The sequence below is a fragment of the Callorhinchus milii genome, unplaced genomic scaffold (genome assembly GCF_018977255.1).
Source record: "Callorhinchus milii isolate IMCB2004 unplaced genomic scaffold, IMCB_Cmil_1.0 Scaffold4, whole genome shotgun sequence".
NCBI lineage: Eukaryota > Metazoa > Chordata > Chondrichthyes > Chimaeriformes > Callorhinchidae > Callorhinchus > Callorhinchus milii.
The window spans coordinates 46,089,327-46,161,415 of NW_024704745.1; positions in this window are offsets into that span (position 1 = coordinate 46,089,327).

Below are 72,089 nucleotides of genomic sequence, written 5' to 3' on the forward strand. Positions count from 1 at the left end.
CTTGTTGTTCAAGAAACTGAGCCTTACTGGAAACTTCTCATTGAAGTGATGATGGCTGTTTAACATAAATCCATTGAACTATTGTTACAAATTTCTCATTTAAGGCTCTTTCTGTTATGAAACTACTGGACCTTGGCTCCTACGTTTCTCATGTTGCATTTTAGATTATGGGACAATCACTGTCACATGAAGCTCATTCTAACATGCAAAATGCTTAGCTCCTGAAAGCTGATATTTCTTGTTTTCTTCAATTCTGCATTGAAGCAGCTGCTGCCAGACAGCACTATATGTGGAACAGAATGGCTGGAAATTCTGTTCACAGAGACTGAATTGAAAGCCTCAAGCAAAGATTTTCTGCTTATTCACTTGAACCTTTTTCACTATTACTGTAGTTGAGAATTGAGGCCAGAGTGTAGTCAGATTTACAATTATTAAACAACAATTGCAAAAATTATTATTATGCAGAAATCTGCTGGATTAATCCTAAATGTATTGGTTCTGACAAATGCATGATTAGATTTGAAGCAATTTGATTTTTAAAAGCATGTTTCTTGTGAAGCACACAACACAGTGCTTATGTGCATTAAGCACTAACATGCAGCGCGACAGAGTGAGACACTCTCAGGTTCAACCTTCCAATCCGCTCAATTGCCAATCTGTTCTGTGCCAGACAGGGATTACAGGGTGGATGATGTGGTATCACCCTGTGGTGCTAGAGAAGGGAAAGGAAATATCAGATAGTAATGTGCTGCCTAGATGGTACCTCTCACTTCCTTGGGACTGGCTAGACATGATCAACGCTGGAGGGGATCTGGTTGATAATCACTCCTTATTTTTTCCCTGCAGTAAATGTAGGCTCAGGAAAACCTATTGTAGAACGGTATAGGAATAAATTACAAAATCAAACAAACAGAAAGGCTTTCTTTATGGATTTGCAAGGGGATGCTGACTTTCATTCCAATGGGTATCGAACAATGAAAAGGGCTGGTGTCTGATCTCAAACGGCTGACAGCCCAGTACTTTGAAGCAGATTGATTTTGGCAGCTTCTCCTTAAGCTTTGGACTCCTCTGAGGCTAGGATTTCTCTGGCTCTGGCAACCCCTCTAGTTCTTGTTCAAGTGCTCAATGTTCATGTTTAAGACACGCAATGGGGTGAGAAATGCAATATTTCAGACCAGATTAGATAATCGTCAAATGTTTAATAACAGATTAATTATTACCAAATGTGTATCAAATCAGCTATGAAACATTGTATCTTTCCATCTATTTTTAAAAGCTATTTTCAGTAGTAGTGTGGTTCACTGTGAAATGGATTATAAGTGACTCCATTAGGGTGTAGATACATTGGTGGAGTGGTAGATAGATGACAGACAACATTTACTCCCCCAAAAAAGTTTGAGATGATTCACATTAGGAAGAAGAATAAAGAAGGAGAGTTAATGTATACAAACGTTTAAAAGTAGTAGGCAAGTTGGATCCTAGGTTTCAGGAATAGGAGGGTTGAAAAGCAAAGAGGTAATGGTAAACCTAAAGAAGTTATTGGTTAGTCACAATATTGTGCCCAATTTGGACACAACATTGTGAGTGTCGGGTGTTAAACCATGAAAAGGTTACAGAGCAGATTCACAAGGGATAAGAATTCTTAGTTATGAGTAGATTTCTGATTTTGATTTATTTTTATTGTTGGACAGATGATTTCAGAGAATATTATAGCACAGAACTAGGCCATTTGGCCCATCTTGCCTGTGCCAGATTTAGGTTTATTTTACTTTAATTTTTCAGATTTGTTTTTGATTTTTAGTTTTCGATTTCAAAAATGGTTGACTTCCAGGCTGTATCGATCACCACAGAAGTAATTTGCTGCATAGTGCATATATATACTGTGCTGGGCATCGCTTCTAACATCATAATAATAATAATAATAATAATAATAATAATAATAATAATAATAATAATAATAATCCTTGCATTTAATATAGCGCTTTTCACGTCGGAAGGACATCCCAAAGCGCTTCACAGAATACACTGTAAAGTGAATTGACTGTATATTTGTGGGCGAACGCGGCAGCCAATTGCGCACAGCAATGTCCCACAAACAGTCGCAGATTGAAAATGACCAATTTATTATTGTTTTTGGTTTTGGAGGGATTATTATTAGGCGTGTGGAGTAAGGAAACTTGCCCAAGGTTTCGCTCTGCCTGGAATTGAACTCAGGTCTCTCACTTGCAAAGCGAGTGCTCTAACCACTGAGCTACAGGACTCCACAAATGAGCACACCACTCACACAGCATAAAGTAACATCTGTGGCAACCTGACCACATGGAAATTAACTACTATTTGCAAATCATCAATTTGGAGAAAATTGCAAAAAACGACTATTACAAATTAAAAATGAAAACCATAAATTCTAGTTATGAGGAGAGTCTAGAAGATTTGAGGCTATTTTCTCTAGAACAGAGAAGGTTGAGAGGAGACCTGATTGAGATACTCAAAATAATGAGGGGGAAGGGACCCTTCGGAAGGTAAATAGGGTGAAAATATTTCCATTGGTTACAAGTGGAAATAAATCTGAGATCATTAACTAACAAAAGCAGTGGTTAAGAGCAATTATTTTACACAAGAGGTTTATACATACGGTTATTTTGAAATGGAATGCTCTACCACCAATCCCTCCTGCTGGTTGAAGCAGAAGAATTGACAAATATTTTGAAAAGAAAATATGAAAGGCTATTGGGAAAGTGTATGGAATTGGGACGAAATAGAAAACTCTTTCAGGGAGCCAGCACAGGCATGATAGGCCAAATGGCATCCTTTGTGCTGCAAAATTCTACAATTCTAAGCTTTCCTCTGGTGCTGTGAGGACTTCAAGGTTGGGAGAGATGTCTTCTAATGTTCTTCTGCTTCTGTTATTATTTATTTGAAGATTTAGCCTACAGAAACAACTTTTAAACTTTAGCGCATTGCTACGCAAATGAGTTCATCCGATAACAATTCATTGGAGGTTTAAGCACATACTGTTCTTTTCTCAGACATTGAGTGTGTGCTAAAGCTATACTGCTCTTTGACTGGTACTGCATGTACTTCTTGGCACCAGTTCAACAGCCCTTAGGCCTTATAACCATCAGCAGCACAATGTTCACAAATAGACTATTTCATATGACATGAGAAGCAGGTCACTGTATATTATTGCAAAACACATTGGTAGTATGGCTATACATGGCTATCATTTCCTCAATATCTTCAATTCCATGAAGTGATGTGGAGGTACATGTCTATTGATATATTTTTTAAAAATCCATCTAATGGAACCATACAATCTGCTAATTATGTCCACCTACACAAACTTTTGATTTGCCATAATCTACTTTTTCTGATTGTGTCACTTCATTCCAATTTCCTTCAAGGATTTGTACTGAGCATCCCTATACTTTTGTTCTTCACCTTAGATTGCATCCAGTGCTCTCAAACCAATCTCCTTTATTCGCCATTGTGCCAGCCTCTAAAGCTTTAGGGCTCCCACAGGAAATCCAGCTTTCCGGCTCAGTTGCTTCTCTGTCTCCGCCACAGACTTCTGCACCCCACAGCTATATTGCTGGGATTATGGGCTACTTATATTGTAACAAAGAATAACTCAAAGAACAGCAAAGAACAGGCATAAGGGTAAAGCATTCAACAATAACAACAAAATTAGATTTGTATAGTGCCTTTCACGTCGGGAGGATGTCCCAAAGCACTGGACAGCCAATGCTTCGGACCCGAGCTGGGGGTCAGGATCGGAGAGGGTGGATGGCAGGGGGGAAGCAGGGTGATCGAAAGCAAGGTCGAAGAGGAGGGTCTTGAGATGGGTCTTGAAGGAGGCAAGGGAGGGGATGAGGTGGAGGGACTGTGGGATGGAGTTTCAGAAGGGCGGGGAGCAGAGTGACAGAAGGCCTGCCCACCAATAGTGGAGCGAGCAAGGTGGGGGAAGTGAAGCAGGCCGGGGCTTGCTAAGCGGAGGGAGCGAGCAGGATATTAGGGTGTTAGGAGGTCGCAGAGCTAGGGGGGAGCAAGACCATAGAGGGCTTTGAAGGTGAGGACCAGGATCTTGAACTATATCCTCTGTGTAATAGGAAGCCAGTGGAGTTGGGCGAGGATGGGGGTGATAGGGTCATGGAGCTTGGTGCGGGAGAGGACACGAGCTGCAGGGTTCTGGATGCAAGTTCTGGAGTTTGCATAGTCAAGCCTTGATGTAATGAAAGCGTGTATGAGGGTCTCGGCGGCCTGCGGTATGAGAGAGTGGTGGAGCAGGGCCAGATTGCAGAGGTGGGGGAAGCAGAGCAGGTCATGGCACAGATGTGGGGTAGAAAAGATAGTTGAGGGTCAAACAAGACGCCAAGGTTCCGGACTGGCTTAGTAAGGTGGAGTGTGCAACCATGGATGGTGATGCTGTCAGTGCCTGAGATGAGGAGGCACTGACGGGAGCCAATCAGGAGAGCCTCGGTCTTGTTGACGTTCAACTGAAGAAAATTAGCTCTCATCCAGGACTTGATGTCTGGAACCAACCTGCTCTCCCAGCAAAGATGAGCAGCAAGAGGAAATCTGTCAGAATGAAGCTATAATTATAGAGTCAGGGCCTCTCCCCCTTCATATAATCTACACCTAGACTCTTATACATTAAGTAAGTATGATGTGTTCCTCTGGGGATAGAGTGCGCACTATATACCAGACAATCAGAAATGTCCACATGCCTGTGCAAGTCTCAATAGTTTGTCAGTCTCCTGTCTCAGGAGTTTGTCAGTCAGTTTGTCGGTCTCTTAATTGTGAAACAGACTTTAACTTCTCAAAACATTTAGTTTTAACGCCTTAAGGAAACTAATTATTTTGTGACAGTTTAGTATATAATAGACATTACAGATAAGACAACAATACAATTTATATTTATATTGCATCCTTCATGTCAGGATTTCATTTCAAAGTGACAAGTCATTAATAAAAGTGAAGTTCTGCATAGTTATTGGGAACAGAGAGGGTGGGTGAAGGTAGTGCAGTTGATGTAGATTATCTGGATTTTCAAAAGGCATTTAATAAAGTGCCACGTAAGAGACTTCTACAAGCAGAATAGAAGCCCACGGTATTAAAGGGACAGTGGCAGCATGGATACAGAACTGGCTGGGAGACAGAAAGCAGAGAGTGGTGGTGAACAGTTGTTCTTCTGACTGGAGCGAAGTGTGCAGTGGTGTCCCCCAGGGATCAGTTTTGGGATCACTGTTGTTTTTGATCTATATAAATGACCCTGAATTGGGTATAGGGAGTACAATTTCCAAGTTTGCAGATGATACTAAGCTAGGAAAAGTAGTAAACAGTGAGGAGGATAGTAGCAAACTGCAAATGGAAGTAGACAGAATGGTAAAATGGGCAGACACGTGGCAGATGAAGTTTAATGTGGAAAAATGCGAAGTGATGCATTTTGGGAGGAAGAATGAGGAGAGGCAATATAAGCTGATAGTGCAATCTTAAAGGGGGTGAAGGAATAGAGAGACCTGGGGGTTCATATAAGTAAATCTTTGAAGGTGGCAGGACAGTTAGATAAAGCTGTTAAAAAAGCATACGGGATATGATGAACCTTTGTAAAACATTGGTTAAACCTCAGCTAGCGTATTGTGTTCAGTTCTGGGCCCCACACTTTAGGAAGGATGTCAAGGCATTGGAGAGAGTGCAAAGGAGATTTAACAACAACAACAACAACAACTTGGATTTATATAACGCCCGATGGCATCTCAGAGCGCTTTACAGTAACGGATCCCGGGGCTGAGCCAGGGGGAGGGGAAGGAAGGTGACCAAAGGCGCAGTCGAAAAGAAAGGTCTTCAGCAGAGACCTGAAAATAGGAAGGGAGGGAGCAAGATGAAGGGAGTGAGGAAGGCAGTTCCAGAGCCTCGGGGCATAGTGGGTGGTACCAGGATGATACCAGGAATGAGGGACTTCAGTTAACAGGAGAGGCTAGAGAAGCTAGGATTATTCTTCTTGGAGCAGAGAAGGTTTAGAGAAAACTTAATAGAAGTTTTCAAAATTATGAAGAGATTCGATAGGGTGAACAAGGTGAAATTATTTCCACTGGCGGGTGGGTGGGTAACCCGAGGGCACTGATTTAGAACAGTTGTTAAAAGAAACAGAGGGGAGGTGAGGAGAAATTTTTTACATAGCGAGTTTTTCGGATCTGGAATGCATTGCCTGAAAGGGGGTGGAAGCCGATTCGATAACAACTTTTAAGAGAGAAGTAGATAATTATTCGGGGAGGACAAGTTTGCAGGGTTATGGGGAGAGAGCGGGGGAGTGGGATTGAATTGGATAGTTCTTTTCAAAGAGCTGGCACAGATATGATGGGTCGAATGGCCTCCTCCTGTGATGTATAATTCTTTGATTCTATGAATTAGGTAAATTTGTTCCAAGAAAGGAGTCCAAGAACTAAAGGTATTTTGAATGAAGGTTTGGTTATGCCTAAGGAGCGTGATTATCACACCTCATTTATTTTACCCAAGGAAACATACGGACTAAGTGAGAGGATTAATTTAGAGTCTTTGTGGTGTTAAGCAATTCTCAGCCACTCACATAGTAATGAGTTAATAGTTGTATGTAGAAGTAGCAAAGTATATCATTTTTACTTGAACAGTGTGAAGTAGAGATATCCGATCCAAGAAATGGATAGCGAGAGACACACACAGACAGTTGCAGAGCCAAGAGAGACAACAACAAAAACAACTTGGATTTATATTGTGCCCCTCATGCAGGGAGCGTCCCAGAGACAGAGAAAGATACAAGAAATGCACAAAAACGTAGAGAAAGAGTGGCAGAGAAAGAATTATAGAGAAGGACAGAGAGTCAGACAGACTGACAGACATAGTCAGATAAAAAGAGAGTAAGACAGAGAAATATAGTTAAGTAGAGAAAATCAGATGCAAAGTCAGACACAAAGAATCTGAATCAGAATTTAAGTTAGAGAGAGAGATCCTGTGACAGGAGATAAAAAGGACTCACACTACAAAGGGATGACTTGTGAGAGAAAGACAAAGAGAAAGAGAAAAAGAGAAGACTGATATCTGTCTATACTATAATAAGAGTATTACTCCAGATAGAAAAAAAGTTTTCATTAATGCTGTACATTGTATTCCATGTAATGACTTGATATTTACTTTGTTTTCATATCAACACTAGGGTTGGTGCAATTAGTGTGAATACTTGGCTATCCACTGCGCCATTTAAGCACTTAATTTTAAGCATATTGAAAGATGTCAAGAACGGATTGACATAGATGCTTTGTCATTGGCTGCAAATGTGTCATTAACCTTAGCAACTGCTACACAAATGCATTTTCCCACACGTTCTCCAATTTGTAACTTATTTTAGCCATTCCTCTATTTTTTATGAGGAAGTTTATGAAAGGGCTCAATTGTGCTATTCATGAAAAATGCAGGTACACTGATAAAATCAAATAATTGCTACATCCAGTAATAAATTGGCAGACCTATTCTATAGTGCACTCAGTGTGTTCTAATTGTGTAGAATTTGTTATATAAGATTAGTAGCCAATGATAGAGCTCAGTATTGATTATTTTCTCAAAATTTCAATTGTTTTTGAGAATGGACAAATACAGCTTGGAGTATGGCTAATATGAGGATAATTAGAATCGCAAGCACAACAGAAGATGTGGTTCAGTGAAGCAACCATGTGGATTGCATTGGACAATGTTTTGGTGCCATAACCTAGTCCTCCAGTATTGCAGGAGCTAACAGAGCTGTACCAATACTGCTACAAAAAACTACACAATCAAGACATTCACGACTCAATGTTAAACTAATAAAAAAACTCTACAAAGTTCAGAATTGTCATAGCAAGTCCACACTATTCAGAGAAGGTATACTTCATTATTCAAGCATTCTGGAACACTAATGTGCATGAGGGCAACTATATAAATGCAAATTGTTGTGTCCATTAATTCACATTTCATTATTTCCTACCTGTTGAGCTTTTTCAGTCCACTGTGCCTCGTCACCACTGTCTTTCAATGGGCAGCATTATTATTTTAATTATAAGACCTCTATTGGACAGAACATCTCTTACCTTCAATAAGGAGGTATGTTAAATAATCCTCTCAATGTCGCAACTCGTTTTGAGGTTAGCCAGTAGAAACAGAATTTGGAAGGATTCGTGCTGCAGCCTAAGAGATATATATTTGGCAATGGTATGTTATTAATAATAATAATAATCATTGCATTTGATATAGCGCCTTATCATGTCTTCGACATGTTTCTAAGCGCTTCATAGAATATACTGTAAAATGAATTGAATGTATATTTTGTGGGAAAAACCCGGCAGCCAATTGCGCACAGCAGTGTCCCACAAACAGTCGTGGATTGAGTGACCAAATTATTTTTATTTATTTTGAAGGAATTATTACCCCCGGAAAAGTGATCCGGGTTCCTACTTACTGCTAGATAAATCGAGGTGTGTGGAGTAAGGAAACTTGCCTTACGTTTCGCCCTGCCGTGAAACGAACCCAGGTCCTCTCACTTACAAGGCGAGTGCTCTAACCACAAAGCTTAAGACTCCTTGGCAAGGTGACTACTCTGGTGATTAATGCATGTGTGCCAAGTCATAGGGTAGCCCTAACTGGACAAGCACCCGGAAGTTTCCCAAAAGGTGTTCTCAATGGTGAGCCATGCCATTTAACTGGTTAAATTCCAACAGTGCCCAAATGCATACTTGGGGAAGCCAATCCCTTGCTAACATGTACCTAATACTATGTAACATTAGGTAAGCAGTGTCCACCCCAAGAGAAAGTGTGTATTCCATTCCAGATGAAAATGTCCATGTGTAGGTGACATATATGTGACATAGGTGTGAACATATGTGGAACTCTCAGCTTGATTTGGTATTCTTAAGCATGGCCATGGATTTCTGCACTTTGTCAGACACCCACCTGACCAAACAAATATCTGTGCTGAAGAGTACCCAGGAGGTCAGAAAAAAATTGAATGATCTCAAATGGAGTGTGAAGATAAACTGAGTGCTGTATGAAGCGTTTTAAAATAGCAAATGTTTTGTGTCTGTTATACTTTGCACCTACAGCAGCCAAGTTTTTCCGGATGTTAGAAGATTTGCAACAATGTCTAATGAAACATCCCCTCTATAAATGTTACCTTATTTGAAGGGACTGAACTTTCATGAGTGCAATGTGTAATAAAACTTGTTGAAAATATTGCTCCCTCATTATATCGCAATACATCTTACAAATTGATTTTGTAGACAATGTACACACAGGTAAATTGTGAGATGATCTAATTAACCCTTCCATGTGATATTAAAATAATTTGGCGGGAAAGCAATAGGTGCCAAAATTTATGCTAAAGTATTCATGCAGAAATAATCATGCTCGTTTCTGAAAGCAGTTTTTCTATTGTCAAAACACTTCATACATTATAAAATAACTGAATCTTTTGTGCTTTGTTCCTTTGATCACTCTATGCACTACAGTCTGAAGGGCTGCCTGTTCCCTTGCCCCACCTAAAGCACCACAATGTTCATTTGTATTATCACCAGATGAAGCACATAAGATATAAGCAAACTGGAAGATGTAACTAGCGTGGATGTTCCATGTGATATACAGGTGCACACGGCAACGGTTAGCCCATGGTTCCAATCAGGTGGAAGCTTTTTGACACTCCAGCATGGCAGTTAAAACAGAGGAGGTAGGCAGGCATTCATGGCATTAAACAGAGGAGGTAGGCAGAATGTAAACGTTATTGGCCCATTCCTGCCAATAAACTACCTTGACAGTGTACTGTGGCGAAGGCCATTCAATAGATTTGCAAAATAAGTTTGCAGCATATAATGGAGGCAGTGAAGGGGTCCACAATTCACACATACTAATCATATTTAACTGATGTGAAAATATGGTCAAAAAGATCTTTGCAGCGATGTCCTCAATCTTCTGACTCTGGTCTACTGCTTGCTTCTCCCTTCCTCCATCCCATCATTGATGGCTGAGTCTTCAGCGACTATGACTCTCTTCTCTAGAACACTTCCAGAACCATCTTGCCCTGTACTCCTTTCTCTCATTTTAAACCAGCATTTGCCTACAAAATGCAGAGTCACTGCACTTTACAGTAAAGTGCTATGAAGCACTTTGAGACTTCATGGCCTGAAAGGCGATATAATAAACATGAGGATTATTATTATAAAACTTACCTTTTTGATCATGCCTTGAGTCCTTGAATTATCCCCTCCTTTCTTCCTATTCTTGCATCTCCATTGCCTCTATATAGTAAACTCCATGAAAGACATTATTATAAATGTAAATTGCTGTTGATGTTTATGGCCCAAATGTCTTTTCATGCTCTGTGTTTTCATATATATTCTTCTGAATATGGCCACTTGGTGAAATACCAGAGTATTTCTGGTGCCTGTGGGACTGAGTTAGTGCCTTTAGGAGAGGAGGAGATAAATTGGAGAAGAATTAAAAATAGATGTAATTCATTGTGTCTAATGGGATTTTTAATATTTTATGCCATTTATAATTTCTTTGAAGTTAGGTGTGAATGCCAATGCACAGCTTTCTGATTTGGTCTGCAAAATGTTCACAAACAGTTTTGAATTTACTGTTGTCAGTACTTAAAATGTGGTATCACAGATAGGTAGAACCAAACATAGAAGTATTTTCACAACATTATATAACAAGACTATATATCTTTGGAAACTAAAATCCGTATAGATGCCAACAAATCACATGATTTAAACAGAGTTTCATTTCAACATTCTCAACTACGTCAATGACTTGTAGCTCTAAATGTTTAGTGCTTATGTTTGCTTAAATCAAAGCATGAGAGATTCGGTCTGGTTCAGTCTGGAACAAATTGACGCTACATTCAATGGCAAGTTGAACCTTTTTTCAAATCTGAAAATCTTTTTTCAACTTTTTTTATGAATTGATTCCAAGGAACTTTAAAACAAAATGGTTCTAGATATTCAAGTGGAAGCACTTCAGCTTTTGAAATGAGCAAAGTTTCCATCAGTCAGGCTTCATCCAAACAATAGCATTATTTATCAAAATGCCTCTTTTCTCCCATTCTGGCCTAATCATGCTGATTGACAATCACTGGGGTAACAGCTCCACGGGTGATTGCAAACCTTCCATTACTTCACCAGGTAACCATTCTTTACGGTTTATTTCATGAGAGCTATGTTTAACGGTTTTCAGCAATCACCGTATAAAGGGACATACTGTGACTTTTCTGGTCTGTATGTGTGGCTGGGTACCACATGAGGAAGGAGAAATTCCTTATGGGCCAAGATTTATTCTTTTTTCTCAGTACAATATTTCAGAATGTCCACATTTTGGCAAATTTTTAAATACAGTCTTAATTTTGAAGTGTTGTTTTAAGAATTGCAGAAAGCTGATTTCAAAGTTAAGATGAATTCAACAATTTTCCAAATTCTGCATCCTCTGAAGTGTTACGAAAAATAGACCAAATTTAGACCCAAATGGAATTTGCTCCCCTAGGTGATGCTCGTTGAGCCATCTGGGCAGCCAATTTCTTCTTTAACCCAGTGACTAAACAGACCTGGCATAATACAGCTGCAGCTTTCAATCTTAAGAGTGCTCAAAAGAGCAAGGTACAGAAACCTTATAAGCTCATGGTGCCCAGGGCACTTCCAAAATTTCCCTTCCTGAAATGAACAAATATGGTGCAACATATTACTGAATGTCCCACTTTACCAATAGCGAAGCCAGCTTCCACACTGAAAGAAAGGTCTCAGATTTCATCTCATTGAGAAAAATGTTGAAATTCACAATGAGTATCAGCTGCTCCAAAATGAAGATGACTAACTCCATTAGAATCTGTGAGTAATTCAAATAGCAATATCATGTTTAAATAAATGTTGTACATCATTGTAAATTCATAAACAACCAATAAGTGATCAGCAATGTTTAGCCATGAGAACAACAACAACAAGATTACATTTGATTAGCGCCTTTCACATTGGGAGGACGTCCCAAGGCACTGGACAGTGTACAGCATTTCAGACGGGAGCTGGGGTCAGGAGGGAGAAGGGAGGGAAGGGGAAGAGGGGTGACCAATGGCATGGTTGAAGAGGAGGGTTTTGAGGCGGGACTTGAAGGAGGCTAAGGAGGGGCGAGGTGGAGTGATTGGGGCATAGAGTTCTAGAGGTTGGGGGCAGAGTGGCTGAAGGCTCTCCCGCCAATGGTACTATAATGCGCTGGGCTGAACAGATACATAAAACAGTTTTGTTTATTTTTTTCAAAGAAAACTGCTCATTAATTTATTAATGTCTACTAAACAAATGCATTGTTTTGGGTGGAAAATCCTTTCACAAATTTTCCGCACAGATACGTGTAACTATTGACTAATAATTTAAATCAGGACTTTATGGACTCCCCAAACTCATTGTCTGAGTTAGGCAGAGCGTTCCTCGTTTGCCATTGTTATTGCAGCATTCTCAAACACAGTCACACAGAACTGACCTGAGTTTGCATAGAAGATATCTTAGTCTAAACATCCTTCTTCATGATCCTCAGAATTTTATTTTTTTTCGGTGGGGGTAGGGAGCACATGTGTTCCTGCTGATAAATGAACTCATTCTTTGTGAAGGAATATCAGAACCAGCCAGAAATTGTGTCAATACTTGCTAAATATTAGGACAAACATTTTACCTTGTCTTAGTCTGTAAAACCATTTTGTCTTAAAATTTAAAATGGTGCAGACTTGTATTGAATTCTTAAATTTGGTCTTAAGAATCTGCTCCCAAATAAAGACTGAATTTCAGAGTTGTCTTCAATAGGTACAGGAGTAAGAATGTTTTACTGACATTACATACATACAGAGAGGGGCAAGTCGTGACACATCAGTTATGCCCTTTGGCTCATTCAAAGATAACAAATCAAATATATACACTTTGAATAAATTCCATTCAACTTCCTGCAACTTCCAAAAACTGTGCTGATTTGAAAACGATTTTCTTTGGCAGAATATTTTCAGGATGCCTATTGGAAAGAACGTTTTGTAACAGCTAACTTGGCTTCCTAGACAATTTTTCTATTGGTCAAATTTGTGGGCAAAATGGATAAAGCAGTCTAAAATGAAGCTTTTCTTCAAGCTAATGGTAAGCAGATTTGAATGTAATGGTGGTGATTTTTTTTTCCAGTGAACTTCAGGGATATGAAAATTAGTTTGGGCTTAATGCAATGGCAGGCTGTAACATAGGCTTAATGGATTGCAAGCAGAAGGGTTTAAATGACTGTACTTGGACAACTTCATTGTACATTGAACAAAACTGCTGATAACATTTACTTGGATCATACATTGCCAGAACATACATTATTCATCATTTTTTCAGTGTGATTGGGGAATTTGTTGACGAATTACGGGTTACTTAAATTCATCCACAGGTGTCAATGTATCACAGAAAATTTCCACTAAACATGATCAGATTTTGTTTGTAGAATCTTAGTCATAGGGTTTATTGGCTTTGTGTATACACCAGATGTTACAAAATTGCAGCACAAGTTGTTACAAAAATATTGTTGAGTAAACATCTGTTAGATGTAAATGGGAAAGCATACTGAATTAACCTATGTTACTGACTCAGTTCAACAACAATATTGTAGATTTCATGTGTTCCTGGAAGAGATACAACAAATTTATGTGTAGGAGAAGGTAAACAGAAACTTTCCCAGGATGTTATAAAATAATTAGCCTGGAACATATTCTTTAATGTTTATGTTTCAAAAAAGCTTATTGTCTTAATTTTAAAGTTTTTTTTAATACACTTCTTTTGATTTAATCGGAAACAAAACATGCTCATAGTCTCTGACCTATTTAGAATGTTTTGGCAACAGAACCAGACAGGAAGCTTGGACAATGCCAAGTGGTGTACTTCTCAAAGTTATCTTCTATTTAACTTGGGTATTTTACTGCGGTTTAGTATACATTCAAAGGAATCAAAATGAAAAGAAGAGAGAATCCTATGTTAATGATAATTGTTCAAGTCTCAAGCATGTATGTATAATAGAAGATCGTGCCCTTTTCAACCAATGTACAAAAGTAAAGAAATAATGTTGATTAGTACAAGATCTTCAGCCATAGTTGGAGTATTAAGTGTTGTGCTGGACACCCCATTGTAGAAATGATATAAAAACAATGGAAACGGTGCACCATAGATTTGCTGGATTGTTGCCAAGTATTTCAGTTATGGATGCTTGAGAAGGAAAGCCTTTTTTTTAGTAAGGCTGATAAAGTTAAGCGTGATTTTATAATGGTCATCAAGTTTAGGAAGGGTTAATCATATGGTCAATATTAAAAGGAAAAATGTAAGTAGTGTGATTTTGTTGGTTAATTGAACAATAGTACTCGTGAGAAATGAAAGGGACAGATTTCTATCCAAATGGTAATGTAAAGGTCAAATGGGTAAAGTTTAAAAAGGAATAAGTTGCACACTGGAATCTCATTCTGTTCAATATAAACCGAGGCCACTGGGTATCTAGAGGAAGGCATAGAAATAGGTTGAGAACTGGCTGAACAGCAGGAAGCAGAGGGTCATGGCTAGAGGAGCAGGTCAAATGGTGGGAGGTATCAAATGGGGTGCATCAGGATCAGTACTGGGACCACTCCTATTCCTTATATTTACTACTGACCTAGATACATAGACTATGTAAGGTACTTATAATTGCAGGTGGCACCAAGTTTGAGGGGAACTGTGGAATCCGAGTTCCAGAGGCAACAACATTTCTACAAAGAGAGCTTGATAGGATATACACATGAGCTGATACTTGTCAAATAAAATTTGATACAGATAAAGGTACTAAATACAGGAAGTAAGATTTCTCTAAGCCTTCTTTTCTGTAGTATGAACATTCACACCTTCTATCATCACTTCCTACAATTCAATGATAATGTTAACTAATAATCTGGTTGTCCTTTTCTGAATCCTTCCAAATGCTAAGATGTCTCTCCCAAAATATAATGAAGAGAACTGTACTAGTATTATTCTATACTATTTCCTCCTTTAGTTATTATATGTTAAATCCTCTGTCAAAGGCACTTACATTACAACTGTTCACCTGAAAGTAATATTGCAACCTGCCAAGATCCAATGGAACATAGGAAAGACATTCCAAAGATGTTTTGCAAGAATTAATTGTACAGTAAGTGTCTTCGACAGAGGATGAATTGTTGTGCTGGATATCTGGAAACCGGTTTTATTCTTCCACTCTGTTGATAGTTACCAGTTCTAAACATTTCATAAAAGACGGGTCAACAGACAAGACATTCCAATTTCTTACTCCTTCTGCCCCAGGCTTTCTGAAAGCACATGTTGACACTTAGGCTATGGTAGGTATAATTTTGGTAACTTCTGGTGCTTCTCCTTTAAGTAAAATGTTGTTAATGTATTCATTGATTTTCAACTAAGTCTTTTCTCCAGGCTATGTTTGATAGTCATTGTGATAGCTGCCATATTGTAACAGGATGGTCTTTCAATAAGTTTAATCGGCAGATCTTTTTGTTCATGAATTGCATTTCCCTCTGTTGATATTAAAGCACCAGCCAAAGCTAGATAGACATAGTTTACAAACAGATGGTTTGTTGCTACAGTGGGAAGATTGCAGTGGGTCCCCTAGGGTTGCTGTACACAAAGACAATACTCTGAACTTGGCCTGACTCAGTCGGTTCAAGCCGCACATCATGAGTTGAATCACACAGTCTAAGCTGACACTCCAATGCAGTGCTGGGGGTGCACTGCATTGTTGGAGGTGACATCATTCAGATTAAACATTTTTCTACCTGTTCAGATGGACATTAAAGATCTAATGGCACTATTCAAAAAGAGAAGGGAGTTTCTCCATCCGGTTTCCTGGCCCACGATCTCCCAAATAAAATTAGTCACTCACTCCATGGCTGCGGTGGCAAATTGTTGTGAGTAACTGACTGCTGCATTCTGCCCACAAAATACACAGTCAAATCACTTACAGTATATCCTATAAAGCGCTTTGAGACGTTTTGACAAAGTGATGAGTCGATAAATCAAATACAAGAGTTATTGACTTATAGTCTAGGCCAACAATTCAGTACATTGCTGGGAGAGTACTACACTGGATTGTCAGCCTAGACTATAAGTTAATAAATGTTGAAATTCCAGATAAAATTAATTGTTCACTTTATGGCTGTTTGCGTGACATCGCTGTGTGCAAATTGGCTGTTCTGTTCACCTGCAAAATAGTTACTAAATTTTGCAATAAACCCTGTAAAGTGTTTTGAGTAGTTTTCCTTATACGAAAAGTACTGTATCAAATGCAAGATTTTCTTTTAACACATACTAGTTCTAACAAGTCTGGAAATGTGCAGGTACCTGTGTTTGCAATGAGTAACTTGCACCCTCTCTATACTCCACTCTCATTCAGTTTCCCATTCCTCTACTTCACCACTCACAGAACCCAGGTCTAGCATCCTTTGAAGGAGGTTGTGCAGGATGGTGGCCTGTAGATCTCAGCGTCCTCAGAAGGCTTGATCATATCTATGGGCCAAAGGCTTCATTTGTCCTCTGGAGCTCCAGACCAAAAGGCTGCAGGGCCTGTTTGCTTGCTCGATTCCAGAGGAAAAAGATAGCCTGAATAACAGTTCTTAGACTGCTAAGCTCTGCCTCTATCTCAGGTATAGTACAAGGCCTCATTGGAGTCATCTCCCTGCTTAGTTTAGTGCTGTAACACTAGCTGCTTAAAGCCACATGGTGTAAAGGCTCATGATCCAGGCCTATCCCAATTATGACACCAATGGCATGTTGGGCAGTCAGAGAGAACTGAAAACACAGAGAAACAACAACAAATTGCAGTTATTTTTAAACAACAATTATTAAACAACAACAAATTGCAGTCGCCTTTCACATCAGGAGACATCCCAAGGCATGGTCAGAAAAACATAATTTACAATTTAATTTACAAATAGATGTTTTATTACAGGAACAATCTGTGCATTTATGTAGAACCCTTCACGTAGAATAAAATCTGGGAGCACAATATTAGTATTAATCCAGGGGTAAATGTCTCAGCAGACCTCCAGCACAGGCTTGGCAGGCACAGACAACATTCGTGATCTCCAACAGATCTGGGGGAGTGTGGCGTATACCCGGGTTCACAGTTAAAACTCTGCACTTCATCTCTGGTTTGCTCTCATTCACGATTTCCCAACCCTCTCCTTTACAACACAGGCTTCCCACTTTCTCCCTTGCTACCTAGGCCTCTATACCACTCTCCTCCCTCCCTCATAGGCGTTTTTCTTGTGCCAGAGGCAGAGGAAGGGCTCGTGGAAAAGGCTGAGGCCCAGCCTGACATATATCTGAACTGTAGGCTTCTTTTGTTCTCCTTGCCCCTGCAATGTGAAACTTTAGGATCCGTTCATTTTCTCCACTCCAAGGCAAAAGAGACCACCCGGGCTCAAGTAATGCTCTGGTACTGGCTTCCACTTAGGTACACCACAAGGTCCCATTGGAGTGATCTCACGGCCGAGGAGGCCTCACATTGCCAGTCCCAAAGTCTGTTACAATATTTTCACAATCTACATCCCTGCTGGGACAGATTGATCAGATTCAAAGAGGCCTTTGACACACAGGCCAAAACATTGCATTGTTGAGTTAAATAAGTTATATTAGTACTTAACCTAAATGTTTGGCCTTGGCGAAAAGAATGCCTACATTATCTGAATTCACAATTTGTACTAAACTCAAGGAAAGTTGATATGTGGCCAGCAGATCAGCTACATGGCGTTTCATTGAAACAATGTATTGTACAGTATTTCATTCAATTTAAATCGGTATGTACTGATCATTGCTCACAAGACTTTAAATATCAGTATTGGACAAAGCTAACAATGCAGACTATCTATGTATATAAGCAATTTTGCAGCTGTGTGGAGGATTAATCTATTTTTGTACTCTGGCCTGTTCCATTAATGTAATTGAGGCTGGCCTGATTGCCTTAGAAATTGGTTATGGGAATTCATATGATACAACAGCAATAGAGTTCAGGGAGAAATCACACCTGTAAGCAACCACAGAGCTAATCCTCTTGCAACAGCAACCTGCATATATATGTTGCCTATCATGTCAAATAATGATGCCTCAAACGCTTGACAAATGTAGTTGTGACAAACCAGGCAGGGAAATAAAGATTTAAAGATGTTGACCAAAGACACAGTTAAATAAATGTTTTCAGCAGATCTTTGAAAGCAAGGAAAGTGGCAGCAAGAAGCAGTGGTTTGGGAAAAGAATTCCAGAGGACAGGGACATGGTGGCTTTTGGCTGAAATCTCTACCATTGATGATGGAATGAAGGGAATAAATATGACAACAACTTTCATTCCACAACCCCACCTCTAGATAGGTTCTACCCTTACTACTCAGCAGCTGTCTCACTCCATTCCAAACTAGCATTCCTGAGTATTCCTAAGTGGAGTCTTGTAGCTCAGTGGTTAGAGCACTCGGCTCACAAGCGAGAGGACCTGGGTTCAATTCCCAGCAGGGCGAAATGTTGGGCAAGTTTTCTTACTCCACACGCCTGTTTATCTAGCAGTAAGTAGGAACCCAGTTGTTAGTCGATAGGCAGATCGCTTTTCCAGGAGTAATAATCCCTTCAATAAATAAAAAGAATTGGGTCACTCAATCTACGACTGTTTGTTGGACCCTGCTGTGCGCAATTGGCTGTCGCATTTCGCCCACAAAATATACAATCAATTCACTTTACAGTATATTATGTAAAGCACTTTGAGATGTCTCGAAGAAGTGATCAGGCACTATATCAAATGCAAGGATTATTATTATTATTTGTTACTAAGAAGGAGTGTTCAGTCTAATAGTATACAGGTTAGGTAAACATTTTAATGCTGATTGGGAAATATTTTGTTAGCATAGACATTGTGACTTATGTGGCAGGATGTGGGCCTTCTTGAATAAGTAGGCTATCCGAGGGGTGGGGGGTGCTGGGGGTCTAGGTCCTGCATGCAGTGTCGTAAGATTGCATCCCACAAGCACAGAGTTGCTGATGTGAACCAACGAGCAGGGTGGATGGTCTGCTTTGTAAATATGACCATAAATCCTGAATTATATTGGAACATATGGGAGGGGGTTAGACACCCCATGACCAAAATGAAGCAAAGGTTTTTATTTAACGACACAAAGCTTGTCTCCTCATCTCTTAGTATATTCATTTCCCTTTTTTTCTTGCCTTTCATTAGGGGAATCAACTCCCAGTGTTCCTTCTCAACCAGCACTTTCTCGGCAACCAAGGCCATCGGAAGTGCCATGGCGGTCACTGCTTACTCCACTCGGCACTATTCTTTGGTTGTTGACGGCTGGGCTGCAATCTCTCTCATATGCCCTGCTTTTATCTATTCCTGCAATCTTTCTCTCTGCCTCAACTAAAGCTTTATCCAGTTCCAGACTGAGTTTAATTCCTTGGAGTCCATCCCAGTCTACTCAAACTTGATATGGTCTATGGTAACTCCATCCCATTTCTGACACCAGTTTAACAGGTGAGGGAGAATTTAGATGCATCATGAACAAAATAGGGCATTTGTGTAAACGGGTCTTTAGTAACTATACAAAACAGCCAACCTTTGAGTGCACTGCCAGTAGGGTCATCAGTTTGACTGCTTGCTCTTTCTGCAACTCATACACCAGCCTTCATTAATCAGTCTTAACTCTCCTGCTGGCTGCAAGATCCTTGAAACTTTCCATTCTAGAGGGAGTGTTATCTCAGAGGTCTCCCTAGAATACGAGAGGACAATGTAGGCTGTTCCCTCTCGCAAGCTAAAACTGGTAGGTCATTCTGGAGGCCAAAAACAACTCCAAAATCCTGTTCTCCACCACACACCACCTTCCCCACTCGCCCCATTAAGCACCCTCAATCCTAACATCAAATGCCAAGTGCGAAGAGATCTTGAATTTCTTTATCTCCGAGACAGATAACATGCATGATATAACCGCTGATGTCCTGTCAGCTTGTTTGATGGACATCAGGCCTGGGTGAACTCAAATTTCTTGCAGCTGAATGTCAGCAAGATGGAAGCCAAACTCTTTGGCTTCGTCAACATCTTCTTTCCTGTGGGTCTGAACTCCTCAACCTTCCTAGGCTCTTCTTCAGACTCACTAAACCCATGCGCAATGTAGGCATCAGGTTGGATCCCCAACTTTTCTTTCTACCCCATATCTGTTCCCTGACCAGGACCACTTTTTTCCACCTCTGCCACATTGCCCGCCTCCGTCCGTACCTCACAACCAATGCAGCTTGCTCATGCCTTCGTCACTTCCCACCTGGATATTCCAATACCCTCCTTGCTGGCCTCCGCAGCTCTACTTTACACAAAATTCAATTAATTCAAAACTCTGCCGCACCGATACTCATCCACACAAAACTCGGTATCCCATCACACCGGTCCTTGCCAGACTCCGGTGGCTCCCAATCACTGAACAGATCAATTTCAAGATCCTCTCACTCGTTTTCAAATCACTTCATTTCCTCACACTTCCCTACCTATCCGACCTGCTTACCCCTCAGTCCACCACCCACTGCCTCCCACAGCTGGCTCCAGCCTCCTGTTTGTCCCTTGTGCTCTCTGTTCCACCATCGGTAGCCGTGCCTTCAGTCCCGAAACCCTGGAACTCTCTCCCTCAATCCCTCCTCCTTGCCCCCTCCCTCCCCTTTTAAATTCCGCCTAAAGACCTTCCTTTTTGATAGTGCTTGTGGTCACCTCCCTCTCCCCATTGCTCGTTGTCAAACTCTGCCACGGTGAAGGGCTCTGGGACGCTACCCCGAGAAGGGAATATAAATGCAAGTTGTTGTTGTAGGCAGAGGAGCAAGAGCTCCCTTATGTTCCCCATTAATCAAGAGGGTTTGATTATCATATGCGCTTCATTTGCAAATATGCTCAGCAGCCATATATTCTACCAATTTTGGCTTGATTATGCTACAAATTAATAGTCAACAGGAATGCTCACAATCTATTAGCCTAGAAGGAATGAACTAGCTCCTTGTCCTTGGACTACCAAATCAAGATTATCATATGAACAGTGATGAGACTCCCTGCCAAACAGCTGGGCGAGAACTCTGCCAAACTCATAAAAGATATGACTGCTGTTTAAATTTGATCTCTGTGGATTCAAACAAGTGACAATAGCTGTTCTGGGTAACTGCCATCCAGCTCCTCCCAAGTTCGAACTAAACAAAATGCCTTCTATCTACAGTTATCATCTTCTGAACAGAAATGTACAGAACTTTAGTTTCATAAAAGGTTCAGTTTTGCAATGTAAGTCCAATACAATTCTGCTACCTTTGACATGAAATTAAATAAATTATGTTGTTCCAATAAACTTTCAGAATATTCTTGAGACAGAAGAAATGGACGTATACAAGGATTGTCCTTGTCTCTCTGCTTTGATTACTATAGTGATATCATAACTTATTTGCTGCAGATGTTTAATGATAAAGAAAAATTATATTGTAAGTGGCTTTATGTATTTATACACATATGATACTTGTGAAAGGAACGTGGCTTCAAAAAATATTCACATTTTGCCACTTTCCTTGTGTCTGCCAAACATAGTGAATAGATTTTCATGCTCAAAATTAAACTCACACAAAATAAATCAGATTATAATTCTGTGAGCTAGAATTACAACACTTTCTGTGTTCATTCAGGTAGGCAAGGGTTAAGACAGGTTTTAATGCAATTCAGTCAAGAGTAATAACAACAGTGAGAATGTGAATCGCTTCTCACCTAATCCATGCTAAATCCATACTGTTAAAATCATTATTTTCTTTTCCAGCTAAATAAATGGCAAAGTATAACCTTGGCTCTACTCCAAGTTTCCATTTCACACTGAAAATAATTTTAAAAAATCAAACATCGTTTGTTTTGGGTTTGGTTGTACCAAATAATCAAATTTAAGATTAGACTTTAGGTCTTGATTTGTATTCATTGCCAACTCAATATCTTAATTTACATTAGCAACCTGGTAACATTAAGACCTAGAGGAAGCATATGAGCACATAGCTGGTGATCTTAAAGCAATAAAATATGACTTGGATTCATGCCAGACATCATGGTAACATTTGTTCTGTTTAAGACAACTCTTAACGTGCCAAATCCTGAAAACTTCAATCAATTTAGACTGAGTTATTATCATAGTTTCTCTCACGGGGCTGAACACAAGGGATTTTGAAAAGTTAACAGAAAACAAAAGTAACAATACACAGTGCTAGTTATTGTAAAATGTGTAAAATGCGTTGAAGTGTGAAGCTCTGTTTGAATTTGATAACCAATTAAAACGTTATAACAAGATACTCACAAATCCCTTCTCAGGGGAACTGAGAGAAACCCAGGGATTATCATAAACTCTAAATATGCAGGTCTCTGTAATTTTGTGGTACTGTACATATCTATGTAGACTAACCCACAATAACCTTATCTTTTCTCTGAATTCATTCTTTCATTTTTACTTTGCAGTCATTCTCAATTTTGTTTTACAGGAATGTGATATGGATTCCCTGTAGAATAGTATACAGTACATTTAGATGTTCAGTGTGCTCTACCTATTATAGTTTAAATAACTTCATACTGGTAAACTAATGCAGCAGCTGTTGAATGGCATAGCTCTAACTGACCCACACTTTACACCTCACCATGTTGGAGCCAGTAACAAATGGATTTCCTTTGCTGGAGCAGCAGCATTATTAAATTGGAAATAAATTTGTTTTCTTCCTAAAGCAAAAATAAATGAATGCTAATAAATAAATAAATGAACTTTGTGTTAAAAAATTTAAATGAACCATAGCGTGACTGCTTAAAAAGACCAGGGATTGTGTGCAGTATGTATGGAATAAACTACAGGGCTCTCCATTAGATGGTGAATCAATTTCAAAATCCTCATGCCAAGTTCCTTATCCCCTTACAGATAAACATCACCTGATTTTCATTCTTCTCCTGACCAATATTCCAGCTGCACCTTCAATTATTCTGACTCAGGTTTATTAAAAATGTAAATCATGGCAAAGTGAACTGAAATATAAAAATGTGACTAAAAACTAGGATATGCTTCATCATATTTTTTTCTGGCAGAGCAACTGCCATTGCTATAATAGAAATTTTATAGATGGAATTCAGGGACAGGAAAAACATGGTAATTATTGTAACAAAGTCTGCAAACTTATACAGACCATGAAAGAAGCAGGTTGCATTTTAAATTGATTTTCAGCAACAATACTGAATAAAATTTACTCAAACTACTATTCAAATCTTTGTTGAAATGTAACTTGTTCAAATATTAATAATCATTGTATTTGATGATCTTTGATATTGGGAGTTCCTCTCAAAGCGCTTCACAGGATTTACTGTAAAATGTAGTAACTGTATATTTTGTAGGTTGACCAGTTTTATAACAATAACAACAACAAAATTATGTTTGTAAAGCGCCTTTCAAGTCAGGAGGATGTCCTAAGGTGCTGGACAGACAGAGTTTCGGACCTGAGCTGGTATCGGGATCAGGGAGGGTGGAAGGCAGATGGAGAAGCAGGGAGATCGAAAGCACGGTCAAAGAGGAGGGTCTTGAGATGGGTCTTGAAGGAGGTAAGGGAGGGGGCGAGGTGGAGGGATGCGGGATGGAATTCCAGAGGGTGGGTGCAGAGTGGCAGAAGGCCCGCCCGCCAATAGTGGGTTGAGCGAGGCGGGGGACATGAAGCAGGCCAGAGCCCACTGAGTGGAGGGAGCGAGCAGGATGGTAGGGTTTAGGAGGTCGCAGAGGCTTCATTTTCTCCTTTGTCTTCCTTGCCCTACCTCCCCCCTCTCTGTTAGCCCTTAAAAGCCTCTCCCTCCTAACATGCCCCAGTTCTGGTGGACCCAAAACGTTGACTCACTTTCCTTTCTCCACAGATGCTGCCTAACCCGCTGAGTGTTCCCAGCGACTCGATGTTATTAATGCATGTATGAGAGTTTTGACGTCCAGAGGTGTGAGACAGTGATCATATCTGTCTGTTCAGGTGAACATTAAAGATCTCATGGCGCTGCTCAAAAATAGAGTAAGAGACAGAGTGAGACAGAAAGAAACAGACAGAAAGAGTGACATTCATTCAGAAAATAACCTGACAAATAGAAAAAACGACAGAGCTAGAGAAAATAATCAGTCACAAACTTAAATTTTTTAACTTGACTACAAAATGTATATGAAAATTGTTCTGTGAATAAAAATAATATGCCTTAGAATTGCAGTAATATATTTTTTTCTCTTTCTCTAGAATCTACTGAGTAACTACAGTAACAGTGATTCAATGTCGACTGCAAGTATCTTTCCATTAAACTTAACACTGAAAAAATACCAATGAGTATTTGTTGTTTATAAACAGATGTTTAAAGAGTCTGAATGAGCTGTTAAGTTACCATAAAGCATTTGATACAATAAAATGCTTTTATACAGTGTAGAATATGGATGATTTATAGGATTCTCAACAAAGCCTTAGAAGTAGTTCCACAGGCAGTGATGTAAATGTGCAATGTTGTGTCTATGGCAACATTCATCAATAGTAATGTGGTTTTTTTGTGGTAGAGGTAGCTGTTACATACAGAGCATGAATAATAGAATACTGAAAAGGGACAAAAATTAAACTATGTGGACAGGTAATGCAGAGGGATGAAAGCTCGCAGGTCATGAAATTGCACAGTTAGAAACATGAAAATCACCATTCAGATTAATAGATGAAATGTATTTGATAATAAGGAGTACACAATCCAAGCACATATGACTTGCAGAAGTATTGTGGAAATAAGGAGCCAAATATGTTCAACCTGTAACAATACGTAATAACTATATAAAGTTTAAATAATGAGAAGAAAAGAAGAGTAAATCAGTATGAAGATTGTGTCACAACCAAATGTAACCCCACTGAAAAATGTGCTGCTTATATTTGGCTGTATATAAGCAGCACACAAACTAATTCAGAGATCACAAAATGGAGCACATATATGCAGAGTTTGCTAAAAATGTAGCTTAGTACAAGACAACAAATATAAAGACTCTTAACTAACTATAGAAAAAAACATGAGCTTACATCAGAGTCCTGCACATGCATATAATATGCCCTTTCTTTGTACTTTAAGAAAAATGTCTTTCGGACCAAAGACCTATGGTTTGACTACTTGTATAAAGTTTTCAGTGACATTGCTGCTATAATTTCTGTACTGATGTGGTGCAATTCCACAATGCATCAGAAATAATGACCATTGTACTGTACTCACTTTTATACAGAGTGCCAGTATGATCATTGTATTACAGCATTGCATTCTGTGCACTGTATATCCAGAATGCAGGAGAACATTAGATCATTCTACTGAGCATGTTGACAGTTAATTTCCTCCCGGTATTGTGTTTTCATAGTTTTTGTATAGAAAATTCACTGTGCAAAGTTATAGCATTTCTCATTTCTCAGACTGTCTGTAATTCTTAATAATGCTTATTTCTTACAGCATATAAGGTTTCTGTGTTGCAAAATTATATATAAGAATCCAACTCCATGTATCATGTTGCATATCATGACTTCTATTATAATTGATAGTGTTGATCTGATAGCTTCTATTAGTTTCAAAGTGCATCAGTGGGTACATCCCAATTTATAGCATAATCTACTTTTTCTACATAACAATAGTTATCAACACAATAGGAACCATAGAATCATAAAAACTTATGGCACAGAAGAAGGCCCTTTGGCCCATCTTGTATGTACCGGCTCCCTCATGAGCAATCCTTTCAGTCATATAATACTACTACTAATAATAATAAACCTTGCATTTGATATAGCGCCTTATTACGTCTTTTCGAGACGTCTCAAAGCGCTTCACAGAATACACTGTAAAGTGAATTCACTGTACATTTTGTGTCCGAAACTCGGTAGCCAATTGCGCACAGCAGTGTCCCACAAACAGTCATGGATTGAAGTGACCAAATTATTATTATTTTTATTTTTATTTGTTTGAAGGATTGTTACCCACAGTTTCTCCTAACATTTCTCCTAACCTTCCCATTTGCTTGTTTACTAAATTGACGCCCTCTAGTCACTGACGAGTGGAAAAAAATTCTCCCTATTGACTCTATCAAAGCCCCTCAAAATTTTAAAGACCTCCATTAGGTCACTCCACACCCTTCTTTGTTCAGTGGAAAAAGTTCAGTCTCCGGTCACAAGCCCAAACACCCAGTATCATTCTAGGAAAACGCCTCTGTACTGTATTGTATTGCCTTGACATGTTTCCTAAAGTGGGGTGCCTTATACTGGACACAATATTCTAACTGGGGTCTAACAAATTGGTATAGGTTTAGGAGAAATCTTCCAGGAGAAAAAATGGCCCTTACATTTTGTCTAATTTGGGGGTAAAATCTGTGACATTTTAAAGCATTTTTTGTGTCCAATTACGCAGGTAAAAATGATCAATGTGATATTACATCTTTTTTTGTTGCCTTAATATCTTGTGCTGTTGCCTTATCTTCATATTTTAATATGCCAGTCATTAGTATTAGTATGCCAGTCAGTGTACAGATGACGCATACATTTCATCTATGTGGATTGAAGTCTGGAAATGTAAGGCTAAACCTTATATTTAGGAAAGTCAAACAGATAACTTCTGTGTGTTTGTGAAGTAAACTTACACATTGCTTTGGTGTCCTTGTGTTTTATCGATAACAGGGTATTTTTAGTATGACTTGTCAATTAAAAATGCCTCACTCCAAAGTCATATATTATAGCATCCTAAGCAAGATAGCTACCTTCCGTTCCAAAAGAAAAATTTTATGTAACGTTTTCAGATATGTAAGCTTATCAGATGGAATGGACATAAACAAACAACACATCTCAATTGACTGTAGTTTCTTTCAGATTCTTCCTGCTTTGTAAAATCATGCTAGCAGATAGTATGGTAACAATAGTGAGGTTAGCCTTGAATAAATTTTGCAGATTTTTTCCATTTGTTTATCAAGATAAATGGTTGCAAAATTAATTAACATGAAAATAGATAAATACAGGGGTATAAAATGTTATGTTTGATAACAGATTTGATGTGATAAAACAACATTTTACCCCCATGTATTTAACATTTTACACCCCGATTCAGAATCATAGCTGTGCCTGACGATTTTAGCAGCTGACATTGTTGTTTCTGATCACCAATCGCATTTCAATACAGCTTTATAGGATAAATTCACTGAGCTTAACTCAACTGGTACCCTGTCAAACGTAGTCAGGAAATTCTGCTGTCAGGAAAAAAAAGTGGGCTCAATAACAACAAATGGGAATCCAAAATGATGGCAAACCTTTTGCTGCCAGGAATAGATGAGCAAACAATGATGATTCACTGATTACCACATCACATTCTTTATCCTACAATTGCAGATATAAGTAATTGAATGCTCAATGTTTTTAATAGACTGATCTTAATTAAAATAGTCCATCTATTGTTAATGTAATGTCCTTATTCTGATATATGGCATTTTTTATTTCACCCTAATGATGATTTGGAATGGGCTGTATGTATTTAATCTTTGTTTGGTATATAATATCCCATTCTGATGCTAAACATTTAATTCTGTGTTCATGTAACCATCAATAATGCCATATCCTTATGTTGAGCACAAGTGCTGTCAGACTTAATGGTTTAAAAATATTAAGTTGCACTGATTGTGATAGAATCTTTCCTTGTTTATTGTGAAACATATGTACTAAACTGCTGATAGATTTTGCACGTGGTGCCTTTGGTGATGTACAGTTATAATGGGGGATTAGTGCCTAATATCACCAAAGGCACTAATTGTTATGGCAACCAGAATTTCAGCCCAAAATGGGAGTATATTTGCATTGTTTAATAATAATAATTATGCTTTTGATGTGATAATCATATTGAGCACATTATGAAATGCTGTAAATTTACTCCCTTATGGTGTTCAAGCACACCCTAGAAACAAAAATCTACAGTGTAGCAGGAAGCCATTTGGCCCACCAAGCTTGCGACAGCTCATAAATCAAGGATATGGCTTCAATTCCACCATCCCGCCTTATCCCCATACCCCTTCACATACCTCTCATTTCTTTGTGGAGTCCTGTAGCTCAGTGGTTAGAGCACTCGCTTTGCAAGCGAGAGACCTGAGTTCAATTCCAGGCAGGGCGAAACCTCGGGCAAGTTTCCTTACTCCACACGCCTAATAATAATCCCTCCAAAACCAAAAACAATAATAAATTGGTCATTTTCAATCCACGACTGTTTGTGGGACATTGCTGTGCGCAATTGGCTGCCGCGTTCGCCCACAAATATACAGTCAATTCACTTTACAGTGTGTTCTGTGAAGCACTTTGGGACGTCCTCCCAACGTTAAAAGCGCTATATCAAATGCAAGGATTATTTATTATTATTATTTGCCTATCTATTTCCTTCTTGAAAATTACAGTGGACTCCACCTCCACCACCCTACCTCGGCAGGGTGTTCTGCATCACAACCGCTCTCTGGGTGAAAAAATAACCTCCTAAGTTATTCTTCTGTTATTCTTGTGGCTAGCATATAACTGGGACCCCTAGTTACTAACTCCCCCATCAATGGAAATAACTTCTCTCTATTTACCCTACAAATTTGATGTTGTACCCTCATGATTTTCTACAGCTCCTGTTAACCCCATTGTTTTTTATATAGTGCACTGACCATAGTGCTACACCTTCCACCACACCCCCCGCCCTAACCAACCCGGCAGCGGGGTGGTCCTCATCTCCCAAGCTTCCCTCAGTCTATCCCCTTATTCCTTTGGCTGCTTCTCCTCATTTGAGCACATCAGCCTCTAGCATCCCTCCTCTCCCTCACTAAAAATTCTCCTGGTTTACCACCTCCCAAAGCCCCTAGCTCCTTCCTCATCGATATCTCTGCTCTCCTTTCCTTTCCTCTCCTTGCTGTCCCTCTGCTCAGAACACCTGCTCATAATGGATGACTTCAACCTCCACCTAAACTCCCCTTGTACCACATCCTCGGATTTCACTGCCCTCCCCTCCTCCCTAAACCTCACTCTCAACATCAACTTGCTGACCCACAACCATGGCCACTCCCTCGACCTCATCATCACACATGGCCTTGACATTTCCGACCTGTGCATCACGGACAAGGCCAGCTCGGACCACATCCTCATCTCCCTCTCGTCTCGTATCTCTTTCCCCTCCATCATACTTTTCTGCCCATGGAAAAGGTTTCCCCCTGAGACCCTCACAAAGGCCCTCTCATCCTCAGACCTCCTCTCCCCCTGGCCTTCCACCCGCAAGGACCCGATGCAGCCGTCAAGCTGCTCCATGATCGCCTCTCCTTCACCTTCAGCTCCCTTATCCCCCTGAAATCCAGAACCATCTCCAAACCCACCCGCTCCCCCAGTACAACAGTCATCTCCGCTCCCTAAAATCCCAAACCCGGTTGCTCAAGAGCAGGTGGCAGAAAACCAGCTTCACGGTCCACCACCAGCTGTGGCTCGAGCGTCTTCATAACTACTGCTGCTCCCTGTCGCAAGCAAAAACTGCGCATTACTCAAACATCATACTGGAGGCCAACAATAACTCCAAAATCCTTTTCTTCACCGCCTACCACCTCCTCTCTGTGCCCCCTCAAGCTCCCTTAATCATTACATCTAACGCCAAGTGCGAAGAGGTCATGGACTTCCTTACCTCTAAAATTGACAACAACCGTTTGGCAGCTTCATCCCTCTGCCTCGTGTCGCCTACCCACCACCCCCATTCCATCTCCCTCACCCACCCCGCCCTCAGCTCCTACAACAGCCCCCATCCTACATTCATTTGCCCCCATCTTTCCTTCCTTCCTCTCTCTCATCAACCTTCACCACAATGAAACCCACCTCCTGCTGCTTCAATCCCCTCCCTACCCAACTGCTGATCACCCAACTCCCCCTCCTCTGCCCACTGCTGGCAGACACAATTAACCAGTCTCTCTCTTCAGGATCGGTCCCACTCCCCATCAAAACCGCGGTCATCACCACCCTCCTCAAATAACTTACCCTTGATCCCTTCAACCTCGGTCACTACCACCCTATCTCAAACCTGACATTCCTTGTCAAAGCTCTGGAACTCGCTGTTGCCAAACAACTTCACGCACACCTCTCCCTCAACTCCCTACTCAAACCACGCCAGTCCAGTTTCCGCCCTGCCCACAGTACAGAGACAACGCTCGTGAAAGTCACAAACGACTTCCTCTCTATCTGTGACCAGGGCTCCTTCTGCCTCCTCATCCTCCTGGACCTCTCTGCCGCATTCGACACAATCAATCACACCATCCTCCTTCACCACCTATCGTCCATCATCCACCTCAGTGGGACCACACTCGCTTAGTTTGAGTCCTACCTTACAAACCACCAGCACTACATTTCTGCAAACAGCTTTTCTTCTCACTTCCACCAGGTCACCTGCAGGGTATCCCAAGGATCCAGCCTTGGCCCCCTCCTCTTCCTCATCTATATGCTCCCTCTCAGTAATGTCATCCACAGACACGGGGTTAACTTCCACATGTATCCGGATGGCACTCAACTCTACTTTTCCACCTCCAGCTGCGACCCGCAATCCCCTGCTGTTCTGTCAGCCTGTCTGTCAGACATCAAGAGCTGGATGAGCACAAATTTCATGCAGTTAAACGTCAACAAGACGAAAGCCATACTCTTTGGCTCCCGCTAACGTCTTCTGTCCCACGGTCCCGACCTCCTCAACCTATCCAACCTGTCCTTAAAACTCTATGAACTCGTGCACAACTTAGGCATCAGGTTCAATCACCAGTTATCCTTCCTCCCACACATCCAGTCCCTGACCAGATGCGCTTTCTTCCACCTCCGCCACATTGCCTGTCTCCGATGATACCTCACCCCAAAAGCTGCCAAAACCCTTGTCCCTGCATTTGTCACCTCTCGGCTGGACTACTCTAATGCTCTCCTCGCCGGCCTCCCTTCCTCAACTATTCACAAACTTCAACTCATTCAAAACTCCCCATCCGCATTCTCACCCATACCAAACTCCTCACCCGATTACTCCAGTCCTTGCCAAACTCCACTGGCTCCCTGTCACAGAGCAGATCAACTTCAAGATCCTCACTCCAGTGTTTAAATCCCTCCATTCCTTGGCACCCCCCTATCTCTCTAACCTCCTCTCTCTCCCCACAGCATTACCCACTGCCACCGCTCTTACTGGGTTCAGCCTCCTCCTTGTGCTCTGTACCACCATCAGCGGCCGTGCCTTCAGTTACTACGCCCCAAAACTTTGGAACTCCCTCCCTCAACCCCTTCACCTCATCCCCTCCTTCCCCATCTTCAGGTCGGGCTTGAAGATTTTCCTCTTTGACCATTCCTACGATCACCTTTCCTCACCCCCTGTCTCGGCCTTGGGCTCCACCATTGCTTAAGCGCTCTGAGATGCCGCCCGCCATGGAGAACGCTATATAAGTGCAAGTTGTTGTTGTTCTTGTTGACCAACAACTGAAATGTGCAAGAATGATGACAATTGTATTTAGATGTACTTCACTGTATTCAGTACAAATGTTTAATTCTATTCAAATGTTCAGACGTCCAGAGGATCAGCATGAGCACCATCATTTTCATGGCAGATATGTTTCCAGGTTCGGCGTGACATGGAGTGATGAGGCAAAATGCATCTCTGATAGATAATTTCAGCTTCTCCATATTCTCATATTGTTGTTTCATAACAGGGCGTAAAAGGAATTTGTGAACACCCTGTACAACTCAATCAGGTCCCCCTTCAATCTTCAATGAAAACAGGCCAATCTTCTCCAATCTCTCCTCATAATTGCTAGCTTTTTATCCCCAAATTATTCTCGTAAACCTCCTCTGCACCCCCTCCAAGACCCTAACATCTTTGCTGAAGGTCCCCAGAACTGGATGCAATACTCAAGTTATAACCTAACTCACACTGTCTCCTCTTCATCTCCACATACGGCTTCTCCTCTAGACCCTGCAGCATCTTGTGCGGCATTCCTCAGTGCTCTGTCTTTGGTCCCCTCCTTTTCAATATCTACATGCTCCCGCTTGGTGACATCATCCACAGACATAGGGTCAATTTCTACATGTATGCAGATGACACCCAATTCTATTTCTCTGCCTCCACCTTTGACTCCAGGACCACTGCTGTCCTAACAGTATGTCTGTCAGACATCAAGTTCTGGATCAGAGCTAACTTTCTTCAGCTGAATGTCAACAAGCCTCCACACCTCAGGCACTGACAGCATCACCATCCAAGGATGCACACTCCACCTTATTAAGCCAGTCTGGCACCTTGGCATCTTGTTTGACTCTCAACTATCCTTTCTACCCCACATCCATGCCATGACCCTCACTGCCTTCCCCCATCTCTGCAACATCGCCTGGCTCCGCCACTGTCTCATACTGCAGACTGCCGAGACCCTCATACATGCTTTTATAGCGTTCAGGCTTCATGACACAAACTCCCTGCTTGTCGGCTTCCCCAACATCCAGAACTCTGAAGCCCATGTTCTCTCCTGCACTAGGCTCCATGACCCTACCACCTGCCGCGTCGCCCGTCCCACCATTGGCAGGCGGGCCTTCTGCCACTCTGCCCCAACCCTGTGGAACTTCATCCAGCACTCTCTGCGCCTCTCCCCCTCCCTTGCCTCCTTCAAGACCCATCTCAAGACCCTCCTCTTCGACCGTGCCTTCGGTCACCCTCCTTCTGTCCCTGCCCTCCACCCTCCCCAATCCCAAGCCCCAGCTCGGGTCCGAAGCACTGACTATCCAGCGCCTTGGGATGTCCTCCCGACATGAAAGTCGCTATACAAATGTAATTTTGCTGTTGTTGTAACCAATCTTATGTTAACTTATGTGTTATAAGTTATAAGTGAACGTTTTTATCATCAATGTGCAAAAAGTGACACTTTGAGTGCATATATGTGTGTGTATGCCACTTGATAATTATTAAAGCTGGTTTAAATTTGCAACTCTAGCGCATGCTGACTGTACAATTTGAATTGGCAAACCTGCTGCGATCTGCGCACAATATTGTACTTTACAGTTGAATTGAACTGCTTTGCATGCCTTGCTTTCGGAAATGATGCAACTGTAAATCTACAGTGCCCGAAACCCATCGCTTATATCATGTGACTTTGCCTCTGTTCTCGTTTAATTTAGACAAAACATACTTCCTGTTGAACATTGCAATTTTTTTTAAGTAACTTTTGCAGCCATACACATACATATTTGCTATGTGTAGCATTTTGATTTGCTTCAGATAAAAACACAGCATTGCACAGGATTAGAAAAGACCTATGTCGTCCATCTTCCCAGATCAAAATTTTAAAAGAAATCATACATTTCCACCAAACATGAAATCATACACACAAGCAGACTACTGCATTTTTTGCAGTTTGTAAAATGTATCATGCACTTTTTGATTACATATCCTTTTCATTACTGACATTATAATTGATAAAATGACAATATTCTGAATGTTTAAAAGATTGCTAGTAAATGACCTGTCTGCTTCTGTTAGGAGTCCTTTGTACTGCAGTAAGTGTATGGAGATTCACAGTGTACATTTGAAAAGTGTGAGTAGCAAGCGATACAGCATTTGTCAGTAGTGGCAGCTCATTGTTTCTTCTTATTCATCCAGACAGGCCATAAAAACGAAAGGTTCTCTAATGTTAAGCTGTGATTAATGTCTCTTTAATGTATCTGCCTGATAATGGAATTTTGCACCATATTCCAATTAGTCATCGATTAATGGATTTTCTAGGGAACAATTAAGCAGTCTATGGACCATAAATCTAAACACAAAGTTCTTTTCATTTAATAAGCTGCAATGTCAACCTTTAATTGAGCACTGCTTCTACACACTTTTTCCTGTTTTCTACCTCATGACAATCTGGCTCACTTTTAGAGCCTAAGGAAAATATTGTTTCAAGTGTGCACTGTTGTCTCTCATGTCTAGCTCCTTCATTTTAGCCATTAAAACAAGGAAGTGAAAAGTCACATTTTATACAAATAATTCAATGCATTACTTTGTTGATTACTGAGTTACGTTAAATACGAAGCAATGTGACCTTCAGGCCTTGAATGCAACAGTTCATATTTTGGTAAAGAGTAAACAATGTGCAGAATTATCAGAACTGAAAGTACGTGTTCCTATTTACACGGCTTGTGGGAGCTTACATCCTGTTGCTGCAGATCTTCTGATCTTCCCTTTTAAATAGGGTTGAAATTTGTGACGTTTCATAACACATTCCTTGTGGTAACAAGGAACATGTTATGAGAAGCTGCACATTTATTTCTATTTATTTACCAGCAGTTAATTCACACTGTCAAGGCTCCTGGCTACTGCTGTCACTACCCTCAATTTTTGGACCACAGAGCTCATTTTAGTCTGCTGTTGGAGGCAGATTCTCATACAAAAAAAGAAAAATAATAAAAGAATCTTTCAGAAAATCTGTTAGAATTTTCATGTGAGGCTTGTAAGATGGTCCAATTTAAATCTCAACCCAGATGTCTCTTGTTTTTACATTTAAATGCAGAATGCTTTCCTTTATGTCTTTCTTGACCTGCTCTTTTTGAATCTCCCTTCTCAGATATATGTGTATGTCAGCCTTAGATACAAGGATTATTATTAGAGGGGTCACACCATTTCAAAATGCATCAGGCTGAAACAAAGTTTTCCAAAACCAACTGATGTGAACTTGGGAATGGAATGTGTGACATAACTCAGGAAACGACTTGTTTACCTGAATGCTCAGATGTCAAGATTCAACAGAAACAGCTTGTTTACATTTTCCTTTCAATGTGTAGATATCCGATACTCTCCAATAGCAAATAGTCTGGTAACTGAACTGTGACCAGTTTTTTTCCTCGTTTTGAGAAAATGCCATATGAAAATTGTCACACAGAGCAAACTGATAAAATCAGATCATTACTAATGTTATCTTATGAATTGGCAGCAGAGAACTCCATGTGTCCTAAGCATGTAGAATTTGCTAGTCATTAGATAAAGGAGGTATGGCCCATAACAAAAGAGTAATTAATCCTAAAATTCGTACAGTGGCTTTTAGGTAGACGTTTCAAAGCACATCACAGGATATATCCTATCCTACTAACCTGGCTGCTTCTGCCATTCAGTACGCACCAGCCTATTTCACCTCCCACCTGGCCCACCATCAGTAGCTGGGCTTTCAACCCATTTGTCCCATTCTCTGGAACTCCATCCCAAAGTCCCTTCTACTGACCCCTTCCCTTGCATTATTTAAAGTCCATCTCAAGACTTTCGTCTTTGCCTGCCCTTTTGGTCATCTTTCCCCCCTTCACCCACCACAACCTTGGCCCCCAGCTCATAAGAACATAAGAATTAGGAGCAGGAGTAGGCCATTCGGCCCTTTGAGCCTGCCCCGCCATTCGATAAGATCATGGCTGATCTTCTGACCTAACTCTAATTACCTGCCCATCCCCATATTCCCTAATCCCTCTATTTTTTAAAAAATCTATCAGTCTCAGCCTTGAAAATGTTCAAGGACTGAGCATCTACAGCCTTCTGGGGTAGTGAATTCCATAAATTCACTACCCTCTGAGTGAAGAAATGTTTCCTCAACTCTGTTCAGAAAAGGCTGACCCTTAATTTTAAGACTGTGACGCCTGGATATAGATTCTCCTACTCAGTGTCTACTTTATCCATAATCATACCTCAAAAACAAAACAATAATAAATTGGTCATTTTCAATCTACGACTGTTTGTGGGACATTGCTGTGCGCAATTGGCTGCAGCGTTCGCCCACAAATATATAGTCAATTCATTTTACAGTATATTCTGTGAAGCGCTTTGAGACGTCTAGAAGACGTGAAAAGCGCTATATCAAATGCAAGGGTTATTATTATTATTATTAACCCTTTAAGAATCTTATACATTTCAATAAGATCTCCCCTAATTCTTCAGTATTCTAGAGAATACAGCCCTAGTTTACTCAACCTATTCTCATAGGTCAGTCCCCTCATCCCGGGAACTAACCTAGTGAATCTACGCTGCACCCTTCTAAGGCAAGTATGTCCTTTTTTAAATAAGGAGACCAAAACTGCACCTAATACTCTAAGAACATAAGAAATAGGAACAGGAGTAGGCCCATTCGGCCCCTCGAGCCTACACCACAATTAAATAAGATCATGGTTGATCTTCTAACCTAACTCCATTTACCCGCCCTATCCCCATATCCCTTAATCCCTTTAGTTTTTGAAAATCTAAAAAGCTTGGGTACAAACTTAGCATTGTCTAGACCTTGGGACCTCTAACCCAAACGTAGGCAAAACTACATATTCAACACCTCCTGCCTTAATTATTTCAATGCTCAGGAATGTCTGTCTATAATAAGATGTCTCTCCAGTTCCATTATTCACAAAATCCAACTAATTCAAAACTCCACCGCCCATATCCTTACCAGATTAAGATCCATACCCCCATTACACCAATCCTTGCTAGGCTTCACTGGCTCCCTATCACAAAAAGGATTGATTTCAAGATCCGCACATTCGTTCACAAATCACTTAATGCACTGGCACCTCCCTACCTCTCCGACCTAATGCCCTACTCCACTTCCTGCTGCTTCCACTCTGCTGGCTACAGCCGTCTCCATGTCCCTCTTCCTCTCCGCTTCACCATTGGTGGCCATGCCCAAAATTATGGAACTATCTTTGTCAATCCCTGTGCCTTGCCTCCTCCTTCCCCACCTTCAGATAACACCAGAAAACCTTTCTCTTCGACCATGCCTACACTCACCTTCCCTTTCTGCCTGTCTCAGCATCAAGCTCCACTCCTGTTAAGTGCTCTGAGATGTTACTCTGTGTGAAGGGCACTATATAAATGCAAGTTGTTATTAGGACATCCTCCCAACGTGAAAGGGGCTATAGAACTGTATTTTTTAATTGTATTTGTTACTGTATACTGTAAAGTGGAATGATGGTATGTTTTATGGGCAAATTCAACAGCTAATTACCTCACAGTAATGTCCCACAAACAGCCGTGAAGTGAAAGATTAATTTTTCATTGTAAAGGAATGGCAATAACTTTCTTTTTATGTATTCACTTAGTTTAAATAATAATCAAAGCCTAAATGTGGGCTAATTCAGTTGCAACATTTGGTTAATTTGACAACAATTGTTGCATCAAGGGCAAAGGAAGGTTCGTCTCAGGATGGAAGAAATGAAATGTCCTTGTAACTAGGGCGTAGCAAATATCTTTGCACCCCAGCATAAAAAAATCAGCAACATTCTCTGAGTATCTAACATATTGCTGCTTTCAGACAAAGAATGGTATTGTTTTCACATCCAACATGTCAGAATAGTGACCGCAGAGAAATGACGGGAGAAAAAGGAGAAATCTTAAACATACAGTATATCATAATCTGACACAGTATTTGCAAACCAGTTGGCAAAATTAATGCAACACCTTCTGTTTTGCGAACATCACATTTCAGACCCCAGTGCAAAATGTTTGATTCATTTTTGCAGCATTTTCTGAATTATTTAATCCCACATGTTGAAATGTTTCAAGCATGTTTAAACACTTTCTAAGACATGTTTAAACACATTCTACACTGGTCTGGTTTGAATTTAAACCACTTTAAGCTGCCTGATTGTACACACTATAACAATTTAAGGAAATCCAATTAGTTTCCACCAAGTCTTTGTGTAAAATTTATTTGGCAAGTAAATCAAAGGCCCACAATCTATTATATTTAAAACATCATAGGTAACATTCCATTTGATACAAAACCTTCACTGTTCCCTGGCAACAATAGAAATGTATGTTCTTTTCACTTATATAATCTTACTTTTCAAATATATGTGTTTTTCTTAAAAAAAAGTAATTTGGTAAGGTATCAAAATTGTAGTGTTTGGATTCAGCTTATTTAATGCCTCAGCACGTGCTTCACTTCAGAGCCTTGGCTTTGAACATTCAGAAATTGGCTTCTTGGAAGCCTGTTTGGCATGCATTGATTTGCGCTGGTGTAAGTAATAGCATGGACCCCAATCAAGAAAACCAAATCCAGAAAACCTTTTTCGAAGTCTCTTCCCATAGGAGATCAAATACCAATAATTTCTACGACTATAACATTATTGCTGTATCACAAATAATTTATCCTACAGACAAATTACTAAAATGCTTATGCATCTTCACAGTTGATAGAATAAATTAAAAGATAAAAATTAATAAAAAGATACAGATTTCTTCATAGAGGCGTTACCTAATTTCAGATAAAAGACTAAAGTTTGGAAGTTCAACAACTATTGCTGACATTATCAATTGGTGGCAACACAATCTTCTGGGTATGTAGTTGCTCATTTTTCAGATGCAGTTATTATTTTTCCTTTTGATATAGAAAGTTTTTTAAAGATTTTTTTGCTGGGTTGAAAATACATAGTTACTACACTTTAAACAAAAACTCGAAAGTGTTTTGATCCATTTGAATGTGATAAGGCAACACATTGGTATTACATGGCATTATATCAATAATCTATTATTTATAACATTCAGGCACAGGTTCAAAGCATATATAGTATTTCAGATGTGAGAATGGAATGCAGCTACATCCTGAAGGAAGCCTAATGTTTACACTTCCCTCTGATATGTAAATTTACTATTTCTACATGAAACCCAAGCTAAACATGTATTTAGCCATCTGGTCACTATTGTGACCACAACATTTTTCCCTGATAAAATAATGGTAATTGATGTTTTCTCTTTTAAAAATGTACAATATAATGTTATTTTAAAGTATCTTATGTAAATAATTTCTGTTAAAAAGTGATTTGGTAAGGTCATCCTGACTTGATGGCACCACATTGGGACTCAATCTACTTAAATAATTGATCTTATTGTTGTTCAATGTTACCAGCTTTCGCTTGCCTTCTCTGTTATTATAGGCTTACATTTCAATCGCCAACTTCACATTGGCCTTTTTCCAATTTATATAACATTATACTACTCACTGGCAGAACATTCGGGTTGCATACTGTAGGGTTCCTGGAATTCTGACTGTTTTCCTCACTATTGCTCTATGAAAGCTGTATTAGATCATTTTACTGTAATGTATCCAAGTGGCCTATTTGGCCTAATAATGATCCTTCTGCCATGATCTCAGAGTATGGCTATGATAAACCGAATCAGCTGATATTCTTCCTTGTCTGAAATACTTATCAACTTTTCATTTCTCACTGATATTTCAAACCTAAACGCACTGTGATCTGTACTTTCTCTTCTTTATTATCTTTGTGTTAATATTGTAGTATTCCATACTATGTGCACAATTAAGCAATATGATAGTTTACATTATTTGTTTTTAACTTTGATGTCTCAATAACTTGGTACAAATATCTCTGTGCAAGATTTTTAGATTTGATACCGCATTGTGAAAAGTTCTTAAAAGTTGTTTGGAATTAATGATGCCAGTTATCTGAAAATTGATACATCCTTTCACTATAATGGTTAAATTCAATTACGTATCTTCAGATACTAGATGTTTATAAGATGCTTGGTGATAAACGATTAGGGTTTTTCTAACACATACAGATTTCATGCCTTTATGATGGTACTTTCAAAGCAACAAATGTTTCTTATCAGTCATAGAATTATTTGACATAAACAACAACAACAAAATTATATTTGTTTATCGCCCTTCATGTCGGGTGGACGTCCCAAGGTGCTGGACAGCCAATGCTTTGGACCCGAGCTGGGGGTCGGGATTGGGGAGGGTGGATGGCAAGGGGGAAGCAGGGTGATCGAAAGCACGGTCGAAGAGGAGGTTTTTGAGATAGGTCTTGAAGAAGGCAAGGGAGGGGGTGAGTTGAAGGGACTGAGGGATGGAGTTCCAGAGGGTGGGGCAGAGTGGCAGAAGGCCCGCCTGCCAATGGTGTGGCGGCTGAGGTGGGGGATGCGAAGCAGGCCAGAGCCCGCTGAGCAGAGGGAGTGGGTAGGATGATAGCGGGTTAGCAGGTCACAGAGGACCAGGATCTGGAACTGTATCCTCTGAGTGATGGGAAGCCAGTGGAGTTGGGCGAGGATGGGGGTGATAAGGTCACGGCGCCTGGTGCGGGAGAGGACACAGGCTTCAGAGTTCTGGATGATCTACAGCCTTTGGAGGGAGGACTTGGGGAGGCTGACAAGCACAGGGTTTGCGCAGTTGAGCCTGGATGTTATGAATGCGTGTATGAGGGTTTTGGCAGCCTGCGGTGTGAGATGGGTGGAGCCGGGCAATGTTGCGGAGGTGGGGGAAGGTAGAGCAGGTTATGGCACGGATGTGGGGTAGAAAGGATAGTTGAGTGTCAAACAAGACGCCAACGTTCTGGACTGGCTTAGTAAGGTGGAGTGTGCATCCATGGATGGTGATGCTGTCAGCCCCTGAGGTGAGTCAGGAGAGCTTCGGTCTTTTTGAAGTTCAACTGAAGAAAGTTAGCTCTCATCCAGGATTTGATGTCTGACAGACATTTTGTCAGGACAGCAGTGGTCCTGGAGTCAAGGATGGAGTCAGAGAGGTACAGTTGGGTGTCATCCTATACTGAATGGCATGAATGCTGCAAAGGACCATTATTAGCAATCCTTCCACTGAAGTCAAAACTGCCTGGCAAGTTGCGCAATTCACAGCTTAGAAATGTAGCACTTTGTAAATGTTATGGGAAGCAGGAAATTCACAAACTCTTTAACCTATTAAGTGAACTCACACAATCCACAGCATTCAACGTCTCATAGCACATTGGACTACAATTACCATTACAATTACCATATAAGGAAGTATGTAGGACCACATTATGCATATTTTAATGCCAAATAGCAAAAGGAACAGTAAACTGGGTAACATCAGAAACTAAGCATTTGCTAGTTATATATAACTTATCTGCAACTTATGTGAGTTGTAAAAATAAATTCTGAAGGTCACATAAGGATGTGTGTAATCAACTGAAGTTTATATAAAGTGAATTTATTTTTACTCATGTGTTGATGTATTTATCTTGATTAGATACTATCATTTTTTAAAAAAAAATTTGTATATGGAAGCAAAACTTATAAAATAACACCTCCTTCAAAAGAGTTGATAAATCTGGTTATGGAATCATTTACATATTTGTAATATCTCGAAAAGAAATTGCATTCAGATAATCAAAGGTTATGCAAAGGTTATCCTACACTATACAGGAACACATTTTATAAAAGCTAGTGCTGATCCAAATATGTCTTCAGTGACTTTTTAGTGGAAAATAATTTTATGCCATCTAAAAGCTGCCAGATGTTTATAAATTCAAGCATGTCTACTTCTCAATCGATGACCTCATTCCTTGGCTAATTACCTGGACTTCTTCTATCATGATCCAAAAACACAAGAAAGAAAGAGCATTCATAGCAGTAATTAATGAACCATACAGTAAGCATGTATTGCCTCATGGTAATGGCCGTGAATACAAAATTCATTTATCCTTGGCTTTCAAAACTCCCAAATAAAATTGGTCATTCACTTCATGGCGTTTTTGGAACCTTGCTGTGTGCAAAATGGCTGCTGTGTTTGCCTTAAAAACAAATATTGTGGTTGACAATCATCACAGTGAAGAGCTTTGCGATGTTTTAACATATTAGGTTCTTTAAAAATGAAAGTTCTTTCTTTTCTATTTTGGGGGAGGGAACTGTTTGTCCTCATTAGATGAGAGATGTCAATTCTGGAGAGTGTAACATTTTCCACTCCTGGGGTTTAAATGCTAGCATTAATTGTTCCTGGATCAGGCTTTATGTAAACAAAACACAAAATACTGCAGATGCTGGAAATCTGAAACAAAAACAGAAGTCGCTGGGAACACTCTTCAGGTCAAGCAGCGTCTATGGAGAAAGGAAATTGGGTCAACGTTTTAGGTCCACGACCCTTCATCAGAACTTCTGACAAACTTCTGATGAAGGGTCGTGGACCCGAAACGTTGACTGACTTTCCTTTCTCCATAGACGCTGCCTGACCTGCTGAGTGTTCCCAGGCTTTATGTAAAGTTTGCTTTAACACAGAGATGAGTATTAGAACTGTAACAATCTAATGCCACCCTAAAAAAGTAATGTTGCACAGCTTAAAGCAATTGTCTGACAGGAATGGAATTCACTGCATTCTAATGCAGGTATTCAATGTCAGAAACAGGTTTGTTAAACTGTTGTGAAAACATGAATTGATGTGGGGGAATCTAATCTAAGGCTACATTGTAGTTTCTGAATGTTAATAGCAAAACATAAGTAATGCTCAAGGCTGGTAGTAACAATGAAAGCACTAACAGATAAAATAATAATCAAATACAACTAAAGGATAACATTGATGTTGCCTGTCTGCCACCATTCTTTCATGGAGAGGCGTAAACACAAAGAGTGACAGATAATCTAGTTGTCACCCATCTAAAGAAAGGAAACCCCAGTCCAAACCGAGCAACGCAACACACTGCTATGACTGATACTAGGCACACAAAAATGGACCCGTCATACCATTTTTGCACCTAGACAAACATTGCACAGATTTGTATCTAGCTTTGCTAGCCTCTATACATTTACTTCTTTCCATCCTGAGAATGTGCTTGTGGTGGAAACGGACTCTTCCAACTGGAACATTTAGATTGTTTAGATGGAACAGTGCCTGTTGTTTAAAGGTCAAATTTTGTGGTACTTTTTATGGAAGAATTAGATGAAATGGGCCACAGAGTCTTATTCATCCAATTATGTCTTGTGATATCAATAAGCATTTTGTCAATTTCCAGCCACCTTTGATGGTAAGTGGATATAAAATTTACCTTTTATATAATTTCTTTTCCGGTTTCTTTATATTCACACAGATTTGGAAGGGAATAGAAAGTATCCTACTCACCCAAGTCCTCTTGGGCAAGGACGACTTTGGCTTTGATAAGACATGACATTTTAAACTTTATAATCAGCACATTTGGACGGCTGATGATGTTTCTCCTTTTAGAGCCGTTATTATTCCACAATAATTTTCTTGTTAAATTGTTAAACACTGATAATTACAGTGGAATTCTGATATGTTCACAAAACTTTGTGAACAGTGGGCATCACTGGGCTGCTAAAACCTAGGCGTCAGGTTCGACCCACAGCTGTCTTTCCTTCCTCACATCCAATCACTGACCAGGGCCGCCTTCTTCCACCTCCGCCACATTGCCCGCCTCCGACCATACCTTACCCCAGAAGCAACTGAAACACTCGTCCATACATTTGTCACCTTCTGACTCGACTTCTCAAATGCCCTCTTAAACGGTCTCCCCAGCTCCACCATCCACAAGATCAAGCTGATCCAAAACTTCGCCGCCCACATAGTCACCCGTACTAAACTCCGTACAGTTTAGTACGGAGTTTAGTACGGTTTAGTACAGTTCTCGACAGGGCGAAACTTGGGCAAGTTTCCTTACTCCATACGCCTAATAATAATCCCTCAAAAAAAACAATAATAAATTGGTCACTTCAATCCACGACTGTTTGTGGGACACTGCTGTGCATAATTGATTGCTGCGTTTCGCCCACAATTATACAATCAATTCACTTTGCAGTATATTCTGTGAAGTGCTTTGAGACGTCTCGAGGAAGTGAAAAGTGCTATATCAAATGCAAGGAATATTATTATTATTACACCCATCATACCAGTTCTAGCCAAGCTACACTGCCTCCCTATCGTGGAGTCCTGTAGCTCAGTGGTTAGAGCACTCGCTTTGCAAGCGAGAGACCTGAGTTCAATTCCAGGCAGGGCGAAACCTTGGGCAAGTTTCCTTGCTCCACACGCCTAATAATAATCCCTCCAAAACCAAAAACAATAATAAATTGGTCATTTTCAATCTACGACTGTTTGTGGGACATTGCTGTGTGCAATTGGCTGCTGCGTTCGCCCACAAATATACAGTCAATTCACTTTACAGTGTGTTCTGTGAAGCACTTTGGGACGTCCTCCCGACGTGAAAAGCGCTATATCAAATGCAAGGATTATTATTATTATTATTATTATTGTCGAATGGATTGATTTCAAGATTCTCACACTCATTTTCAAATCCCTTCGTGCCCTGGTACCTCCCTACCTCTCCGTCCTGTTTAACCCCCAATCCACAGCCTGCTGCCTCCACATGACTGGCTCTGGCCTTCTGCATGTCCCTTGTGCCATCTGTTCCACCATCGGTGGCTGCGATTTTAGCCACTATGCCCCGAAACTCTGGAACACTCACAACAACAACAAGATTCCATCTTCCACTATCCCTCCATCTTGTTCTTTACTTCCCCATCTTCAGGTCATGCATGAAGAGCTTCTTCTTCAACCATACCTAGGGTCACCTGCCGCTTCCCCCTGGCTCAGCATCGTGCTTCACCACTGTCAAGTGCTCTGGGACGCATGAAGGGTGCAAGTTGTTGTTGTTGTACAGTAAGAAATCAAACGCTCTTGAATACTACCAAAATGGTTATAACCAAAATTTGAGGAAGGAAGAACATTATAAATTGCCCAGAAAAATTAGACAGCCACCTGACCTTTGTAGCTGACACAAGCCCCATTTTTCTACACCCGCTTTCTACAAGGTCATTGTTTATTCTACCTTAATACTGTATTAATACTGGGTCCATTACCAAACGCTGAAATGGCTAAGAATCCTTTGAGTCCGACTAACTTGCAGGGCAATTCAATATTTGCCTATATATTGGGAGTGGGATCAATTTGCTGTCCTCACAGTATATGACAACTACAGTATAGGCAACACTGAAACTTGTGAAAAACTCGCAAAGGTTCTTCATTGTTTCAGGAAACATCTATTTAATTGTCTGATATATATTTCCCATGCTGAAAATGTTCAATATGCCCTTTCAATTTATATGGACTTTCAAAAGGCATTTGACAAAGTGCCACATGAAAGACTTGTAAGAAAGATAGAAGCCCATGGTATAAAAGGGACAGTGGCAGTATGGATCCAGAACTGCCTGGGAGACAGAAGCAGAGAGTTGTGGTGAACGACTGCTTTTCTGACTGGAGGGAAGTGTACAGTGGCGTCCCCCAGAGATCTTAATATATATAAATGATCTGGACTTGGGTATAGCAAGCACCATTTCCAAGTTTGCGGACGACACAAAGTTAGGTAGGGTAGTAAACAGTGAGAAGGATAGTAGCCAACTGCAGGAAGACATAGACAGAATGGTAAAATGGGCAGACACATGGCAGATGAGTTTCAATGTGGAGAAATGCGAAGTAATGCATTTTGGTAGAAAGAATGAGGGGAGGCAATACAGGCTGGTAATACAATCTTAAGGGGTGTAAAAGAACAGAGAGACCTGGGAGTGCAGGTAAATGAATCATTGAAGGTGGCAGGACAGGTAGATAAGGCTGTAAAAAGGGCAAATGGGATTCTAGGCTTCATAAATAGGGGCATAGAGTACAAAAGTCAGGAGGTTATGATTAACCTATATAAAACACTGGTTAGGTCTCAGTTAGAATACTGTGCCCAGTTCTGAGCACCACACTATAGAAAGGATGTTAAGGCATTGGAAAGGGTGCAGAGGAGATTTACGAGGATGGTACCAGGAATGAGGGACCTTGATTATGAGGAAAGGCTAGAGAGGCTTGGATTATTCTCATTGGAGCAGAGAAGGTTACGAGGAGACCTAACAGAGGTCTTCAAAATCATGAGGGGATTTGATAGGTTAGAAAGGGATAAACTGTTTCCACTGATGGGTGTGTCGGTGACTCGAGGTCACAGATTCAAAATAGTCTCTAAAAGAAGCAACAACAACAACAACAAGATTCCATTTATAAAGCGCCTTTCACATCAGGAGGACGTCCCAAGGCGCTGCACAGTTGGGTCATGACCGAGCAGGGGGAAATGGTCAGGGTGAGGGGAGGGGAGGGAGCGAGGAGGGGGGAAATGGTCAGGGTGAGGGGAGGGATGGGAGGGAGCAGAGGGGAGGTGAGAAGAAATTTTTTCATGCAGCGAGTTGTTCGAATCTGGAACGTATTGCCTGAAAGGGTGGTCGAGGCCGATTCAAAAACTACTCTTAAAAACGCGGTGGACGGGTATTTGAGGAGGACGGGTTTGCAGGGTTATGGGGAAAGGGCTGGGAAGTGGGATTGACATTAATTGCTCTATTCAAATAGCCGGCACAGACTCAATGGGCCGAATGGCCTCTTTTTGTGCTGTACAGTTCTATGATTCTATAATTGTAGACAACTTCGTAACAAACTGTTATAATTTCTGGAGCTACTTGTACATGCCCTTGCAAATGACCAACATGGATTAATCAGAATGGAGTGGAATGCATATAGTGAAATGTATGCATGTCCCTGTACTCTTACAAGTTGCTGAGGCTGTAAATGGAAGTGAAGGCTCAGTTAATTTGTTTGGGGCTCCTGTGAATATTTCAGATGGTGCCCTTTTCTGGATGGGCTTTTGGAGAATCAGCCCTAAAGTTCTGCTATGGTGATATTACTAAAATTTGATTTTAATTGCTGTCTTTGTTTAATAGATTTCTTTGTTGAATTTATTTGCAGTAGTCTTGCTCGCAAGACCAATGCTTTATTCCTGAATCTCTTCTGCAAGCACAAGGTTAGATTCAGGTTATACACTTGTGCCAAGTTTTCTGGTACTTCATGTATTAAGGAAATGTTTCAATGATGTTTTCATGACTTTGGGCACTTAAGTCCTTTATGTGAACTATGCTTGATAGCCATAGAGATAAGGTGATCTCTCATTAAAATCAAGATGTTCATCATGCTTCTTTGTGAATGAAGGCATTTATCTCTGTTGGTATTTTTGCCTGATGGAATTATAGATTATGTCTACCTATAAAGATTTTGTACCAGTTTACCTAGGTTGAATGCAATCCATGAACACTGAATTAAACTTTTTCACTTGCTTCCAATATGTTGCAGGCAAAGAGCATGTCTTGTCAAGTGAAAGTAAAGCATATCACTTCATAACTTCATCAAATATTTGGCCAGGGACGAAACACTCCCTTCTTTTTATGATTGTTATAAATTACTGGAACATCTCCAGCAAAAATATGTATAGTAGGCTAATCAGAAATTACAGTTTTCTAGAAATAATATATTAGACTTTAAGAAATTATAATTTGCTATGTGATGACAGATCCAGATAAGGCTTCACAAATCTGCAAGGTCAAGACCATCTTGAATACACCTATGCAAACCATCCATAAATATGTACCAATGTTCCAGTGTGTATTCTTTTCAGCTGTGCAGGGCTGTATCAAATAATAATAATAAAATGCAAGCATTTGTCTTATTATTATAATTCTTGCATATGCATTCTTGCAGGTTATCTCAAAGTGCTTCAGAAGATTTTTTGCAAGTTGTATTGACTGTGAGGTTTGCAGGCAAATGTGATAGTGCACAGCATTGTCCAACAAAAATCCACAAATTGAATAACCAATTTTAATCTAGGGGATTGTTGGCCTCTTTTTGCTTGTCTACTTGAATACTGCCGTGGCCATATTGGGACGTCCTCCTGACATGAAAGGCGCTATACAAATGTAATTTTGTTGTTGTTGTGGTTTTTTTAACATTCATCTGAACAAACAGATAAGACTTTGGTTTAATGTCTCATCAAAGGATAGCACCTCCAACAATACAGCACACACAAACCCTGCACCGAAGTGGCAGACTAGACCAGGGTGGTCCAACTGTCAGGCGTGATAATTTTATCCAGTCACAATCTGTGTCCGGAGTCTAGGCTTGGTCTAGCCAGGCAAGAAAAACAACAACGTCGGCACCAATTAGCAGCAGAACCTGTCAATCACTTTCAAACAGGAGAGAGATGCACACAGACAGAATAAGAGAGAGAGAGAGATACAAGGACACACACAGAGAAAGGGAGATACAGAGATACAGACAAACACACAGACACAGAAGGAGACAGATATCTAATTGCTCGCTGTATTATTGTCAGAGGTGAGAGTGTTACTAACTGAGTACAGCTGACACCTAAATGTCCTGTTCAAATGCTCTGTTTCGTCTATGTCGTTCTGATTGTGTCTTAACATTTGCTGCAGTATTTTTTGTAAATGATATAACACAGTTCATTTTCTCAGATAATCATAACATTTACAGTGAGAAAAGCACTTGCATCAGCCAGAAAGCTGCTACTCCTGCAAAATCTGTTTGATTTTCTTGTACAGTTCTAGAGGAAGCAGCCCATGTTTAGATTCAGATCTTCAACAGTGTATTGTTGCGCATGTTGTTTACTGGGGCTCTTTACAAACACATAAACTGTGTTTTTGCCTTTCCTACAAAGTATTTGAAAAAATGATTTGGTAACATTTTAAGAATACTGTCTTCTTTTGCAAAAGTTCATATTTGGTTATTAATAGGATATCGATATAAACATTGTAAGAAATCCTATTAATAACTCAAATGTTTAAGCAGGAAGAAAGAAGTATAAAAATAAAAAATAATCTTTGCATTTGATATAGTGCCATCTCAAAACACTTCACAGAGTTTTTTTCAGCAAATTGTACATTTGGTTTAGAGCCTTCACGTCAAGAGTACTTCACAGCATATATTGCAAAGCGCAGTGACTTTTTGGTAGAGTGAATGTAGCAGCCAACTTGCCCACAGCAATGTCCCACAAACAGCATTGAGTGGATGACCAATTTTATTTGGGGGATTATTGCGTAGGACACCGAGAGAAACTCCTTGCTCTTTTTGATTAGTGCCACAAGAACTTTAACATCCAACTGAACAGGCAATCAGTTTAATATCTTAACCAAAGGAAAGCAGTACATTCACAGTACACCATTGACTATATGAGTTTCAAGTTTCAACTTGGAGCTTGAACCCACAAGTTTCTGGCTCAGGTGAGAGTGCTACGAACTGATATGTATATTCTAGGCAAATATGGCAACTAATTTATTCACAGCAATGCCTCACAAACAGCCATGAAATGAATGAGATTTCTTTATATCTGGGGAATTATTAGCCAAGACACTGGGAGAAACTCACTTCTCTTTTTGACTGTGTCTTCAGCCGCCCTCCTACCCCTTCTGCCCTCCCTCGTCCCTACCCTGCCCCCCAGGCTCGGGTCCTGATCCCTGTTCAGTGCCTTGGGATGTCCTCCCGACATGAAAGGCTCTTTACAAATGTAATTGTGTTGTTGTGTTTGTTGTCATGGGATGTTTTACACCTGCAGGACATATAGGGCATCGATAATCATCTCATCCAAAGGACGTCATCTCTGACAATGCAACATTCCCCAGCACTCCACTGAAATGTCATCTTAACCACAAAATCCCAAGATGGGACTTGAATCTCCAAACTTTGTCACAGAAGTAAAGATGCTGCCAACTAAACCAGGAATGATGAGGATTAGCAAATGGGAAACTAAACATGAATGCAGAGATTGCTCACACAACACATCAGAAGTTAGAAACCCAGATCCACACGTATAGAACATTTTCAGGACAGAAATAATGAAACATTCAGCAGAGTAGTTTAAAATGATATGTTATCACTGATAATTGGATAAGGGACATATCAAACAAAAATTATTAACAGATAATATTTGTAATCATCATATTATAAGTAGTAACTTCATACAATACAATATAAATTACATCGGAAGGATGCACCAAAGCACTGGACAGTCAGAGTTTTTGAATACACATAAGTTGTAATGATAGTTGCATGTTCAAAACCCACATTAGGTCTTTCAGCTCACAGTCTAGGCTGTTACTCCACTGTAGCACTGGGGGAGTATTAGATTACCAGAGGTCTTTCAGATATTAAATCAAGGTCAGTCACATTCAGGTGGTGTTCAAGATCATGTGATAATATTTGAAAAGAAAAGCGAGTTTCTCCTTGTGTCCTGGCCAACAATGCTCCAGATATCGATCATTTCACTTCATAGTTGACCGTGAAATCTTGCTGTGCGCAAATTGGCTGCTACGTTTACAGTGCCTTTCATGTTGGGAGGACGGCCCAAGACGCTGATTATTCTTTAGTATTATTGTACTTTTGCTTTCACTTTTTCTTAAAACATTTTTGATTTAATCATTAAAATCACCCAGAATAGAAAGAGAGAGCTCAGTCCTGAAACTAGAACATTGGAAAGTCAGCAACTGATGGTGACTAATATAATAATAATAATGATCCTTGCATTTGATATAGCGCTTTCACGTCTTCTCGACGTCTCAAAGCGCTTCACAGAATATGCTGTAAAGTGAATTGACTGTTATTTTTGGGCAAAATGCGGCAGCTAATTGCGCACAGCAGTGTCCCACAAACAGTTGTGGATTGAAAATGACCAATTTATTATTGTTTTGTTTTTTGGAGGGATTATTATTAGGCGTATGGAGTAAGGAAACTTGCCAATATATATAATAATGATATACAAGTCTGTGAATACGCTGAAAAACAACAACATATATGTACACAACTATTTCAATGAAAGAAGTCCAGGGATTTGTAACAGTTTCCAGGACTTAATGTTGAAAGCAGAATTGACAGTATTCTGATAGAGCCAAAAAGAGGGGATTGTTTACCTAGCAGTAAAGTAGCAGTAAGTAGGAACCCAGTTGTTTGTCGATTGGTGGATCGCTTTTCCAGGGATAATAATCCTTCAAAAAAAANCAATAATAACTTGGTCACTCAATCCATGACTGGTTGTGGGACACTGCTGTGTGCAATTGGCTGCTGTGTTTCGCCCACAAATATACAATCATTCACTTTACAGTATATTCTGTGAAGTGCTTTGAGACGTTTAGAAGCCGTGAAAAGCACTATATCAAATACAAGGATTATTATTATTGGGACGATCTATAAAATATTGATTTGTAGGTGGGTTGAGCACGGATTTCATGCTTCTTCACCAGGTAGGCACCTAAGCCTAAATATAAAACTAAAAATGTAAGTTCAAAATGTAAGGATTAATAATGCTATTTCCTTGAATTTTAGAACAAAAACAAGATGTTACCAATCTAGTATTAAATGATCTGAGAGGGGTAACCATTCTCCAGAAGTTGAAGGAGGGTTTACCTATAACGTAGCTATAATTTAGAAGTTAGTGATAGTTATAATTATTACAGTGATAACTGTCATGTCACATAGGGTAAATTTCCACTGACTGCAATTCATAGAATTATAGAAATTTATAATAATGCAGCAAGTTATTCAGCCCATCAATTTGCACCAGTGTCATTACAAGTGGGCATAAAAATTAAGATGGGTTATTTATTCATAAAGGATCCATGAAAATAGACATTTTATTAGAAGTTGTGTCTCTCACTTAACATGTTAAGGGGGGGAGTGACGTTGTTACTCCTTACAGGAATCAGTAAGTCAAGGATATGAATGTGATCAGGACTGAAACACAACATGTGCTTCCTGCAAACACATGCACACATATTTTCATGAGATCAGACAACTGACCAATTGAAGCTTTGGGGGCTGAAAAAAAACTTTGTTTTAGGGAAAACAAATTGTTTCCAAAGAAGTGAACTAATTAAATTAATCTACCATCTCGTGAAAGAACATATTGTACATTCTGAAATTGTGTGGTTTGATTTATCTCTTGTTATCACACAATACATTATTGTACATTGGAAATAATTGCTCTGCAGACATATTGTTCACTGGGTCAGAAATGCAGCCACTGCAACTGATGACAGCTTGCAAAAAGAGACTGTTTATTGAGTGCCAGAATCATATGGCATCCAAACACTTAAGTTCTGTTACATTTTGAATATAGGCTGTAAACTATCTGCCCTTCTGTTCTCATCATGCCCACATGGCTACACACAGCAAACTAAACTTCTTTCTTGCAACACATATCTAAAAACATTTGCCACATGCAAAAATGCCAGAAAAGCCCATACATGCCCACATGCCTTTAATATTCAAAACATGGCCATACATGCCCAAACTTATTATCATTGCTTAAATAGTCATTACATGCAAAAATACATTTCAAGGTTTTAAGAAACTAGTGCATTCAAATACCAAAAACACTTCAAAACAATATGTACTTTTAAAAAAGCACTTCGGGACGCAACCCTGTGTGAAGGGCACTATAAATGCAAGTTGTACAATTATAAAGAGCTTTGGGGATCAAATTTGCGATATTCCTTAACAGCAAATACAGATGGCAGGAAGCAAGCAAAGGCAGGATGGAGTTGGAAAATGCAACAAGCAATCAAAAGTGACAGGCACTGATGAAATCAATCGGGAAAAAGCAAAGCTGATAGGTAATAACAAAGGCACTCGGGAAAAAATAAAAGTAGAAAGGAGCAAGTGAAGGCAGCAAGCAGCAAGCAAAGGAACCAAGAAGTAAACATTGGAGTGTCAAGTTCCAACTGGTCAGTCTGAGTACAGTGATTTGTAGAGCTTCAGAAGGGTCAGTTCTGGACCACTGCTGTTTACACTATTCATAAATGACTTAGAGGAGGTACTTCTTGAACTATTTTATTTCAGTGTCAGCTTGTTAGCACTCTCATCTGAGTCGGAAGGTTGAAGTGTTTGTCTAGACTAAGACTGGGGAAGTGCTGCATTGTCAGAGGTACCATACTTTGGATGAGATATTAAAACAAGGTCCCATCTATCTGTTCAGGTGATCCTTCAAACCCCACATTCAGCCCAATGCTGAGACCACCTTTTTTCCATCTCGAGAACATTGATCACTTATGGCCTTACCTCAATCTCTCTGCTACTAAAATCCTCATTCCTGCCTCTGGCACCTCAAAGAAAGGCTTGTCAAATGCTTCTCGATGATCTCCTCTCAAGTATCACTGTCCACAAGTTCCAACTCACCCGAAACTCCACTAGATTGGTGAAATCTTGTTTTTGTTCTAAAATGCAATGAAACAGCATTATTAATCCTAGCTATTAAAATGGGTTTTAACTTACATTTCTAGTTTTATATTTAAGTTCATGCGACTATCTGGTGAAGAAGCATGAATTCCATGCTCTACTCACCTACGACTTAATATTTTATAGATCATTCCTATATTCTTTCTTGGCTCTGCACACCTGTCATTCCCATCACACCAGTCTTCATTAACTCCCAGTACTCCAGAGGAAATACTTTAAAATTCCTTGACGTTCCAATCCCTTAATGATCTTACTGCTCTTTACCTATGACGCTGCACGAGTTTGAACCTTCTGCCTCTCTAGATACTGATCTATTGCTCTATTGCTCCATCCTTCCTACCCCTAATGACCAAGCCTTTAACCTCTAAATCTCTGCCTTCTGGAACTCTCTTTCAAGATCTATTTGTCTTGTTTACTTATTCCGTGTCTTCCAAACCCTTCTAAATATATACCTTTTCAACTACGCTTTTTGTCAATATTAATTCTCCTTCTCCTTATCATAACTCCTTATCACCCCTTTCCAGTGCGGTCCCATGGAACAGTGTCCAAGCAAGAGTTCACATTGGGAAGATATCTCAAAGTTCTTCACAGGATATACTGTAAAGTGTAGTGACTGTGTGTTTTGTGTGCAAATGGGCAGCTAATTTGCACACAGCAATGTCCACAGAAAGCTATGAAATGAATGACAAATTTTATTGGGGAATTGTTGGCCTGGACCCTGGGAAAATCTCACCTCTTTTCAAATTCTATCTATTTGAATATGGGATTTTTAATGTCCAACTGAGCAGACAGATGGGACCTTGGTTTAATGTCTCAATCATAGGATAGCACCTCCAACGATGCAGCACACCCCAATGCATCACTAGATTGGAGTTCAGACAAGAATAAATGAGGTCCACATCCCACCATGGGGTTTGAACTCACAACCTTTTGACTCAGAGGTAAGAGTGCTATGTACTGAACCAGCCCTATATCTTGCTGACACAAATGGCTACCGTATTTACCAACAAAAAGCAGCCACTTGAACCTAACAGAAATTACTGGTGAAGCACTTTGAGATTTTCAACTTGATAAAAACTTGATAAGTTCTCTCTCTTTTTCTTTACAATGGGGTTACTTGCAAATCTCCTGTTCAAATGCAGGAGATCATGCACCCTCTAAGAATTGATACAATTTGTTTATGGTCCCTGGGAGCTGCATGTATTTATAGTATAGTGTCAGCTTTGGCTTTTTGTGAATACAGTGTTCTGCCAAAAAATACTTTAATTCCTAGTGACATGTGTAACAATTTATCCCTGGTGATCTAGCAGAAACACAGAAATGGCATAAAAATGGCACATTTAAATCTTAATAAGCTATTATTAAATTCTGCTTCACGCCAACAAATATTTTTTGTTTGTGGCATTATGGATTGTTCTGTGCCTTTGATGTTAGCGATTATTTGACCTTATACAGAATAATTACTTTAGTTTTGTGCATCACCAACTGTGGGTTCAATAATAATCCGTGTGTACTGTAATTTTATAATCTAACCTGTGGTTACCTGAGAGGTCAATTGTTACTGTATTATGATTGGAAATTTGTTTAATTATACTGTAGAATGTATATTGATGTTTGTGAATACAGTGACAGTCTGCTTGGAAATTAAGGGGATCTAATTTATAGCATTTCTTAACTGGATTTCTTAATAAGGAAATACATTAGGATTCATGTTGACCCCACAGGAACTGCACCCAGTAAACTGGATCAGAGCAGAGTTCCTGCACTTTGGCATGATGCATTCCCAGTTACCAGAAGGTGTCCCACTTTACACAACTTGGATTCCTTATTAGATTCCAATCTTAATTTACATCTGTGTGATATACAGGGTGGAACACAATTTTAGGGTTCAGATGATGTTTACACACCACTTGAAGACATCAACTGAGCACTTGATCTACGTAGTTCAATGAGAAGTATTAGTTATAATATTCTATATATTGTGTCTCTAGGAGCAAAGATTTATACCCACCGCTGAATACATTCTTAGCAAAATAACAATGAGCTGAATATGTCGTTTTTTTGCAGTGTAATTTATGGTTGTTTTGAAAGAATACTTTCAAAAGCCAGCCAGTACATGGTGAAGCCCACCACCTGCTGCCTCGAGCCCCTCCCCACCCAGCTTCTGGTCACCCACCTCCCGGTTCGATCGCCAGCTTTCCTGTCTACCCCACATACATTCTCCGACCAGGACCATATTTTTTCATTTCTGTCACATTGCTCGCCTCTGTCCATAACTCACAAACAAAGCAGCCGAAACCCTCATCCGCACCTTCGTCACTTCCCGGCTGGGCTATTTCAATACCCTTCTCACTGGTCTTCCCAGCTCCTCCACACACAAAATTCAATTGATTCAAAACTCTGCTGCCTGGATACTCACCTGCCCAAAACTATGTAGCCACATCACACCAGTCCTTGCCAGGTTCTACTGACTCCCAATTGGCAAAGGGATCGAATCCAAGATCCATTCGTTTTCAAATCCCTTCATGCCCTCGCATCTCCCTACCTATCCGATTTGCTTAGCACCCACTTCACCACCCGCTGCCTCCACTCAGCTGGCTCCAGCCTCCTGTTTGTTCTTCGTCCCCTCCGCTCCACCATCGGTGGCCGTGCCTCCAGCCACCGATTTCTTGCTGTTGTCCAGCCTTTTGGGACACCACCCTGCATGAAGGGCACTATATGATGTTTCGTCCATCTGCAACCAGGGCTTCCTCTGCCTCATCGTCCTCCTTGATATCTCTGCTGTCTTCGATACTGTTGACCACTCTATCCTCCTCCACCACCTCGACTCTCACCTCAACCTTCATGGTTCTGTCTTTGACTGGTTTAGATCCTACCTCTAACACCATCTCTAATTCATCTCGGCAAACAGTTTCTCCTCTAGCCTCAACACCATCTTGTGCAGTGTTCCTCAGGCCTCTGTCCTTGATCCCCTTCTCTTCAATATCTATTTGCTCTCTCTTGGTGACATCATTCACAGACATGGGATCGACTATGGATGACACACAACTATACCTCTCTGCCTCCACCCTTGACTCCAGGGTGTCTGTCAGTCATCAAGTCTTGGACGAGAGCTAACTTTCTGAACATCAACAAGACTGAGGCCCTCCTAATTGGCTCCGGTCAGCAGCACCATCCATGGATGCACACTCCATCTTACTAAGCCAGTCCGGAACCTTAGTGACTTGTTTGACCTTCAATTATCCTTTCCACCCCCACATCTATGCCATGACGTGCTCTGCCTTCCCCCACCTCTGCAACATCGCCCAGCTCCGCCACTGTCTCACACTGCAGACTGCCGAAATCCTCATACAGGCATTCATAACATTGAGGCTTGACTATGCAAACTCCCTGTTTTTCGGCTCCCCAAGTCCTCCCTCCATAGGCTGCAGATCATCCAGAACTCTGCAGCCCATGTCCTCTCCTGCACCAGGCTCCTGACCCCATCACCCCCATCCTCACCCGACTCCACTGGCTTCCCATCACACAGAGGATACAGTTCACGATCCTGGTCCTCACCTTCAAAGCCTTCCAGGCATTTCTGCCCCCTACCTCTGCAACCTGCTAACCCCCTACCAACCTGCCCGCTCCCTCAGCTCAGCGGGCTCTGGCCTGCTTCAATTCCCCTGCCTCGCTTGCCCCACCATCAGCGGGCAAGCCTTTTGCCACTCTGCCCCCACCCTCTGAAACTCCATCCCACATTCCCTCCATCTCGCCGCCTCCCTTGCCTCCTGTCTCAAGACCCTCCTCTTTGACTGTGCTTTCGGTCACCCTCCTTCCCGCCTGCCCTCCACCCTCCCTGATCCCAACCCATAGCTTGGGTCCAAAATACTGATTGTCCATGCCTTGGGACATCCTCCCAATGTAAAAGGCGCTATACAAATATAATTTTGTTGTTGTTGTTGTATATAAATTCAAGTTGTTGCTGTAAGCCTTGTGCTACTCTTCTTCGTGATGCAAAAAGCATGTTACAGACCTGGTAGTTAGAAGCTGGAAGCCAAATAACTCCAGACTATTTGAGAAATTTGAGAATGAGGAAATTGCTCTCCATGGACTGACAATGCGGTAAAACACTTTTTCTTGAAATAAAAGTTTTCTTGTTATATGGATATCTTTTTCCTTCAAGGCTGGTCTTAAGACCCTCCTCTTCGATCGTGCCTTTGATCGCCCTCCTGCCTCTCTGCCTTCCCTCACCTCTACCACCCCCCATCCCCCATGCTCAGGTCCAGACCCCTGACTATCCAGTGCCTTGGGACATCCTCCCGACGTGAAAGACGCTCTATAAATGTAATTTTGTTGCTGTTTTTTCAAGTAATAATAATAATGTTTGCATTTGAAATAAAGCCTTATCACATCATTGCGATGTCTCAAAGAGCTTCACAGAAAATATTGTAAAGTGGATTGATTTTCCTTCCAGATTTTCCCGTCATTCTGCGTGACGTACCAAGCTTGAATCCCTGGTAGCAGGCGTAGTATAGTTTATACCAGTGTGTCTCCCTCCATCCCATCCTCTGTCTGTCTCCCTCCCCTGTCCTTCCCCTGCAGGCTGCTCATTGGTAACCACAATGAGCGCCCTCCCCATTCTGTGCCATCTCCAGCCCCCACAGCCTCCCACTAATCCGCCGCTTCTCGTCTCAGGGCGCATCTTGGCAGCTGCTCCCGACCCGAGCTGGCCCTCCCTCAAAATGCCCCCCTCCCTGCAACTCTCCTGCTCTGTCTCCGCCCTCCCTGCCTCCTATCTCTGCTTGACCCACCCCACTGCCTCCCTCTGCTCCAGCCTGGGAATCCTCTGCCGGGCTCATCGTGGCACTCAGCACTGGCTGTCCAGCAGCAGCCACACCAACTGCCCCATTCCCCACTACAGCCGCAAGCCACAGACCCAGGGGCTAACCTCTCCTCCCTTATACGCATCCCCACCCTCCCTGCCAACCAATCCACTACTCCCTCCCATCCCATACATCCCCCTGCCAACTGTCCATTCCGCATTAGCCTTCAAAATGTCCGCTCCATCTGCAATAAGACCCTCGATGAGAACGTTGATATTATGGCCCTCACGGAAACCAGGATAACCCCTGGCGACACCTGCCCCCTCACTGAGGCCACAACACCCGGCTATACGTACCACCATGCCCCACACCCCAACCGCCATGGCAGTGGTGTGGCCCTCATATCCAGGGCATCACTTGCCCTATCCCCTACTCCACTGGCTCACTCCCCTCTTTTGAACACCTTACCCTCTGCCATCCCTCCCATCTCTCACTAAACATTCTCCTAATTTACCACCCCCAAGTCCTCCCCCACCTTCATTTCTGATATCTCCACTCTCTTTGCTTCCCTCTGCCTCTGCTCCAACCTCCTCATCATCCTTGGCGACCTCAACCTCCACTTCACCCCCTCCTGCTCCACCTCCTCAGACTTCTCCGCTCTCCTCTCCTCCCTCAACCTCTCCCTCCACATCCACTTTGCTACTCATGTTCACGGCCACCCGCTTGACCTGGTGATCACCCAGGGTCTCAGCATCTCAGATGTCACCATCACCGACCAGGCCATCTCTGACTACCATTTCATCTCCTATATTGTGGAGTCCTGTAGCTCAGTGGTTAGAGCACTCGCTTTGCAAGCGAGAGACCTGAGTTCAATTCCATGCAGGGCGAAACCTTGGGCAAGTTTCCTTACTCCACACGCCTAATAATAATCCCTCCAAACCAAAAACAATAATAAATTGGTCATTTTCAATCTACGACTGTTTGTGGGACATTGCTGTGCACAATTGGCTGCCGCGTTCGCCCACAAATATACAGTCAATTCACTTTACAGTGTGTTCTGTGAAGCGCTTTGGAACATCCTCCCGACGTGAAAAGCGCTATATCAAATGCAAGGATTATTATTATTATTATTACTATTATTATTACTATTACTATTACTATTACTATTACTATTACTATTATATCCCTCTCCCCATTGCCTCCAAACCTACCACCATCTCCTACCGCCCATGGAAGAAGATCTCCCTGCAATCCCTCTCCACTGCCCTGGAGTCCTCTGAACTCCTCCCACTCTGGCCCACCTCCCGCACCAACCCATCCTCTACATTTACTCTCCTCCACAGTATCCTCTCCACCACACTTGACGCCCTTGCGCCCCTGACCTCCCGAACTGCCTCCTATTCCCGATCCTCACCCTGGTTCACCAGCCACCTCTGCTCGCCTAAGGGCCAGGTTCGGGCTGCTGAACACAATTGGCTCAAATCCGGACTAACCAGCACAACTGGCTGGACCTCCTCAAAACTTACTGCTCCGTTCTCACCTCGGCCAAATCATCCTTCTATTCCAGGTTAATCCTGGTGGCGAAGGGCAACCCCAGGCTCCTGATCTCCACCACCAACCGGCTCCTCCACCCTCCCCGCTGCGCTTCGCAGATTCTTTCCTCCGACTCTCACTGCAAGGAAATGCTGGACTTCCTCGAGTCCAAGATCGAGGGAATCCGCTCAGCTGCTACTGCCCTCCCAACTTCCACCCCTCCTTCCCCTTCCCCCACACTCCGACCACTACCCATCCCTCCTTCCACACCTTTGAACCTGTCACCCCCTCCTCTATAATCACCACCATATCCTCCATGAAACCCACCACCTGCTCCCTGGACCCCATCCCCACCCCTCTCCTTAAATCACAGCTCCACCTCCTTGCCCCACTACTTGCCGACATCATCAACCTCTCCCTGTCATCTGACACTGTTCCTACCCCTCCAAACAGCCACTATCACCCCCACCTTGAAGAAACTTTCCCTTGACACAACACAGCTATCCAGCTACCGGCCCATCTCCAACCTTCCTTTTCTGTCCAAGGTCCTTGAGAGAGCCGTTGCCTCCCAGCTTCGCTCTTTCTTCTCCTGCCACTCCCTCCATGAGCCCCTCCAATCAGGTTTCCATGCTCCTCACGGCACGGAAAATGCTCTGGTCAAGGTCACAAATTACATCCTGACCATGTGCGATCAGGGATCCCTTTGCCTCCTCGTCCTCTCCACCGCTTTTGACACTGTGGATCATTCAATCCTCCTCCACCGCCTCTCCTCCCACCTCAACCTCCAAGGTTCTGTCCTTGACTGGTTCAGGTCCTACCTTTCACTTAGCCTCCATCCTTGTCTCAGCGAACTGCTTGTCCTCCAGCCCCCACACAGCTTTGTGTGGCGTTCCTCAGGGCTCTGTCCTTGCTCCCGTCCTCTTCACCCTCTACATACTCCCCCTTGGTGACATCATCCGCAGACATGGGGTAAATTTCCACATGTATGCGGATGACACCTAACTCTATCTCTCTGCCTCCACCCTCAAATCCTGTACCACTGGCGTCCTGACCGACTGCCTGTCCGACATCGACCTGGATGAGGGACAACTTTCTCCAGCTGAACATCAGCAAGACCGAGGCCCTCCTGATTGGCTCGCACCAGTGCCTCCACAGCTCGGGCGCTGGCAACATCAGCATCCATGGCTGCACACTCTACCTCACTCAACCTCAGAGTCAGGAACCTGGGTGTCTTGTTTGACCCTGAACTGTCCTTTCTCCCCCACACCCGCGCCATGACCGGCACTGTCTATCACCACCGCCGCAACATTGCCAGACTCCGCCATTGCCTCACCCCTCAGGCTGCAGAAAGCCTCACATAACATAACATAACATAACATAACATAACATAACATAACATAACATAACATAACATAACATAACATAACATAACATAACATAACATAACATAACATAACATAACATAACATAACATAACATGTAGGAGCAGGAGTAGGCCATTCGGCCCTTCGAGCCGGCCTCAGCATTCAATCATGGCTGATCTTCTAATCTAACTCCAACTAATAACCTAACCCTGCCTTATCCCCACATCCCTTAATCCCTTTTGCAATAAGAAATCTATCTATCTCAGTCTTGAATATGTTCAAGGACTGAGCATCAACAGCCCTTTGGGGTAGTGAGTTCCATACATTCACCACCCTTTGAGTGAAGAAGTTCTTCCTCAACTCAGTGCGAAAGGGCTGGCCTCTGATTTTAAGGTTGTGACCCCTGGTTTTAGTTTCTCCAACCAGGGGAAACAATCTCCCACTATCTACTCTATCATGCCCTTTGATGATCTTATAGGTTTCTATAAGATCCCCTCTAATTCTTCTATATTCTAGAGAATATAGGCCCAAATTGGTCAGCCTATCCTCGTAACTCATCCCCTTCATCCCTGGTACTAACCTAGTAAATCTACGCTGCACCCCCTCCAAGGCAAGTACATCCTTCCTTAAATAAGGAGACCAAAACTGGACACAGTATTCCAGGTGTGGTCTCACCAGGGCCCTATACAGTTGCAGCAAGACTTCCCTACTCTTATACTCTAATCCTTTCATAATGAATGCTAACATACCGTTCGCCTTCCTAATTGCTGCTGCACCTGCAGACTAACTTTCTGTGATTGGTGTACAAGGACACCCAAGTCCCTCTGGACGCTAACACATTCCAATCTCTCCCCTTCTAAAAAATAACCCGCTCTACTGTTTTTGCTACCTAGGTGGATGACTTCGCACTTCCCTACATTATACTTCATCTGCCACCTACCTGCCCAATCACCTAACCTATCTATGCCTCGCTGCATTTTTTTTAATGTTATCCTCTGTGTTGACACTTCCTCCGAGTTTTGTGTCATCCGCGAATTTAGATATATTAACTTTGATGTCCTCATCTAGATCGTTGATGTAGATGGTAAATAGCTGAGGCCCAAGGTCTGATCCTTGTGGCACTCCACTAGTCACATCCCGCCAATCTGAAAAGGACCCGTTTATCCCTACTCTTTGTTTCCTACCCGTTAACCATTCCCCAATCCACGTTAATATGCTCCCCCAATTCCATGGGCCCTTATCTTTTGGACTAACCTTTTATGCGGCACCTTATCGAATGCCTTCTGGAAGTCCAAATAGACCACATCCACTGATTCACCCTTATCTAGTTTACTGGAAATATCCTCAAAAAACTCTATGAGATTTGGCAAACATGACTTCCCTTTTGTAAAGCCATGTTGACTTGGCCTAATTATATTGTGCTCCTCTAAATACCGCACTACCACATCCTTAATCAATGATTCTAAAAGATTTCCTATCACTGATGTTAGACTAACTGGCCTGTAGTTCCACATCTTTTCCTTTCCACCTTTTTTAAATAGTGGAGGACATTTGCGATCTTCCAATCCATGGGGACTGTTCCAGAATCCAAGGAATTTTGGAAGATCAGACATAAGGCCTCCACTATCTCATAAGCTACCTCTTTTAAAACCCTGGGATGCAAGCCATCCGGACCAGGTGATTTGTCACTTTTTAGTGCTAACAGTTTACCTAGCACCAATTCTCTACTATTGAAAATTTCCCTAAGTTGCTCCCTGTCCTTATCCCCTTGGTGCATCTCTATTGTTGGCAGACTTGTTGTGTCTTCTAGGGTGAAGACAGATGCAAAGTATTCATTTAGGGACTCCGCCATGTGCTTATCCCCCATTACAACTTCTTCCGTTTCCGATCCACGCATTCGTCACATTAAGGCTCGGTTATGGAAATTCCCTCCTGATCGGGCTTCCCAATTCTTCCCTTCATAAGCTGCAGATCATCCAAGACTGCAGGTTGTGTACTCTCGCACACCAGGCTCTGTGACCCCATCACTCCCACCCTCACCCGACTCCACTGGCTCCCCATCCCCCAGAGGATCAAATTCAAGATCCTCGTCCTCATTTTCAAAGCCATCCATGGCCTTGCCCCTTCCTACCTCTCTGACTTGCTGACTCACTACCAACCTGCCCGCTCCCTGCGTTCAGCGGGCTCCGGCCTACTCCATGTCTCCCACCCGACCCGCCCTACCATCGGTGGCCGAGCTTTCAGCCTCTCTGCCCTCACACTCTGGAACTCCATCCCACAGTCCTTTCGCCTCGCTTCCTCCCTTGCCTCCTTCAAGGTCGGTCTCAAGACCCCCCTCTTCGATCATGCCTTCGGTCACCCTCCCACCTCTCTGCCTTCCCTCACCCCTATCCTAGCCCTCCTGCATGCTCGGGCCTGACCCCTGACTGTCCAGCACCTTGGCACGTCCTCCCAACGTGAAAGGCACTCTATAAGTGTGATTTTGTTGTTGTTGTTGATTGTGTATTTTGTGGGGAAAATGCAGCAGCCAAATGCGCACAGCAGTGGATTGAGTAAACAATTTTTTTTGAGGGATTATTACCCCCGGAATGCAATCTGTCAATTGACTAATAACCAGGTTCGTACTTACTGCTAGGTAAACAAAAGGGTAAGGTTTTCCCAGTCTGGGAATCAAATCCAGACTTCTCGCTGCGAGGCGGGCGGATTAACTACTACAATGTGGGACTCCACTGCTAACAACAATTATTCCATAAAGAAGTGAATGATGATTGCATTTTAATCTGCCTATGTACTAGATGAACAATTATAAATGCAAGTTGTTCTTGTTGAATAAATCTAAAATATTATTTTATTTTGTTTTTAATCAAGAAGAACTTTGGGGTTGAAAGTGCAGTTCAGTTATGTTTACAACAGGAGCTGTATTGTAGGTAATTGTTGTGCACCAGATGTTGTGTGGGGCTGAATTCTTGGGACCAATATCATGGTTTCTCTGAGAGACGATCATTCATGGCAGCTCTGAGAGACATTCAGTGCATGAATACAGAGTGCCTGCAAAGCATGTAATTAAACCACTCAACTACCTTTTGAACTAAAGCAATAGGGAGAGGGGGATTGGCTAGGTCAGTGCCTTCCTGTGATGTCTTGGGCATGTGTAGTTAAGGAGTTTCCATTCGACCTTACACCCCATGATAAAGATGATCATACTTCCCCCATGCCAGCTTCTCAGAAATGAGGCAGAGCAAAGTGCAAACAGTAGAACAATGCTTTATTAAAAAAAATGTGGCTAATAGGAAGTAATTACATAAATCATTTTGGAGCTCTCTCGTTAGGAGTCCTGTTAGCTCAGTGATTAGAGCATTTGCCTTGCAAGTGAGAGACTTGGGTTTGATTCTCGACAGGGCAAAACCTCGGACAAATTTCCTAAATCCACGTGCCTGATAATAATCCCGCACAAAAAAATAAATAATAAATTGGTCAATTCAATTCACATCTGTTTGTGGGACACTGCTGTGCACAATTGGCTGCCCCGTTTCACCCACAAATATACAGTTAATTCACTTTACAGTATAGTGTGTGAAGCTCTTTGTGATCAGCGCCTTGGGACGTCCTCTCGACAGGAAAGCCACAATACAAATGTAATCTTGTTGTTGTTGTTGTCTAGAAGCCATAAAAGTGCTATATCAAATGCAAGGATTATTATTATCTATAAAACAACCCTCCATAAGATCTTGCCCATTCAAATACTTGTTTATTATTACACAGAGCATGATCAGGGTTAATATTCTTGAAACAAATAAGCAATGAACAGTGCTTTGATCCGTTGACTGTAAAATGGGAATTAGCAACTAGCTTCATGGCAGAGATTTGGTTTAGTTTGTTTTGTTATGTTACATATGAACGTGTCAGTGACAACCTTCACCAGTGACAAGGATCAGTTAATACACAGCACCCTATTTATTACAGCTGTTGAAGCAATGGCATAGGTTTCAGGGACGCAGGTTATGTGTAAAAATAATAGTGATCAGAATAGTACCATTCAACATATAGTTCGTGTATAGTGAAAGATTGTAAATTCTATAAAAACATCTGCATTTCTTTCTAAACTTTCTTCTAAAGCAACCTCAGCACCCCAAGTAAAGTTGAAAATAAATTTGTAAACTTTAGGTAGAAAAATAGTTCAACATTCCCATTCAACTATCTTCAAGATCTTGGGACATGTCTCTGAAACCCATCTTTCTATCAAAGTGAAAGGGATCAGCATATTTAAGAAGTTGCATCTGGTGACGTTTTTGAAAGGGGAGAGAAACCAAACACAGATCCAGGCTCAGGCGAGTATGTCAAGTTAATCTGTGATACTGCTGTTAGAGTCCAGGGTTGATAAATCCAAGGGTCTGCCGCTGTGTTGAGGATAATCACAACATCCTCTGCCAACTCAGGGGTCAGGATAATGGGTGGTGATCATGTGTTACCAAGTGTGTTTAACACATTGCATACATTAGTCATCAGTTACAGGGTGTAAGCTTTGCACAATTGAACTGAGTTCCGAAGTGAAAAGGGCAAATGCTAGTTCTGTACACATACTTTCCCTCGTTGTATTTTGTGTGACAATCAACGACCCAACTTAATGCACAATATTCACCTACACTGAATTCAATTAACAAGTTCTGCTCTTTTCTTCGATGTTCAATTAACAAGCTTGTTGAGATACCCATGAAGAAGGTGTATGCTAACAATGTTTATTAAAAAATTCTTCAAGAATCCTCCTATCTAATTTTGAGTACGCTAAGACTACTCTCACATAGTTGCATACCAAATTACCAAAGTTTTATTCCATAGGGTTTATAGAACCCTCCTGACTTTACAAAAATGTTTCTGATGATAACAGCTCTGGACTTTTGGCAGGTTTGCTTGAAATTTGAGCATGCAGGTCCCTCAGATGCTCCATTTTTAGCATTCCAACTCAGCCTTATACATTTTTTATTAACTTACATTTGCCTTCCTCTATGGTTTGCAATTTCGCTAACAAAATGCACAGTGAATCCACTTAACAGTATATTTTGTGAAGCGCTTTGGAATGTCTCAACAACATAATAAGAATAATAATCCTTGCATTTGATATGGTGCCTTATCATTTCTTTGAAACATCTCAAAACACTTCACAGAATATAATGTAAAGTAAATTTACTTTATATTTTGTGGGCAAAACGTACACTCTTGCATTGAGTGAGCAAATTTTTTTTTTTAATTTTAAGGGTTTATTACCCCTGGAAAAGCAATCCACCAATTGACTAAAAAACAAGTTCCTACTCACTGCTAGGTTAACAGAGGCGTGAGGAGTAAGGAAACTTGCCAAAGATTTCACCCGGCCTGGGAATCGTATCCTGGTCCTCTCGCTTACGAGGCAAGTGCTCAAACCAATACATTACAGGACTCCACATGATACACTACAGGACTACACATGACGTGATAAGGCGCTATATCAAATGCACAGATTATTTTTATTATTAATTTCCCATGTAGGTTTCACTTTATGAAAAGAGGTACATGTTAAAACAAAACTGTAGCATTTCTGGTGAGTTAAAGCACTGAATGAAACAGCCATCATTGGAAAGGTTTCATTCAACAACCAATATTAGTTGTAGTGAAATTGAGAGGCACAAAAAATGATAAGAAAATCTAGAGCAAGAGGAATAAAAGCAAATTTAGAGTTGTATTCCAACAGAAACAAAAATCTGAAATACTCAACAAGAAATCATGTGCCATCTTCAATTTCTGTGACAGAGTAAGCAGCTAAGATTTGGATCTCTGAAGAGAAGAAATAAAGGAGTATGGGAGAAGGGAATAGGAAGGGTGGAGGATCAACACCGATGAGTTGGATGAAACGGCCTGTTTCCGTGCTATGTAATTATACATAATTCACCAATTGCTTCTTCTGCTATGGCTGCAAAGCAATCCATACATGAATCAGTCTGTCCTTCACCACAGCACCGTAGCTAATTGCAGCCACCATGCAAACACAATAAGCTATTTTCTGTTTCTTCCACATAGCCCAGGTCACATCCCTTAAGTATTCACATTCTCTTGTAAGAAACAGGGCTTCTGGAGATTGTTTTACAGATATCTCTCAACAGGGATAATCCATTTGTAAGCCTTTCTGCAGGGACAATTTGTTCCTGAAGTTAGCGATTTCTTGCTATACCTCCAAATACATTACTTGCTGGAGATGCTGAAACATTGACCCAGACCCCAAGTAACTGATAACGGAGGATTTTCCTATCCTTCCACTTATCTGAGGTAATGTTGAATGTTGTATGTAATGGTAATGTTGTACTAGTCCTGGACAAGAAGCACAAAGTTTACAATTTTAACTGGTTAAGATCTGCAGTGTTTAACTGGTTAAGATCTTACAGTAGAACAGCACAAATTCTGGGGGCTTCCAAGCTTTGGCTCTTGCAAACCTGAACCTAATACTTTCAGGGATTAGGTGAACAAAGTGTGTCCCTCCAAATGCACATTCCATTCCAGAGAAATGGAAATTTCCATGTGGAAATATATATAAGGAATTTTTGTTCGAATACACTTAAGTACAATGATGGATTTCCGACTATATCAAGCATCCAGCTGACCAAACAAAAAATTGCTATGAATTTAATAACCAACATATTTGGTATATATGATCAGTAGATGTAAGTACTGCAATTTCAAAAGAGTGGTGGGAGGTCATCTACATACAATTTCACATCATAGCAACCAGTAATCGTGAGAAGATAAGATGATTCTTGCTTTCAATAGGAGGGAGCTAAAAAAATAAATTCCTCAAAAAGAGTTGGGATTCCGCCAGCATAGACAATAGAAATAGAGTAGACTAGGTCTAAGTATTCCTGGGCTCTTAGGAGAGGCCATTACTGTTTAGGACATATCTCACACCTACCTTTGAAAGCCATTCATATTAATTTGTGCTAAACTTTGCCCATCCAAGTCTACCACAAGAATATTATTATTATCAATATATTCCACGACGTATTTGGCTTTCCCATACAGGAAATCTCTTTCCACATTTCACTTTCTCTACCTCTGTGATCTCCTGGAACCCCGTCATCCTGGAGAACCTCCCATTACTTCCCTACCTTTAAAGCCTGCCTAAAATTCTTTCTTTGCAATCTCTACTTTGATCACATTTGCCTCCAAGCCTTCCTCAGCTCCCACTACTCCCAGCCTCACTGTCAGCTCAGCCTCCCAGTCAGCTCTGTGAATCACTTTGAGAAGGCTTCATGACATGAAAGGCACTAGATAAACGTAAAATTGTTGTTGTTGACTCAGCTTGATTTACTATTTCTGTTGGAATATTTGAGTTTCACAATATGGGCTTCGCAGCATGATATTCATGAATGCTCATACAGTAAAATATAGGCCAATCAGAAAAGATATCAAGAACTCATTCCACAGACCACACAAACTGTACACTTTCAAGTACTCCAACCCACTTCCTCAATACTTTTGCTGAACATTCTTTACTAAAACATCTGCTTATTACTCCAGATTGTTTTGAAGCTAGTTTGGTCATTGGCCCACAACATTTGCTATCAGCAAGTTTTAAATTATTGCACAAAAGGCTCTAAAACACAAGAAACGCAACCTATATTTGCATAGCATTTTATAAATATTCAATCCTGCCAGTAATCAGATGTGTGTCATTTCCAATCCACAAGAACAGAAGTTTGACTCGGTAATAGCACTCTCACCTCTGAGTGAGAAAGTTGTGGGTTTAAAACCCACATCGGGACTTGAACTCACATTGCCTAAGATGAAACTCCAATGCAGTGCAGGGGGTATGTTGAATTGTCAGAGGTGCAATCCTTCAGATGAGATATTAAACTGAGGTACCATCTGTTTGTTCAGGTAGATCCCATCAACAACAACAACAACTTTATATAGTTTATATAAAGCACTTATATAGTGCCCTCCACACAGGGTGGCGTCTCAGAGCACTTAACAGTGGCGGAGCCTGATTCCCGGTCGGGGGATGGGTGGGGGGGAGGGGGAACTGGGGGGGAGGGGATATGGATAGACAGGAAGACGTGACTGTAAGCATGGTCCCATGGCACTGTTCAAAAAGACAAGGCAGTTTCTCCCAGCTTCCTGACCAACAATCACTCAAATAAAATTGGTCAATCAGTTCACAATTTCACAATGCAAAGATCATTATGAGAACTCTGTTCTGGCGTACTTCATTTATATGAGCTCTCCACTGTGATGCTCTCCAATGTATCATTACCTTTGGTACTGAATAACACAGATTGGGGATGGCTCCCTCTCAAATACAGAAACAAACTAAAAGAGGTTCACTGAAATTCACCCCTTTTTCTTTTTAAAACATTTTGCAATGTTTTGTGGTAATCAAGACATTCATATACATTAATTCTGGGAAACTGATCTTCTGCCCAATTTGTACACTACAACAAAGTCAACAACAAAATTACATTTATAAAGTGCCTTTCACGTCGGGAGGACGTCCCAAAGTGCTGAACAGTCAGGTGTCGGGGCCCGAGCATGGGGAAGGGGTGGTGTGGGGGTGAGGGAAGGCAGAGAGATGGGAGGGAGACCAAAGACACGGTTGAAGAGAAAGGTCTTGAGATCGGCCTTGAAGGAGGTAAGGGAGGAAGCGAGGTGAAGGGACCGTGGGATGGAGTTCCAGAGTGTGGGGACAGAGAGGCTGAAAGCCCGGCCACCGATGGTAGGGCGGGTCGGACGGGAGACATGGAGCACACCGGAGCCTGATGAACGGCGGGAGCGGGCAGTAGTCTCTACATCAAGCACTGTTTAAATATATATTCTACTGAAATAAATCGCTTAGCCCACCTCAAAAAAGGCAACACTTTGAAGGTAGCTGACATTCCTATGCAAGCCACATTATGGCCTCTCTGAATAACATTACCACTTTAATGAAAATTTGAGCCAAATCAAGGGCAGATTCGATCAGTGGGCTAATATCCACTATGAATTGTTTTTTGAAGTTGCCTAAATTAATTTCAAAAGGGACACATTTAGCTAACTGACAGAAGAGACTTATTTCATCAGTCTTGACTAGGTTGAACCATAGTTCACTGAGGTAAAAGGATTGTGTGCTTACCCACTGCACAATCAAGTTCCTCCTCCCATCTCTTCATATAAATATCTTTTGTCTGGTTACTCAAAACAGATTTACTTTTCTAAAGTCTGTCGTGTGTGCATGGCAACAGCAATGAGTACCAGTGGTGAGTTTTCTCCTATAATTTGGGATGTGCATATAATTTTTTATCTTTGCCAACCTTTACCTTGTTAGCTGAACATATGAAACAGATAATTGTACATAACATGATCAGACACAGTAACTAGGCAAATCTGATTATAAATTTGCCTGGTGCTTGCTTTTGCCCTACAATATAACTAAAAATGCATAAGTAATACACAACAGCACAAACTACACAAATATTAATTCACTTTCTTGTGGTGGAGGAAATGAGCACCGCCTCTCGATTAATGAATTAAGCATTTTATATGCTTCATTTATGTTTAATAAAACAATAATTGAACAAAATATCTCAAAGAATGTGATGTAGAAGATAACTGGACAAGATTGTGCAGTTTTAGTGCACGAGACTCACTGTTACTATTTGCTATTGCTATTCAACTTGAATTGAAGTCAACAGGCAGTCTGATGTGAAAATACTGCTTAATTGACTTGTACAGTATAGCTTTTTGAATATGAATTTGCACATTATATTGTAGCCTTACAATTAATCAATAATTATAGTGTCATTATTTTACAATACAAAAATGACATTAGGAATAATGATTTGAATAATTAAAGCACTATGAATATTATTCTGTTGTCATGACAATTTATAATAAACATACTTTCCGATCTACATATTTTCTAATTTCTTTACCCAGTCTATTAGCATTTTGTATTGTTGCTATTAATTTTCTTTGGGAATGCAGACAACTGGAATGGGATGTTCCTCAGTTTCAACAATAAACTTTTTGTATGTATGTTCAACCAATTGGGAATAGTTCCACCAATACTAGACTCAGTTCCACTAATTTTCACTTTGGTTAAAAATACCCTTAGTACATACTTTCTATAAACTAATAGATGGCATGGTCGACTATGTCGAACGCAGCAGAGAGATCCAGGAGAATGAGGAGCCAGTGGACATTAATTTAACAGCTGTTTGTGGGACGTTGCTGTGTGCAAATTAGCTGCCACATTCACCCACAAAACACGCAGTCATTGCACTTTACAGTATACCCAGTGAAGGGCTTTGGGACATCCTCCTGACGTGAAAGGGCTATACCAAATGTAAGGTTTATTATTATTACCTTGTTGAACTTTGCCAAACACTTGCAAACTTTTGAAAATATTTAATAGCCTTTTCTCTCCAGCAGTATTTAGGCTAGAAATCAATTTCTAGGTCCTCCTTTCAGTATTATTTATAAGTGTGATGGAAAGAGCTTCATGTTTGGAAATTTTGAGCTTTCATTCAATTGGCACTGTGAGCAGACAAAAGATTTGCTGCCTTTTATAATCCCAAATTGTTGTTTTTCATGCAGGATTGCATCTTAGAACGCTGCTTAGTGGGCGGGATGCATACTGAGCAAAGGATAAGTGGGAGAGGGAGGTGACCATAGATGCAGTCAAAGAAGTAGATCTTTAGGTGGAATTTAAAGTTAAATAAAGAGGGGGCGAGGTGGAGGGATTGAGGCAAGGAGTTCTAGAGGTTAGAGGCAAAGTGGCTTGAAGGAACAGTCTTGAATAATGGGCGTGTGCATGGAATAATGCTTCTGAATTTACACCCTGGAGGTGCATTTCTGTATTTAGAAAACTGAAGACTTTTCATCTGCTATGACATTAAAAGACTGCAAGAAACTTGAATTTTTTTTCACATTACTAATGAGTATTGTCTTTTGTGATTAATTAATAAGAATCCTTGCATTTGATATAGTGCCTTATCACGTCGTTGAGGGTCTCAAAGCGCTTCACAGGATATACTGTAAAGTGGATTGCCTGTATTTTGTGGGCCAAATGTGGCAGCCAGTTGCACACAGCAATGTCCCACAAACAGCCATGGAATGAGTGACCAATTTTATTTGGGTAATTGTTGGCCAGAACACTGGAAGAAACTCTCTTCTCTTTTTGAATCGTGGCCATGGGATCTTTAACATCCACCTGAACTGCCAGATAGACCTCAGTTTAACTTCTCAGCTGAAGGATGGTACCTCCAACTTTGTAACATGCCTCCAGCACTGCATTGGAGTGTCATCTTAGACTATGTGATTCCAAGCCCTGATATAGGGCTTAACCCCACAACATTCTGACTTAGAGGCAAGAGTGCTACACTGTACCAGGCCAACACATGTCAATATTTAGTATTATTCAATATG